A 72,089-nucleotide genomic window follows, 5' to 3' on the forward strand; every position below is an offset into this window, starting at 1 on the left:
AACAACATACTGAGTACCATTGCAGAAAGCAGGTAACCCACATAAGCACTTGCTTGCCTCATCCCCATCCTTACTATGAACCCGTACATGTTACCATGTCCTTTTCCCATAAATCTTACAGTTACTGCAGCCTTTGCACCCATTGACAACAGTCCACTTATCTCCATCCCGTCTATCAGCCCACCTTAGCTCATATACCATTCTGTTTTCTTCATACCCCACCACCACTAACCATGCTCAAGTGTAGGCATCCCATGCCCACAAATCACAATCCCATTTGTTATCTGTCTGTATCCTACTCCTTCTCTGCTCAGGTGACATTGAACGTAACCCCGGCCCCACTATCCCCACCATCCTCCGTACCTGCACCTTCGGAACTAACACAAACTTCCACAATCCCTCCAATCTTACATCAGTCCACTGTAACCCAGGCACCCCTTCCTCCTGTGCCCTCTGGAATGCACGCTCTGTGTGCAACAAACTAACTGCTGTCATAACCTTTTTTATCTCTAACCACCTTAGTCTTCTAGCACTCACCAAAACATGGCCGACATCCTCAGACACTACCTCTCCTGCTGCTCCCTCTTACTGTGGCCTTCACCGTGTCTTAAGTGGCCTTCACTTCAGCCACACTCCCAGACCTGGAGACAAACAGGGAGGTGGTGTTAGTATTCTCCTCTCTCCCCGCTGGACCTTTCAATGTCTACCACCAATTCCCTCTCTCTCTTTCGAAGTACACTCTGTCCGGCTTTTCTCCCAGATTGCTCTTCGTGTTGCAGTGATCTATCGGCCTCCTGGCCCCACCTCACACTTCTTTGATCACTTTGCTGCTTGGCTTTCACTACGGGCATTCCTCTCAAGTATATCCTCCTCCTATACTGACACAGCTCAGTATAACCATACACTAGCCTCAGCCCTAGATATGGTTGCCCCTGTAATTGTATGCAATCCCCCACGCCATCCACCTCAGCCATGGCATTCCACTCAGATACTCCTACTTCAAAAGTGTTCACGTAGAAGACTTCATTCACTACAAACTCATGCTCCGTTCCTAAACATCAGCCCTCCATCTGTCTAAACATATTTAATTTCATTAATCACCTCTCTTTCCAATAATCCTAAATGTTTATTCTCCACTGTTAACACCCTTCTCAGGCCCACAGCACCTCCCTTGCCCTCCAACTTCTCTGCCCAAGAGCTTGCCACCTACTTCAAAAACAAAATTGACACCATCAGGGATAACATCCTCCCCCATAGTGACAATCATATGGTACCTCAACCTCCCTCCTCAACTCAATCCATCCTCAACTCAATCCATCCTCACCTGCTTTAGCCTAGTTACACCCTTTGAGGTTTCCAAGCTCCTGTTGTCCTACCACCTGTCCTTTGAATATGAATTTAGGGGGGGAAAAAGAAACAAAAAAAAAAAAAAGAAAAAAAAAGTTTTACTAGTAAATATTAATTCACAATTTTTTCTTATTTGTCAACCAGCCCCCAGTTATGCACATCTGCCCCCAGATATGCCACTCTGCCTCCAGAAATCCCTTATACCCCCTGATATGCCACTCTGCCCTCAGATATGCCTTTAACCCCTTATTTGCCACTCTTCCCCCCAGATATGCCTCATACACCCTTATATGCCACTCTGCCTACCTGATATGCCTTTTAACCCCCTATTTGCCACTCAGCCCCTAGATATGCCTTATACACCCCTATATGCTACACTGCCTCCCTGATATGCCTTTTAACCCCCTATATGACACTCTGCCTCCAAAAATCCCTTATACCCCCATATGCCACTCTTACCCCAGTGCATCCCTAAACTTGTCCCCGTGCTTCAGATTCCCTGGTGTCTAGAGGAGGCAGCCAGTGGAGGTCTGCGCAATGCGCACAGATGACCTCCGCTGCTGCTGGCCGGTATTCCCGCTGGGGCTTCTATCACTGAGCACCAGAAGGTCATTTCACGCTGGTGCTTCTGTCATAGAAGTGCCGGCAGCAGCGGAAGTTGTTGGTGCGCATCCCGCAAATATTCACCGGCCGCCAGAGAGAAGGATCCAGCGCTGCGGGGGATCTTTTTCTCTGGCAGCTGGTGAACGTCTGCGGGTCGCGCAGAGATGACCTCTGCTTCTGCTGGCACTTTCGCTGGGGCTTCTATGACTGGGCACTGGAAGGTCATGTGATGCCAGCCCTCCATCCTAGAAGCCCCAGAGGAAATACCGGCAGCAGCGGAGGTTGTCTGCGTGCATTGCACAGATGTCCACCGTCTGCCAAAGAGGAGGATCCAGGTCTTCCGCAGCTCTGATTATAAGACGAGGGGTATTTTTCTGTGACTTGTAATTGAGCAAATATGGTATAACCATATATTGTATGGCTACGGATGTCTGATTTAAGAGAGCTGTTGGTGTCGTTGAAATGCCTCGATAACAATCCATTTGTTACTTCCAGCGCAGCATCCTCAGGTACCCAAGGTCGTCCATGTCTCGTTGCTGCCATTTCATTTCCCTCCTTGCATTTTCTGTCTCCGAAGGCTCCCACGTGCCTGCTGCCCTGCAACACTGCTGCATTGTCAGGGTTTATTGGATGATTCTAACCCTTCTTTTTCAACCTGGGTGTAGCTTTACTGCCTTGTTTAGCAGAAGCACACCCCCCCCCCCCAAAAAAAAAAGCTGCAACGATCACATGGCCTCTGTTTGCATTGCAGCCAAGCGGACCACTTGCTATGTACTGTAAGGCCGGGAAACGAAAATGCTTAGGGTCTAAAGGAGGACAGGGTCTAAAGAACAGCTAAGTACTTTTCTCTAATCTTAATTTTGGCTCATTCTCTGACTACGATTTTTCTGGTATCCAGGTATGGTCTGACAAACTGAAACAATGGCAGTCACTCACTGGTCGTATATCCTGGCTGTCTGCCAGAAATAATCTCATCAAGTGATGGGATGATTTGCTTCTGGGGGTAGACACAGACGTATTTACAAAGCCATAATCAATAGGGAGGAGGCCTGAGAGCCAGAGCAAGTGTACTTCCCCACCTAAGGAGCAGAGTTTGGACATTGTAAAGACTTCTGTGTCTACCCCCAGAAGCAGATCATGTCGTCACTTGCTGAGGGGATCTCTGGCAGGCAGCCAGGATATGCAACTAGGGAGTGCCTGCCATAGTTTTAATGTCAAAGATAGCTATAAGAAGATTGTCAAGACACTGAAACTGAGCTGCAGCACAGTGTGCAAGACCATACAGCGGTTTCACAGAACAGGTTCCACTCAGAACAGGCCTCACCCTGGTTGCCCAAAGAAGTTGTGTGCACGTGCTCAGTGTCATATCCAGAGGTTGTCTTTGGGAAATAGATGTATGAGTGCTGCCAGCATTGCTGCAGATAGTGAAGGGGGGGGGGGGGGTAGTCAGCCTGTCAGTGCTCAGGCCATACACCACACACTGCATCAAATTGGTCTGCATAGCTGTCATCCCAGAAGGAAGTCTCTTCTAAAGATGATGCACAAGAAAGCCTGCAAACAGTTTGTTGAAGACATGCAACATAAGGACATGGATTACTGGAACCGTGTCCTGTGGTCCGATGAGACCAAGACAAACTTATTTGGTTCAGATTGTGTCCAGTGTGGGTGGGGGCAACCAGGTAAGGAATACAAAGACAAGTGTTTCTTGCCTACAGTCAAGCATGGTGGTGGGAATGTCATAGTCGGGGCCTGCATGAGTGCTGCCGGCACTGGGGAGCTACAGTTCATTGAGGGGAACCATGAATGCCAATGTATTGTGACATACAGAAGCAGAGCATGACCCCCCTCCCTTCGGAGACTGGGCCGCAGGGCAGTATTCCAACATTATAACGACGCCAAACACACCTCCAAGAAGACCACTGCCTTGCTAAAGAAGCTGAGGGTAAAGGTGATAGACTGGCCAAACACGTCTCCCCCACCTAAACCCTATTGAGCATCTGTGGGGCATCATTAAACGGAAGGTAGGGGAGCGTAAGGTCTCCAACATCGACCAACTCCGTGACAACCTGTGAAGCTCTGGTGAACTCCATGCCCAAGATATTTAACCCCTTCAATCCCCTATGGACGTACCGGTACATCCAGCCCTTCTTGCAGTGTCAGGGACACATTCCTGCCACTGCACAGGAGATCAGGCTGTCTGACAGCCTGGACTCCCCGCTGGCTTTCTGCTGTCTGATCTGATGTAACAGCTTCCGGCATGAAAGCCGCAAGGGATATCCTGTCCTCTGATGAAGCACAGACGCTGCGGTCTCTATGCATTTCTGTGAGGACCTGCATAGATCACACCTACAGTGTGATCAGGGAAGGGGGATCGGGGGGAGGGGAGTGAGAAACCATGTCTCACCCCCCTCCCGTCCTGAAACAGAAGGAGAAAAAGAAAAACGTATTCATTTAAAAAATAGTTTAGTGAGCTAAGTGATGTAATTGAGGACCTCTAACTTATATATTATAATAAACAATTTTAAAAGCCTTACATCCCATTGTCCTAGCATAACATCTACCCAGTATAACCCTCCTGCCCCCGTTCACAACAACCAAATCCGTTAAGCCATAAGCATAAAAATTCTACAAAAAATGTACACCTTATAGTATGTTCCCTGGCGCTGGGAAAGTATGGAAAATCTATATAAATTAGGCATTTCTGAAATCAGGACACCTGAATTGATAAAGTAATGGAAAATCCCCTCGAAGTTTAACTAATTTTGTGAGGATTCAGAGGGAAAAAATTTAAAAAAGAATTCGCTAGTTCTTACTAAATTTCTCATTCTAAATTTTCAGCTAATCATCCAACTATGGTATCAAAAGAAAGCTCTATATCTCCTTGAAAAAACAATATATAGTTTACATGGGTACACTATTCACAGGAAACGAGAATAATCGCTGAAGCGCAAAAATGGCAAAATTGCTCTGGGACTTGAGGTACCAAAACCCCCTGGGATTGAAGGGGTTAAAGCTGTGTTAGGCTTGTCCTTAATAGAGGGGGGCTCAGAATTATCAGGAGCAGACATGTTAATCCAGGATACAACAGCAACCTACAGAACAAAACAGCAGGAACTGAAAACAACAATTTTCTACTTCCCTGTTTAAATAGCCTGCAATCAAGCTGCAACAGCAGTGACATTTTCAGATTACATGGAAACAAAGCTTGAAACGCCCTACCAGAAACGCATAAAGCTCCCAACCGGAAGCCACAGAACCACCGTCGCCATGGAGCTCCGTGACGTACAAGCCACCCTGACAAGCTAGTGACGAGTCCACCTTACTTGATGTAGGGCAGGGGAAAAAAACAAAACTGGGCTATCTGGGAGTGGAGGGGCTTTTCAAGTCCTGCCCCATCTCAGGTACAGAGGAGGCGTCTGGAGTCTATCCATAGTGTCACCTGGGATGGCAGTGAAATATTTGTTCTATTCAATAACATGTTATTTTATGTGCCTCAATATTTAATATGGAAGGTATCATGGAGTCTGCATAGTATGCTTTGCCAATGTGAGACATTAAAGTGCCATCATTGAACTCGCTTCTATATGAAATGCTGTGTGGCTGCCAATACCTTGTCATGGTGGGGGGTGTATTTCTGTACCTTAGAGCTCACACGTACAAAACCTGTCAGCATGTTATGAGATGTCAATCTATAAACTTTTGTTTCAAGATAGACTACCGTTTCACAAGTGTTTGAGTCACGACAAAACTTCAGACCATTGTAAGATATAGATCTACAAAGCATGTGCACTCTGTGGAGCTTGTTTGATGTTAGAGTGTACACAGTGTGGAGCTTGTTTGCTGTTGGAGACATTTTGAATGCTGCATTTATTCAGAAAATTACAGTACAATACTTATTTCATAACCAGAAACATTACAGGCCACCTGTAGTTTTGTAACATTTCTTATAGGAGCTTGCCGTTTTATCACAAAATATTGAAAAATTAGTTATGCAGTTTGCTTTGTCATATAGTCCGAGTATACCATTTGGACCTATACAATACAGACAAAAAACCCTTTTACAAGCTAGAGATTATGGCTGCAATGATTACATCTAGTGCTGTAGATTAATTTTCCATCTGAATAAGTAGCAGTGGTCTCTACAAAAGAACTACAGTGTAGATGCACAATCTGCTGCTAAAAACGAATTTGGTCAGGCTGCTTCCCATAAGGATTAAACTGCAAAATACTCAATACACAAGAAATATCGTAAAGTTACAACTAAATTGTGTATGGCTTGCTGTTAGAGTACTACTTTATCCGATAAAGGACTTTGCGTTGTAAACGGTGTTGTATTTCTCCACGTCTCATCATTAGGTGTAGTACTTTGTGAATTGCATGTTCAGGATATTTCTGTAAGAAAAAAAATATATTGCAAGCTAAAGTCAATCTGATCTTAAACATTCTGCAAGGCACAGATTCAAGTGGATTGTGCAGGTTCTTTAGAGGAAAAATGCTTTAAGAAAAATCTAAAGAATGTGTGGTCCCCACCAACTCGTGTATAAAAGTGCAAGATATATTAGTAATACTTCCAACTGCTGCTTCCCGAATTTCACTCTTCCTCAGTGTGATAGTAAAAATATGTCCAGGGTAGGGGCGCAATGACAAAGGGAAAAATCAAAATAGTGTAATTGCCAATTGTGCAACTGCACGTGTAAAAAGTGTGTAAGTTCCACTCACTTTAGACTTTTACGAAGAATAAAAAGTTTTATAAAGAACCTTCAGATGGGCCTGATATTCCTATCTAAAGTGTGAGTGGAACTTACTTTTTACACGTGCAGTTACACAATTGACAATATTACACTATTTTGATTTTTCCCTTTGTTACTGCGCCCATACTCTGCGCCCCATATTTAAGAAAAATCTAGTATGTAAACCTTGTAAACTAACCCCTGAACAGCAAGATTTTTTTTTCTTTTTATTTGTAGTACACTTTGGGACAAAGGCAAATATATATAGTTTTTTTCCCCACAACAAGCAGGGCTTTTACATACCATTATTTTTATATCTAATTTACTATAAAAACAATTGGTGGGTGGTTCCCCTGATGGCGACATCAGTGCAGAATTTTTACATGATACCAAATGTTTTATTTATTAATTTTCTAATCATATTGTGATTAAACTGGGCTCCATTCGCTGTATTGAACTTGCAGGATAAACCCTCTTAACAAGTTAGCTTTCCATTTGGCACGCCCATCTTGTGAGTTGACCGCAATGTTACTCACTGATGGTGCTTGCTCTTTGGAGCAATTACAAGGCGATCAAAGTAGGAGGTTGTGTTGCTGAATGCCTTAATATTGGGGCATGTCAGCAAAACAGATTAGCAATTATTGGTCGCTTCCTAAGCTGTTTTAGCCGTCCGCTGTCATCTTTGTTGATTGGGAGGAAAGCCCCCGCCCCCCCCCCCCCGGGTGTGGCCGACCCAATGTCCATGGCTAGCCTCACTTGGGAGGTTTCCGTGGATGCTGCAAAGCTTCCCATTGTAGTTAAAACGCAGCCGGTGCATATACGGGCTGTCTTGAAGGGATAAAAAAACAAACAAACAAAAAAAAAAAACACTAAGCATTACTGTGGCATTATTAGTCATTAAACAACCCATCCTTCCTCACCTGTTTTAGAAAATCCTGGATAATGCTGTGCTCAGACACCTGGGACCCTATAGCAAATCTCCTCTTCAGCTGCTTCTCAATGCGGGACAGCATCTCTTGGTCTTCTTGAGTAGTGAATCCTTCCACACCTCAAAAAAGTTAGAGAGGCGTCAAAATCTATTTTATTTCACATTTTTAGTTTCATTAACATTTTCCAAAAGTCTATACCAGAAAGGTTTCCTGACATGGCAGCATCCAATGTGGACACCTGGAACAGACGCAGTGCCTCCTCAACATCCACCTCAGTGGCAAATGGCTGCAGTTTCATCTTACTGAGAGATTCTGAGATTCTTACAATTGCTTCCAATTGCCTGTAAGAGTTCCACATTTACATGTAAATACACATACATATATATATATATATACACACACACACACAATCTTGTAGTGGAAACCATCACAACTAGCGTAAAAAAAATGAAGGCAGAGGAAATAATTTGACAGTGCTTCAACTTATGTGCCTACACAGTCTGAGGAAGCAATCTCTGAAAGACATTGTGTTTCCTAAGGGTGCATGCTAGTAGACTACCACATTTATTGCCCTTTTCCTGGAAGAGGTGTTTCTTGTATGTGAAGGAGCACAAGACCTTTATTAAAGGCACTTGACAGTTCCCTTCAGGCTACTATCAGGTCTAAAAATAGGTTAGTGTCAGTTTGTGTTCAAGGAAAACAATTTGTGTCAAGTTTCGTTTGGTTTCAAAGTTTGTCTTCTTTGGAGGCCAGGGCTATTAAGCGTCCTTGCATCATACACTTCGGACCCTACCAGTAGGATGCCAGCAAGGCCCCAGCATCCTCATCTTTACAGTAATGGCAAAGATGTCTATTAAAGAGTGGTTGGTTCGGGGCTCACAAGAACTAATTTACACACTAGGTACGCTCCATGGGTACCATCAATGCGGAATCAATTTTGGCAAAACGAAGGGGGTTAAGCACCCCAATCGTAGGCTCATAACTAATTGAAGGTAAACATGCATAAATGAATGCACAAAGGGAGAAAATGCTATTAAGGCTTCCTAAAGACTAAAAACAGAATTTGAAAACATCACCAGTACCGTAACAGGTACAGATCACCACTCTTATAAGACAGGTTGAGGAAAGGCACATAGCAAAGGTTAAGTATTAACACCTCACATTGGGTGACAAGCATTACAGTATGCAGTAGCACCACAATCAAAATATTAAAAAACAGACTAATTCCATTATCTTATTACATATCAAGAAACTACCTGACTGTGATGGGAATACTGGATCTCTTCTCACTCTCTCTCTCATGCTCCCGAGCACCACTACGCATGAGAATATAACGGTTTTTTAGCTTCTCTGCTGCTTCAGCAGACAGCCTTGGGCCACATTTTCTGTGTAAAGGAACAAAAAAAAAAAAAAAAAAAAGTAAATGATTGCAAATGCTTTCATCTTCTAATTAGAACTAGCAAACTGTTTTTATTGTGCATGTCTACCTCCTGTACCAATACTTTGATATTTTGCCAGATTCCCATTTAATTTAGCCATTATCCAACAAATTATATTATACATTCAATTATTGGACCATACCTACAATACTGCATCTCATCTTTTGTATCATTAGACTAAACTACGCATGAACACTCACGTTCTGCAATACGCAATGTATTTCTTTAACGTTGCAAGCTCAATTTCTCCCTCCACAGAATGAGTCTGTGTCCGTGCGCTAAGATGTACATTCATCACGTGCTTGGCCAGGGTCTATAAAGAAAAAACGAAAAAAAAAAAAAAAGATTTGATTCATAAATTTTGCAACAAAAGTTAGATGCAAAGTTCCCACACAGGTAAGTAAACCACTTATAAAGGCATTATACAGCCCAGGAATATGGCAGATAAAGAGTTGTACTTTTGAGGTCTCAGTGGCTTACAGAAGTGTTGCAGTACCACAATTTAGCTAAGTGGTGAGCAATATAGGCATTTTAATAAAGCATCCCTGTCTTGGAGAGTAACATTATTGCGGGGCAAGTAATTTGGCCACAGACTAAGGGACCCCAATATCGAGATTAGGGTTAAAACAATGCAGCTCAAGGGCTGAAATGTACAGCTCATCTGCTCTGAGCGAAAGATAGGTGCTGAAACAGCCAGTCACCGATAAAAGTGTGCCATCACCAAAAGCACATGCACAAGGGTCTCATAAGCCCCATAAAAACCACGCATCATGGTCAATAATGATCTCGGGGCACTGCTGGGCCAATATACTTTATATAAAAAAAACTGACATTTTTAACCTAGTAACCACTACCACTTTACGTCACTGATCAGTCTTGTCTATCAATAGCCAGGGATCGACCCTGACCACACCTATCCTAACACTGTACAGTACTTAATACTATCACTATCAACAGTACCCTGGTGCTACCTTACACTATACGCGAACCCCTATGTATAATTACCTAGCGAATAGTTAATTTGCATGCTATTTGGTTCTAAAAGGCTAAAATCACAACCAAAAAAAGTAGCCCTAAAACCATGGAAGAAACTCCGGCAAGAGAAAAAAGGAAATCCTGATATCCACACTGACATGCAAGAAACAGAAAGCTCAATCTCCTGAGGTACTCAGGCTGTGTGCTTTTGGAGAATATACAGTTTATGGGATTTTGATGTTAGGGGTTGTTCTTACACCCAAAAGCATGAGGTGTGTCTTCTTGTTTCTGCTGTAACTAAAGTTGAAACCTCTTTGCACTCATGACTACGCAACACCGACATCCCATGTCATTGCAGTATCTATGTGCTTGAGTGTAAGACATGGAATTTTTTCAGATTACTCTTTTGGCTTTTTTCACATAAACAGACGTAAAAAGATCTTACATTCCAATACCCTGCAGTGTTTACATACATACATACATATATATATATTTACTCAGAGTCCATTGCACACCATTCCAAATATTCCAAGCCCGGTGCTAGTAACCAGCAGTTTCCATGTAAAACACTTTCAAAAAGAAGGTCAGCACTCCAGGTCTTTAAATAGACAATTTCATTTTATTCAAAGTCAAGTCGACGTTTCAGTCATTACTGACTTTCATCAGGACATGAAAGTCAGTAATGACTGAAACGTCGACTTGACTTTGAATAAAATGAAATTGTCTATTTAAAGACCTGGAGTGCTGACCTTTTTGAAAGTGTGATATATATATAAATATATATATAGGTAATCAAAGATAACATTTCTCCTCTATACCATTACACGGGATATTTATACCTAGAACATACAAAAACTATCACAGTACAATACACATTGTTCGGAGGACTACTCAGCAAGGCGACAGGGTTCTGTGAAGATCTTGGATATCTAATAAAAATTTATAAACTAAATTGTATTTTTATGGGTTAATTTTTGTATCTTATGTTTGCTCATCTTGGGATAATAGATGAATCCACGGATTCCATTTTTTGCTCAGCTCGGGAGATGTGGATTGGTGTTTTGCGATTCCTTTTTCCATTTTTAATTGAAAAACTAACTGCTTCTTAAATGCCTGCCACGTTGGTATAAGGGGGGGGGGGGTCTCCAGTTTCTAGCGATCAAGATCTTAGCTGCCATCAAGAAGTGTATAGTAAGTTGTAAATCGTCTAAATGGAATAAAATAGTTTCAGGTTTTAGAGGCAGTTGGATCTTAGTAAAATCTAAGAAATGTTTTATAGTCATATTCCAAAGTCTGTATAGGTCCACATCACCACCAGGTATGGAATAGATCTATCTGGCGTTCACATCTCCAGCAAATATTAGAATGATCTGCATACATTTTGGACAAACGACTGGGGACTAAGTACATACGGTCCCCAGCCGTTTGTACTTGCAATTCAACTAAACTCAGACATCCCACAATTTTATTCCAGGTATTCTGGAAAGCCTTTCTCCAATTTTTCTGCGCAATTTCGATGCCCAATTCTTGCTCCCATCTATCTATTGCTTTAGGTCGATTCTTTATATCATTACTTAATATTTCAATGGATAATGAAAGTAATTCTCTGTTCCTTTTAAAGCATAGCTTTTTGCGTTTTTTTCACTATGTCAATAGTATCACAGCATAAATGTTTCAAAAGGCACCCCTTAATGAGTAGATGCATAAACACTTCCCCTTGGAGCGAAGGAAATTCTGCAATCAACAAAGGGAATGGCTTAACGTGCCACCATAAGGTCATCAATTCTTTTCAAAATGTCTTTATACCATTTATCTAAATTTAGGTCTGCAATATTTGCATGATTAGTAAGATTTTTAGAACCTTATCCTTTCATTTATTGGAAATTCTGAAGTACCGTATTTGCTCGATTATAAGACGAGGTTTTTTTCAGAGCAAATGCTCTGAAAAATACCCCTCGTCTTCTAATCGGGGTCGTCTTCTAATCAGACCTCAAATAGAGGTCTGATTATGAGACCAAGATCCAGATCCCCCGCACCGCTGCAGGGGACCTGGATCCTCCTGTCTCCCACCCCACACACCCCACACACACACCCCACACCCCCCACACACACTTACCGGTGCTTCCTGCTGTATTGCCGGGGCAGCGGGTTGACGTCTAAGCGATTTGCGTAGACAACGTCCGCTGCAGCCGGAAGGAGGTGTGGCTAGCAGCAGGGGTTGTCTGCGTCCGTCGCGGATACCTTCCCCGACTGTCAGAGATCAGGGGAACTCTGATCTCTGACAGCCGGGGAAGGTATCCGCGACGGACGCAGACAAACCCCCGCTGCCAACTCCACCTCCTTCCGGCTGCAGTGGAAGGAGACGTCAACCCGCTGCCCCGGCAATACAGCAGGAAATTGGAAGCCGTGTGTGTGTGTGTGTGTGTGTGTGTGTGTTAAATGGGGGCATAGGGCATTTCTGGAATGCCTTATACCCCTATATGCCACTCTGGCACTTAGGGGGTTAAAATGCATATTATGGGGCAGAGTGGCATATAGGGAGGTATAAGGCATTTCAGGAGGCATAGTGGCATTAAGGGGGCATTTAATAGAGCACTCTGCCTCCTGAAATGCCTTATACCTCCCTATATGCCACTCTGCCCCATAATATGCCTTTTAACCCCCTAAATGCCAGAGTGGCATATAGGGGTATAAGGCATTTCTGGAGGCAGAGTGGCACATAGGAGGTCAAAAGGCATACCATGGGGCACAGTGGCATATAGAGGGTTAAAAGGCATATCATGGGCCACAGTGCCATATTGGTGTGGCAAGCCTTGGGGCAGATGTGCGTAACTGGGGGACAGGTTGGAAAATACAAGGAAATAAAAACAAAAAAAAATATTTTTCTCAATCATAGCTTTTATTTAAAAAAAATAGTTTACATGAATTAACATTTACTGGTAAAACTTTTTTTCCTTTAGGGTCGTCTTATATTCAGGCTTTTTCTTTTTTTCCTAAGTTAATATTCAGATTTTGGGGGGTCGTCTTATAATCAGGGTCGTCTTATAATCGAGCAAATACGGTAGTTCCAATGAGAAAAGAATTTTACTAAGGACCAAGCTCAGAGTGTTGAGAAGAGCTCATGCCATCTCTTTTCGTATACCAAAAAATCTCTCAATATATTAACCCCTTCAGGACCGGGATTTTGATACTAACGTGTCGCTAAAGGACCGGAGCCGTTTTTGTGTTTTTGCCATGTCTTTCTTCAACTGTAATTTCTCTCTTATCAATTGGTGCACCCACACAAATCATATATTGTTTTTTTCAGCACAAGTAGGGCTTTCATTTGAAACCATATTAAGCTGGGTAGTACATTGTTTTGTTTGAAATAAACTGGAAAAAGTGGGGAAAAAATGAACGCATTTTTTTTTACAGTTTTGTATACATACAAATTGTACACACATTGAACCAATGGGAAAAAATTATCGCAAATATATTCATTAAGTTGTCCTGATTTGGAAACCACCCAACATGGCCAGGATTTTTATCTATTTTGACAAGTATAGGGCAAATATTGCAAGGCATGCATCACGTTTTTGAAATGTAATTTTTTTCAAATTTGGCATGGTAGTCTAATAACTGCAATAGTTGTCACAGATACTGATTATCCCCCCAAAATTATGTTTATGAAAAGTAGATAAGTCAAGGTGTACAACTAGGGTCGTTTTGACACTTTTCAAACAGGGATTTTATCGCCAATTGCTGCCAAATTTTGAGGTATTTTTATATTTTTTTTGCATATGTTGCAATGTTGCTTTAGATTTCATATTATATTTTGTATAGAATATGTGTGTTCACCAACATCCCCCGGTTCCAACAAGGCCTCACATGCATGGTTCATGCATTTTTTGAGGAAGCTATGAGGGCAAAACTGGAACATGCGCATTTTAGTTTTCACATTTGGAATTTTCAGAAATTGGTTTCCTGGGCCCATATCCCATTTGGGACATTTTGGAAGCCCCCCACTGTAAATTACCCCATAAAAGTATATATTTATGAACAGTAGACAAGTCAAGGTGTTCAACTAGGGTAGTTTTGACAGTTTTCAGCTAGCCATTTCTTCACTTATGTCTGCCAAACTTCACAGGGAAATTATTTTACTGCTTTTTTAACGCATACATTTCAATGTTGCACTGAATTTCTTGCACACCATAAGTGCAACAGTGGAAGAAAACACCACATTTTGTTCACCAAGATCCCCTGATTCCAACAAGACCTCACATGCATGGTTCATGCACTTTTTGAGGAAGCTATCAGGGCAAAACTGGAACATGCGCATTTACATTTTTTTTAAATATTTTTTTTCCCATCAGATTACTTGTAAGTGACAGGTTTAGGCCGCTGACATCAATCAGGGAGACCGATCAATAATCAGCGACTTAAAATGTCACCGACAAGTGATCAGGTAATAATTATGATTTCATTTATTAATTTGTGTTTTTTCATTATTACCCTAGATGACCCCTCTCTTTGTAGAGCAGGGTCATCCGTGGGCTGCCATAATGATCCGATCACTCCTATTGGCCAGGAGCGATCTGATCAGCCCAGCATTTAACCTGGAAGCACCCTGGACTTTCAGGTCAGTGCTGTTTTTGTTGTTTATTTTTTTAATTTATATTTTTTTTACAAATTTTTTTTACATTTTTTTTTTTTTTTTTTTTAACTCTTTCAATGCTGATGCTCCATTGAAGCACAGCATTGACTGATATTTAGTCCCCACAAGCTTGTGGGGACTAATATTAACCCCTGCAATGCTGTGATGGGGGTCATACACAATCGCAGCATTGAAGGGGTTAATTGAGGAAGAGGTGGGGTAGGGGTTAACTGAGGAAGGGTGGGGGGATCTGGTCTCCACATGAGACCAAAGAACCCTGTCTCCCTGTCCCTGAAGCTGCCTCTGGCAGCTGGGACACAATCTCCAATAGACTGGAGATTGTAGTGGAGGAGTCTCTCTGATCAGTCCTACAGGACTGATCAGAGGACTTCTGGGGGGTCGTTTTTGCTGTTGCTGGTCTGCCTGGGCTTCCAGGCAGACCACCACCAGCAGAGCCCCCTACAAAACGGGAATTAACCCCTTCAATGCCGCCGCTGCGGCATTCAATGCCGCGATCGCGGCATTGAAGGGGTTAACGCTGCACTGACGTTCTCATGGAGCGATCAGGCAGCAGGGGGGTGTTGGATCAGGTCCCCACACTTGTGTGGTGACCCATTCAACCCCCCCCCTTCCCTGAAGCTGCCTGTGGCAGCTGAAACCGCGATTGCAGATTTTTCTGCAATCGCTGTCTCTGCCTACAAAATCACTCCATGGGAGCGATCGTAGGCTTGGGGGCGGTCTTAGACAGGCTGTGCTGTCTGCCCAGGAGTCCTGGGCAGACAGCAGCAGCAGCGCCCCCACGATCACCGCGATTGTGGTAATGTGGGGGCGTTTTTTGGAGAAGACGTACGTGGTACGTCCCGGGCTACCAGTGACTGTTAACCAGGAAGTACCAGGTACGTCCCGGTACTGAAGGGGTTAAGGCCAGTCAAATTTTCACCCCATAGCCTCTGAGAAACATGATTTACCACTGAGGGTTATTGCTGTAGTTTGGGTGTTGCACTTCAAATACCCACCTCAAAAAACATGGTGCAATGGCAAAGCGGATGTGAAAAAACATGTTATACCACACCAGCATCTTCCAAAGTTGGTGTAAGCGGCATGTTCTTGAAGTCGGTATATGCCCCTAACTGGACACCCTGTGCTGTGTTTTTGAATATATAGTTTTATGTGGTTAAATTGAAATATGGTACCTCTACCGTGTCTCAAAACTGGATATGCTTTGACCCAGCCATCACTTGCCGTCAGTGGTCATAATGTTATGGCTAATGATTCAGTCTCCCTGTAAAGTGCATTTGGCTGTTCTGTAACCAATACATACAGCAGGAAATTTCCACAATAGAATGTACAGTACTAATGCTTGTAAGACACTAGTGGGCCCATACGCCAATGCACAACACAATGTAACATAGCATATGAATTACATAAGGACTGTTAGCTTACTTACACAATGTTACATCATAACCAGATCATTGCGTTATCTATAACATTTTTACATAATCTTATTTTCCTTTGGGTCTGTTCTGGATTATAACAGTTTAAGAATGTGAATTGTACTATAAAACAAAAGTGGGAGGCTAAAGTCCTATGTTTGCACTTACCATGTCTCTCTGTTCATTGTGCTCATCCTTTACTATGAAGATCATATCAAACCTAGAAAGGATGGTGGGCATAAAATCAATGTTCTCCTCCCCTTTAGTATCATCCCATCGCCCATACACAGAGTTGGCAGCTGCTAGCACAGAACATCGTGAGTTCAAGGTAGTAGTGATACCCGCTTTTGCAATAGATATAGTTTGCTGTTCCATCGCCTCATGTATTGCAACCCTGTCATCTTCACGCATCTGGAAAGAGGTCAAATTTTTTAATTAAAATTCACATAATCCGCCTTTTAAGTTGGTGTTTAGATACTTGGCAGTGCGGCCGACATAACAAATGGCAATGGCATTACGCAAGGTTAGACAGTCTGTTTCCAACCCCTCCACTCTACTGAAACTGCTCTAAAAGTCTCCAATGACTTGCTCTCTGCCAAAGCAAAATATCACTTCTCCATTCTAATACTCTTGGATCTCTCTGCTGCTTTTGATACTGTTGATCACCATCTTCTTTACCGACTTGCTTCTACAGGCATTTGAGATACAGCTCCCTCCTTGATCTCCTCATATCTGTCTAACCATTTTGTCTCATTTGTTTTATGCAACAGTTTCTTCTGTCAGCTTCTTTGGCAAGACATCACCATTACGAAAAATTACTGCAGTTTTTTTCTGAAGTAATACTGCAGTTTTTTGGACATGAAAAAACTGCAACACTGCACTTTTACTGCAGTATTACATCATTATATTGCAAACCTACAGTTGTACTTCAATGCACTGAAATGCAATAAAGCTACAGTGCATTGAAGTACAACTGTAGGTTTGCAAAATAGTGCAGTAATAGTGCAGTTTTTTCATGTCCAAAAAAAAACGCATTATTAATTCAGAAAAAACTGCAGTAATTTTTCATAAGGGCACCCCTTCCGCTTTGCATCCCCCAAGGTTCAGTCCTTGGCCCTCAACTGTTCTCTTTATACTTCATCTCTTGGCAAACCAATCAACTAATTTGGCCTCCGGGACCATCTATATGCAGATGATACCCAAATCTACCCATCTTCTCCAGATCTCTCTCCATCGCATGTCCCTTATCACCTCTTCCTTTTTCCGTCTACAAGACTGCACTCGGGCTGCACCATATCTCTGGAATCTACTTCCACCGAACCTTCAGCATTCACCATCCCTCCCAACATTCAAGAAACGTCTCAAAACTCACTTCTTCAGAGAAGCATACCATCTTTAGCTGCGAGAATTTTCCTGTCACTGATACAGCCACCACACTACCCCTCACCCTTTTTCTGTGCTTCGTTTGTCCTCACCCCATTCCCTCAAGATTGTGAGCAGGGCTCGCCACCTAATGTATCAGTTTATCAAGTCTTGTCATACCCCTTGAATATTTGTTTCGTATTAAGCGATCCGTAAAGAAATAATAAAGCACACTATTTGATATACAGGCGACTAAACAGGTTTTCCTTATTACCTTATCAAACTCATCAATGCAAACTACACCTCCATCTGCGAGCACCATAGCACCGCCCTCCATAATGAAGTTACGGGACACAGGATCCCTCATGACAGAAGCAGTTAGACCAGCTGCACTACTGCCTTTCCCTGAAGTATAAACCTACAAGAGACATGGGAGATAAACAGCAGAAATACCATTTAAATAGGTGATCTCACAACTAGTACAGTGTGGACTTTGCTTAATGTACCCTCATAACATGTTTTGCTACTGTACTTCTATTGTAATCAGTTGAATGGGCAGGAAAAAGTGGTGCATCTTTGCTTCCACACACTTCACAAAACATTTAAATATTCATGAAGCAAATCTGCAGTAGATGGCATGCACCATTAGCAATCTGCACTGTTCTTACCCCAATAGGAGAGCACCTTTCCACAAATTTCAACAGCTGGGACTTTGCTGTTCCAGGGTCACCAAGCATTAACAGGTTAATATCCCCTCTACGAGTCAGTCCATCTGGAAGTCTATGGAGAAAATTAAATGGTGTGAATAAAAATTCACTGGTCATATTATGACAGTTTGTAGATTTTGAAAAACTTCCAAAAAAAACATAGGAATACCCCCAGGCATCATAAGGATAGAGTCAGACATGATAGTGGATGAGAGCCATTGGGAACATCTAGTCTGTGACGTGAATGCTTCCTTCCCTAAAACCATGTTGCAGCAACAATTCCTCAATGTCAAGGCAACACAGAAATTTGCTCCAGGGGCCCCAGGTAACCCATCTCTGGAGTGTCCGCGTGCAACATATACAATATGGACGCCTGCTTTAAAAGAGCTCAAACTATATTGCTGAAACGCCTCGATATCGAGGCATTCGGCGACACTGAAAACCTACTCCAGGACGCACTGAACACGTCGGAGTACGACCAAAAGCGCCATAGCGAGCAGGATGGCTGAGCCCATCAAAACAAAAAATAAAAAAAAATAAACACACGAGAACTCAGTAGATACTGCATTCAACCATGCAAGTCCATGGAATCCAGCTTACCAATAACTGTCCTTTATATATATTAAAATTTATATAAAATAAGAGTATGTTAAAATGTATAAAAAACATTTTCATACAGTCCCCTTATTTCAGGAGCTTAGATGTATTTTTAGTACTGTTGAGAAACAGTTTCCAGTCAACTACTGCTTGAAGTCAAAACTACTGCTTGATGGACAAATGCTGGGTTTCCTCCTTTGTGATTTGCCAGGATTTACTGCAGCTGTCTTCAGTTTTGTCCTTCTCAAGTTGAATGCATGCTCGATTGGGTTGAAGTCGGTTTATTGATTTGGCCATTGCAGAATATTAGACTTTGCATTAGAAATGGGTTGCTTTCCCTCAAAAAAAAAAAATTTGGGTCACTATCCATCTGTAAAGCAAACCACCGTCCAGTCAACTTTGCAGAATAAGGCTGAATCAAAGCAGACAATATATCCCTATGCACTTCAGAATTCAGTTGGTGGCTTTTTACATCATAAACACTATGCCTTTGGATGCCATGCCATCACACAGCCTCCATTGTAAAGTCTTCTCTTAACAGTGATATGCCTACCTCCTGAAGAGTGTTCACTTGACTGGATGTGAAGGTGTTTTCTTTGCCATGAAAAAATAATCCTACAATTTACCACTGTTGTCTTCCGTGGATGTGCAGGCCTTTTTGTGTTGCAGAGCTCACCAGTTGTCACTCAAACTCCCAAAACTATGCATGGGTGGTATCACTGTACTGTTGACCACGTATTGGGATGTTTGGCAGTGTAAAAGATTCTAATAAACCTCAATTAAGAAATGGACCATATATAATTATTGGTATAGGCAATAGTTCAATGATAGGCTTCAAGGTTTCCTTGACCTTAAGATATGGAATGAAGGATTTGCTGAACAGGCATTCTATAGATAGGATAGTAACTTGCTAATGCAGGGTATAGTTGTAACTCTAAAAGGGCATTACAGTATGCGTACAGCCACCACCTAAAATAGGGTCTCGACGTGTAAAGATCTTAGTGAGCATGTTTACTCAATTAGGTGAAGACCAATACCCTGACATCACTATCCAATCCACATATAAGCTAGGCTTTTGTAAGACATGGAGAGGCATGGGAAGAGAGGTCGAGAGAAGATGTACTTGCCATCCACGGACTCTTCACGTCCCAACACTCCCTCCCTCCATCCTCAGGAATGCATAGGACAGATGTCATGAACTAAATTCCTCTCCGAGTTTTTGTAAGACTTGTTTCGTATTTTTGTTATCTACTTTTTATATTCTTCGTCTATTTTTGTTCGTATTAAATGTTTTACCTTTGTTTGCATCTAAGTGACTCTGCCTATTTTTGACGCACATACATTTATATGTGTTCCAATTATTTGAAGTTTGTATTTGGCCCTATATACATTTTATTACAGGCAGTGACATATATAGGGCTGCAACAACTAATCGATAAAATCGATAATGAAAATAGTTGCCAACGAATTTCATTATCGATTAGTTGAATCGATTTTTATCGATTATAAAATGAGGGTTTTTTCAGAGCAAATGCTCTGAAAAATACCCCTCATTATATAATCCGTTTAGTCTGACTCACAGCAGCAGCTCCTACTTACCAGTCCCTCCCTGTAATCACTGTGACAACTGGCCCCGCCCCTTCCTTCTCCCAGAAGGCCAGAACCACATGGCTGTGATACTCATCTAAGTAAGTATAAAATTTATATTTGGGCTGCTGAAAGTTAGGGGAGGTGGGGGTTAATTTAGGGGTAGTTATGGTTAATGGGGTGTTTAGGGGCAGCTGTGGTTAATGGGGGTCTTTAGGGTAGTTGTGTTTGATGGGGTATTTAGAGTTAATTTAGGGGTAGTTATGGTTAATGGGGTGTTTAGGGTTAATTTAATGAGGACTGAGGGTTAATTTAATAAAGTTAACTTAAGGCGCAGATAGAGGTAAAGGGGGGTAGAGTAAGGGGAATCTAAATCCTGTGGGCAGTGAAGATTAACCCAGTACTTATTTATAAAAGTATGGTGTCAGTGTGCTGTGAACAGGTCTGTGACTATGAGGGGACTATGAGATATCTGGGGGGTATAAGGCATATCTGGGGAGGATGGAGTGACATATCTGGGGGTATAAGGCATATACGGTATATAAGGCATTTGTGGGGAGGCCAGCGTGGCATGTCTGGGAGGATGGAGTGGTGTATCAGGGGGTATAAGGCATATCAGGCACAGTAGCATATGTGGGGGTAGAGTGTAGTGGTATATGTAGGAGGCAGCGTGGAGTGGCATATGTGGGAGGCAGCGTGGCAAGCCTGGGCTCAAATGTGCATAAATTGGGGGGGCTGGTTGGGAAATAAAGACAAGAAATGCATTATCAGTTTTTTTTTTATTCTGCGTTTGCATTTAACATCGTTTATTAAATTATTTTAAATAAATGAAAAATGTACATTCATTTTTTTTTATCCGATTAATCGAAAGAAATAATCGGCCAACTAATCGATTATGAAAATAATCGTTAGTTGCAGCCCTAGACATTTTCCAGGAACTGCAAATTCATATCTTAAGTACAATTTGTGTGTGTGGGAGAATAAAATACCACAAACTTTGGTGGAACTAGTGCATGAAAAGAGCAAATACACCAGCATTTGAAACAGTATTCTAGGGCTGCAACTAACGATTATTTTCATAATCGATTAGTTGGCCGATTATTTTTGATTAATCGGATAAAAAAAATGAATGTAAATTTTTCATTTATTTAAACTAATGTAATAAACGAATTATATTAAATACAAACAGCATAATAAAAAAAACTTTGATAAAATGCATTTCTTGCCTTTATTTCGCTACCAGCCCCCCCCAATTTATGCAAGTTTGAGCCCAGGCTTGCCACGCTGCCTCCCAGACATGCCACTCCACGCTGCCCCCCACATATGCCACTCCACGCTGCCCCCCACATATGCCACTCCACGCTGCCCCCCACATATGCCACTCCACGCTGCCCCCCACATATGCCACTCCACGCTGCCTCCCACATATGCCACTCCACGCTGCCTCCCACATATGCCACTCCACGCTGCCTCCCACATATGCCACTCCACTCTACCCCCACATATGCCACTGTGCCTGATACACCTTATACCCCGATACACCACTCCATCCTCCCCAGACATGCCACACTGCCCTCCCCACATATGCCACTCCACTCTACCCCCAGATAAGCCACTCCACTCTACCCCCAGATAAGCCACTCCACTCTACCCCCAGATAAGCCACTCCACTCTACCCCCAGATAAGCCACTCCACTCTACCCCCAGATATGCCACTGTGGCCCCAGATCTGCCTTATACACCCTGATACACCACTCTGTCCTCCCCAGACATGCCACACTGCCCTCCCCACGTATGCCTTATATACCCTATATGCCTTATACCCCCAGATATGTCACTCCGTCCTCCCCAGATATCTCATAGTCCCCTCAGAGTCACAGACCATACTTTTATAAATAAGTACTGGGTTAATCTTCACTGCCCCCAGGATTTAGATTCCCCTTAGTTTGCCCCCCTTTATCTCTAACTGCACCTTAAGTTAACTTTAATAAATTAATAAAATTAACCCTCAGTCCTCATCATTAAATTAACCCTAAACACCCCATTAACCATAGCTGCTCCTAAATTAACCCTAAACACACCATTAACCATAGCTGCCCCTAAATTAACCCTAAACACCCCATTAACCATAACTGCCCCTAAATGAACCCTAAACACCCCATTAACCATAACTGCCCCTAAATGAACCCTAAACACCCCATTAACCATAACAGCCCCTAAATTAACTCCCACCTCCCCTAACTTTCAGTAGCCCAAATATTAATTTTATACTTAGTTAGATGTGTCACAGCCATGTGGTTCTGGCCTTCTGGGAGAAGGAAGGGGGCGGGGCCAGTTGTCACAGTGATTACAGGGAGGGGCTGGTAAGCAGGAGCTGCTGCTGTGAGTCAGACTAAACGGATTATATAATGAGGGGTATTTTACAGAGCGTTTGCTCTGAAAAAACCCTCATTTAATAATCGATAAAAATAGATTCAACTAATCGATAATGAAATTCGTTGGCAACGATTTTGATTATCGATTTTATCGATTAGTTGTTGCAGCCCTACAGTATTCCCTGCTGATCCCTGGTGACACTACAGATAGACTGCTCCTCTATACCAGACATAGGGCAGAACTCAAATTATAAAACCCCTCCCCACCTGGTGAACAAAGACCACTTGAGGAAATCGGAGGCAAAAAAATTCAAAGAACAAGGGGGAAGAGAATGAGCATGTCACCAGGGATCAGCCGCTATCGGTAAGTAGAACTTACCGTTTCTCTGCAATCCCTGGTGACACTACAGCTAGCCGTAACAAACAAAATGGGAGTGAAATGGCAGTTTCCAAACTTTTACCCAAAGGCAGTGTCCTCTCCGGCCAGGTAGTCAAATCTCTAACATTGAGGAAAGGTATGGAGGCATAGTAGTTTAAGATTTGTTGAAAAACCATTCAGCGCAGGTCGAGGGGGCTTGAGTGGACAGGCACAGATGCTGGATTCCTGCGTGCTGATGAATAGGCAAGCCTGATAGATATGATCCAAGTAGCTATGGTACGTTTGGAAACATTTAAATGTTTATTAGGTCCTGTGGAAGCAACAGGAGATGCTTTGCGAAACGGTTGAGTCCTCTTCAAAGATGCATCTCTTTAGATCTAGAGTGTGAAGCTGAAAATGAACCCCCAAAAATAATAAAAAATCCCACACACCATAAAATAAAAAAGTTGCACACCAAAATATATATATTGATTCTTAAGAGCAATCTCAGGCATACCCAGATTCCAGCATGTTCTGGCTGACTGGGCATGATAGGAGTGTGATTGCTGTCAACAATCCTATATAAATGAATATTTGTATTTAGTTGCCCAATTCTGGTATATCACTTTTAATAAAATTGTGGTTAACACCAAAATTGGACAAAAACTTCAATATGACTTGGCATGATAGGAGTGTGATTGCTAACAGCAACCAGTAAACGCTGGAACCTAGGCATGATGGGACTGATTGCTGTTGCTGTTAGCAATCACACTCCTATCATGCCAAGCCAGCCACTACATGCTGAAACCTGGCTAGCTGCCCCCCTTGTGTATTGATGCTGCCAGCAGTATGGGGTCTGCACATCACTTACAGCCTCCCTGTACCATGCCCCCCCCACTTACACATCCATGCTATCACAAACACACATTCACAGATTAATTCCCTCAATCACGTATACTCAAACACCCCCTTACCTGCACCACAGCTCTCTCGATGCTGCTCAGACTTCAGCAGGAGGGCACGGCCTCCCTCTGCATTCTCTTGTACTGCACAGACGAAGCTGAAATGGCGCAGACTCATGTGATGTCACATACATTCACGTAACTGCTGGGTTCCGCTTCCTCTGCGCAGTACAAAAGACCCTCCCATAGGTAAGCAGCAGGGCCCTTGTGATCTCGGTTGCCCTGGCTGCCAATCTCACGTGGGCTGCACCTCAAGGTCCTGCAGGCCGCATTTGACCCGCATGTTGGACACCCCTGCCCTAACTCTACAGAATGAAGAGCAGACTGTGTGTGAATTCCAAGGGCAATGAAAGGACCACTTTATTTGGGAAGATCCGAAAAAGAGCCTCTGTGGTAGACCATGCCTGTAGCTCACTGATGCGCCTATTATCACCTTTGATAAGCAAGAGTGCAGGGAGGATGCCAAATGAGCCTGGACAAGCCAGTCATCCAAGTACGGGATGACTGATACACTCGAGTCTGAGGTGTGCTGCCACAACTGCTAAAAGTTTTGTAAAGACATGGGGGCCAAGTTCCAAAGGGGGGGGGGGCCTGATACTGAAGGTGGATCACTCCTGAGGGAAATGGAGCCGCTATACACAGGTATCTCTAGTGAGATGGGCGAATGGGTACGTGAAGGTACCCAAATGAAAGATGTACCAAACTGAAACACACACACACACACACATTATATATATATATATACATACACACACATACATACACACACACACACACACACACACACAGCTAATACATGCTGAAACCTGGCTAGCTGCCCCCTTTGTGTATTGCCATGCTTTCCCACACACTTACACATCTATGCTATCGTCACAGATACTCATTGATTCCCTCAATCACGCTTACTCAAAATTGAAGGCGGTAACCCTCTGAAATTATGTTTCTTACCCAGGGATCCAAAGTAATCCAGAAGCCGATGTCGCAGAAAAATATCTGCCCACTGGAACATTGGAAGAATCAAAGATTTCTTGGGGTCCTGGAGTGAATTGCTCTGATCCCCCACTGGTAGGTCTTCCTCTAAAATGCAAGCCTCTTGATCTAGAATGCCTGATTATAACCCTGGACTGGTCAGTGGAAAATGGCCAAAAGGGATGAAATCTTTTAGCCAGTGTTTTCATGTGTGGCATCCATTGTATGTTCCCAGTGGTCTTTTCTAACAAGGCTTCAAGTTCTCTCCAACAAGGAACATTTAAAGAGGATATTCAGCAGTATGTTCTTGGAAGCATTATCTGCTGACCAAGTCTTAAGCCAGAGGACTTTCCTAGTTGTGATAGAAAGGGCTGAGGCACAAGAAGAGGAGTCAGTCTACAGCCAACTTCACAGCAGCAATGTTTTTTAGGATGTCATTGCTAGAAAATGGTGGCTTCAATTTGAGAGATCCGAGCTTTAAGGGCCCTAGCAACCGAGGCAATACCCAGTTTGAAGGAGGATGTCGAGTCTTCAAATGATTTTTTTCCCAGCGCCGCTGCTGCTTTTTTTGTCCATGTGATCTGAAAAGAGACCCATCTTCCAAGGGCAACATGGTTTTCTTGGGATACCTTCAATGGGTAGGGGGGTCTTCCTCATGGCTTCTCTAGTGTTTACACTGCCATCAGATTAGAGTCTCTTGTATTTTTGTGTAGCCAAGGGATCAGATTTGAGAATTAGAAACATAGAAAGTGACAGCAGATAAGAATCATTAGGCCCATCCAGTTTGCCCAACCTCTGAATACTCTCCTTAGTACCTGGTCTTACCCTATATCTAGCTTGGTCTTATGCCTATCCCATGCTTGCTTAAGTGTCTTCACTGTATTAACATCTACCACTTCTGCTGGAAGGCTATTACATGCATCCACTACCCATTCCGTAAAGTAATATTTCCTGATGTTACTGTTTGCCCCACTAGCTTATGACTATGTCATATTGCATAGTTATAGTACATAAGGTTGAAAGAAAAAAAAAACCTAAGTCCAACCTTCTACCTAACCTTCCTACTCTTGATCCAAAAGGAGGCAAAAAAAAATAAAAAAAATTCTGTCATCGGGGGAAAACATTCCTTCTTTTCAAGGATTTCTCCTTGGATCAAGAAGCTCTAAAATATTCTATTTAGAGCCCTGTATGTCATGCCTTTCTAAGAATATATCCAGACCCCTTTTGAAGGCATCTAATGTATTTGATAGCACCACCTCATGATTTTTTGGACATTAAAAAACTGCAATACTGCACTTTTTTTATATATTGCAAACCTACAGTTGTACTTCAAAGTACTGTAGCTTTATTGCATTTGTACTTCCGTACAAAAATAACTGCAGTACAGTGAAGTACAAATGCAGTAAATGTGCAGTTCTCATGTCCAAAAAACTGCAGTATTACTTCAGAAAAACTGCAGTATTTTTTTGTAAGGGATACCTTTATTGTCCTTACTGTAAAGAATCCCTTCCTTTGTCATCCATGAAATCTGCGCTCTTCCAGTCTCAGAGGGTGACCTCTTGTTCTTTGTACTTTTCTGTTAATGAACAGGTCACTGAAGAGCTCTTTATATTGGCTATGCATACATTTATGTGTTATATCCCCTCTAAGATGGCGTTTTTCCAGTGGATATAATTTTAACTTTTTCAGTCTCTCTTCGTAACTAGTATCTTCCAATCCCCTTATTCATTTTGTAGCCCTCCTTTGCAGTTTTTCCAGTAGCATAATGTCCTTTTTAAGGACTGGTGTCCAGAATTGTACCGCATACTCAAGGCGGTCCTGCCGTGAATCAATACCTTTTTATACATGTCAAAACCTTATTGGCCCTTGCAGCTGCTTGCTGGCATTGCGCACTGTTAAGTCTATTGTCTACTATTATTCCTAAATCCTTCTCATTGGTAGTTTTCCTCAAGGATATTCCATTTATAGTATAGTTTGCATTTGTATTATTTTTACCATCATGCATAACTGTGCATTTATCTATGTTGAACCACATCTGCCACTTGTACGCCCAGTCCCAAACTGTCTAAATCCTCCTGCAAAGAAGACACAAAACTAGGCAGGGTAATTCAGACTAATCTGGATGTTTCATCAGCAAAAACGGACATGGCTCTCAATGCAGCCTAGGAAATCATTTATAAAATAAAGAGGACCCAGGACAGACCCCTAATACACTCCACTTAATACCTGCATAAAGTCCAGAAACATCCATTCATAACTCTCTGCTGCATTCTTTTAGCCAACTTCCGATCCAAGTACAGGCATTTGCCCCTAAGCCTATTTCTGTTAATTTGTAGAGTAACCTTTATGTGGGACCGTATCAAATGCCTTAGCAAAGTCCATATAAAATCACATTGACAGCCACACCCAGATCTATATTTTTACCAACTTCATAGAATGCTAAAAGGTTGGTTTGACCTGTTAGACCCGTCTTTCCCAAATCCATGTTGACTTCTACCAATTGGATTCTGGATCAAGATATGTTCTTGAATGTATACCTTTAGCAACCCTTCAAATAACTTCCCCACTACCAATGTTAAGCTAACTGGCCATTAATTGCCCGGTTGAGAACCGAAAGAATCCCTAAAGATCAGTAATAATGGTTGGGCCAGAATTAGGCTTAGCTCCTTAAGTACCCTTGGGTGTATACCATCCAGGGGCCTTGTCTACCTTAATGGTATTTCATTGCTTGAGCACTCTTGTTCTGGTAGTATATCTCCCTTTAACTAAACTCTTCCTTTATCTTGTTGATTCCTGTCACGTGTCACGTCTTTCTTCCAGACTATATATACACGTTAAGATCCTTTAACCTTTCCTGGTAAGTTTTATCCTGTAATCCATGAACCATTATAGTAGCCCTTCTCTGAACTTTCTCTAACATATCTATATCCTTCTGGAGATACGGTCTCCAATACTCCAAGTGAGGTCTCCCCAGTGATCTGTGCAACTTCTACACCTAAACACTGATAGCTATAAGTAGGTTATGGCTTTTTATTTTAATGGGGGGGGGGGGCACCTTCTGTAATTCCTCCTTCCTCCAAAGAGGGAGCATAATAAGGGATAAATTCGGCTTCAGACTATTGCCAGCCTCTTCAGGATGGAAAAAAGAGGAGCTGAAGTGGGCAAATAATTAACTGTAGTGCTTCCTTAAGCCAGGAGGTCACACAAGGAGCATACAAGATGCTTGGTTTTAGAAGTAGCTCCCCCCACCCAGTAAATCCTCTTGGATAGGATGGTCTGTATCATGATCATGAAAATACAAACAGCCAAAAAATGAGGAACAAAACACAGCTAGAACACAGAGGAAAGGGGATTCCCAGTAGACAGCATTTACTTGGGTGCAACACACAATCAGATTCAGGCACAAGTAGTAATAAGCAGCAGAAAAGCTCAGGAACAGTGTTGTCTAAAGATAAAGTAAGTCTTACCAGCATGCAATGCCCACAGGTCCAAAGTGGAACTGAATGCGGTCGAAATATGGCCGGAGGCAGGAAAACTGCACTTCCTCATACAGATGAGCAGAGAGGTGGTTAAACAGGGCTTGCCACAAAAGTGAAACTAGGATACCAACCAGTTCTTTTGATGTTTGATTGGGGGGGGGGGGCTCCATACTGCTGTATTGCACCGGCCCTAGTAACCACAGCAGAAAATAAAAAGTGACCCTGCTCATCAGTGCTAGAAGGTCACCAACAATCCTGGCATCAGAAGCAAGTGTCAAAAAGGTACATGTGGTCCTCAAGAGGTCAGTAGAACATTGCCCCAAAGGCCCAAATACCCATGGCTCACTGAGGACATTGGATGAGTGAGTATGAGAAAAGGACAAGAGTCCTAAAAAAATAAACAGATGGGAAGGGATGGTCTGAGTAAGGCAGAAACACTGAGGAGGTTAACTTTGTTTCTGCCCTACCTGATAAACAGAGCCATCTCTGTGCGCCGCCACATGGAAGACATATAGCCCTTTTAATAAGGCTCTGGGGAGCGATCAGACAAGGCCCCTGCTGAAGTTTTCTGCTGTTGAAAGCCTCCACATGGAGGCATTACAAGAAGAAAGCAGTTTTGTCAACAGGATGTTTTCCCCGAAACGTGCCTGAGAAGTCAGTTGTTGTGAAGGAAACATAGGTTCGTATGATAATGGTAACTAAGAAAGCGGTGTTGCCGCTTTGTGATCTTTGCTTATGGGAGCAGTAGCGGCAGGAATAAATGTCTTCAAAAATCAAGGTAACGTGTAACAAAAAAAAACAAAAACAAAAAACAAAGATTTCAAATGTTACATTAAGTTGAATTTTAAGAAAAGTTGTCTACCTCTTGCGGGACCCTCCAAACAACAGACACGCGATGGCTTTTTTGATGTCGCTGCTCCCATAAATGGAAGGAGCAATGCTCTTAGCAATCGTCTCATAGATGTCAGGCTTTGAAGCCAACTGTCTGAACGCTTCTTCCTCCTGAGGGGTTACAATACTAGCTGCACTTCTCCCTATAAAAGGGTAGACGACAGCCATATTATTTACAATGATAGACTTGTTAAAGCTCATGAAAAATACATGTTTAATATGACATTCGGCACACTAAATTAGTGACACTCAGTCTGCTTAAAACTTGCCTAAGGGGAAATGCTGCAACGTGGTGTCAATCTAGGCTTACAGTTGGTAATTGACAGCTCAACAGGTCATAGTCTTTGAAAAAGCTGAATGTTGTTGGCTCTTTATTAGAAATAGGGATGTCAGAAAGCTTGAGTTCAGACTCACCTGCAATCTTTGTTAGTCAATACAGTCTTAAAAGGTGTTCCACCTAGTCTGCTGAATTTAACACTTTTGCAACCAAATTCGGCAGACACCATTCGCAGTATTGTTAAACATTCAAAACCTTCCCTGACATAACTGAACTATCAGTTAAAGCAGAACTATCCCATAGTCATGCAAAACGCAGTCTGCGTAACTATTCTTTACTAGTAGGAGTTACGTAATTTTTTGGGACCCAGATTATTCCTGTTAAATGGCAAAAGCAGAGATTTAAGTAGCTGCCACAAACAAAAAAAAAACCAAAAAAAAAACAAAAACAAAAAAAACTTACTTTTGAGGCCTTCAGAGAAAATAAAAGACACTGTCTGCGTCGAACCGGTCAGTTTTGTTCTGTAAAGTTTGGGTCTCTATCACTTTAATATGTTGGCTATTTTTAACATGAGAAAACTATTTTCATTTTTGTGAATCCGGAGCATTTTTATATTATTTTTTGAGAGTGCAGGAGAGTATGGAGCGAGCTTGACGAGACCACTTGAACATAATTTGCATTAATTACTACAGCACGAGGACTTTGAAATTCTGATGCAGCTAAGTACCAATTTTTTTACCTCTTTCAATACAATGTTACTAATTGGCTTGCAGAGTGACCTAAAAACGTGAGTGGTGTTTTTTGCGATTATTGCATTTTACCGAATACAGGTGGTGGAGGTGCATTTGGGACTACTACTTAAGGGTTTCACAACTGAACAGGGGATTTGGAAGGGGGTCACCGAAAATGTAATGAAATTGCTAAGGTATCCTATGCATTAAAGTGCATACGGTTATTGGCGTGTCTCTTCAAACTGTTCAAAAACCTAGGTGTGAATAAGTACTTTGGATGATCATACATCTCACCTGTGCCTTCTGTTTCCACCTGGATACCAACCACACGTATGTAGGAACTGCGAATACCTACTCCTACTCTGTCTCTTCCCTTGGAGGACATCTTGCCAGTCTTTCGAATAGAGTAAATACCCATGACGGTGACTCTGTTCCCCGGAACAACCTTGTCACAAAGGTACCTTTAGAGAAATATAGAATTACTTGTCATTGTTTACATTGCCTGCAATTTGTAATTCATTCATTCTTAAATCTACAAATGTGTGACATATCGTGCAATTTAAGTTTAGATCACACTAAGTATTTGCAAGTTCAAAATTTTAATTGTGCTGCCTATGCCTTGTGATCATTTAGCAGCCCACCAGCTCAAAATACACCTACAAAAGGGTATATATTTTTGGAGAGAACACAGTCAAGAGTAGTTCACTAGGAGCATAAAATCCTCACAAACCTGTTTCACAAACTAATCAAGAATGTTAAAAAGGGAATACCTGTCACAGTATAGCTGCATGTGTCGTGGCAGCTCGCCATGGGGCACAGCATCTGGGGATTCCTGCAACTTTAATGTCTGAAAGTCCACACACTTGCACTTGTCTGGAATGATGTAATAAGGATCCAGTGGACATTTTGGACGTCCAGCCTGCTCACTGAGGGGGGAAAAAAATTATAGGAATTTCTAGAAAATGTCCACAATTTAAACATCAGGATATTTAAAATGTTACCTGTATTCAAAAGCAAATTCACACCGTACAACAAATGAAAAACTTACGTGTTACACTTCCGTGGCAAAGCATAACCTTCTAAACCAGGCCGTACAGAGATGTTGCCAATTGTATTTCGACAGCTGCGACATTGGATGGAGATTTTTGTGGCTTTTGCTCGCACAGCAGTGGCAGCAATAATAATGCCAGGGATCTTTACAAGGTGAGACATTTGCTCCGACTGTAAGATGCAAACAAAAAAAACAAACTGCACAATTAGGACAGCTATAGTATTAGTTAAGGCCTTAATGTGAAGTATAAAAGCAATGGGGGGGGGGGGGGGAGCTTTATAAGGTAAATTGGACTGGCCGGGTCCAAAGAGTTCATAGGCAGAGACTGACCAAACCGTGCATGGGTGGTATCACTGTACGTAGGAGATGTTGCTGAACACATACTGGGGTGTTGTGTGACAATGATATACCATGAGTGGTAAATTCATACCGGAACAGAGTGTGTGGAAAGGGCTAAAGTATTGCCATTTGAAATACACCAGGTGTCTAGTCTTCAAAAATATATGGTTTGATGGGGGTAAACTGCATTGATTGGCTTCAAAGATACATGAATTAGAAGACAAAGGCAGAAGTACTAGATTTGGAAATAATGGTTGTGAAATAGCAGAACGCTACTTGTACTTATTGCCCAATAATAAAACAAAAAAAAACATTGGGTATTTCTAAGCTCAGGACAAACCGTAGAATCTACTTTTTTGCAGTTTTCTTATTAGCTTGTTAGAGGCGTAAAAAGATTTTTCAAAATATAGATATCGTGTAGGTACACTAAACATTCAAACTAAACACAAGCACGGCAGAAATGTTAACAGCCTTGGTCACAAAGGGCACAAAAAGCAGCATGGTTCTTTAGCCATTAACACTAATATTTCGGATGCTACTGTTTGAAAACTAACATTTTAAAAAACAGAAAATGGGAACCAATGCACAATTAACATGCTGACAGGATAAATCACACCAATCCTTAGTGAAGTAGATTTAGCTGTATTTTTCAGCTAATTGATCAATCCGTTTGTAAATTGAAACACTCATTTGCATTCACTTGACGTTAACCTGTCAATAGCATTACTTATTTTACTTGCTTCTCACCTTCAGACTGCGAATGCTGGCAGGGTTAGCATCAGATCGCAGCATGACCTGGATTTCCTGGATTGTTTCTTCACCTAGGGGTCGAGGACGTGTGACCTCATCTGCTACCTCCTGAGCAGCATCTTCCAGCTGAAATATCATGGAGAAAACTGCTTATTAAAATAGACAAAATGTGTTACAATCTCTCAGAATATCTAAGTCATTTGCTTTTTAACACCCTTGGAGGTCACTTTAAATCTGTGTTATGATCCCCTTGCAAATGAATCAGCTTCATCACTAAACGTTGGCAGACTGCATTTCATCCTACCATGCATAACAAAAAGCAGACGGGAGCTTTTAAGTGTACCTTCAAACTACAGTATTTGGAATTGCCAAAACAAGCCTAAAAACCCTTACCAACTGCAGGTGTTCAGTGGGCTGCTTGAAAAGATAGTCTGCAAGGTCCTCATCAAAACTGGCCAGATCCTCCATTTCAACCTCAATCCAGTACTGCCCCAGATTGTAGTGGCGTTTGAGTTCATCCCTGCAGGACAGATTTTGTAATTACTCAATGGTTTAACCCCTCCGTGACAAAGGCTGATTTTACTTTTTGTACCCTTCGTGACAATGGCCGTTTTAACATTTCTGCGCTGCTCGTGTTTAGCTGTAATTTTCTTCTTTCCCGTTTACTGAACCCACACAAGTTAGATATTTTTTTCAGGACAAGAAGGGCTTTCTTTAGATGACATTGTTTTGATTGTATCATATTATTTACTATTAAAAAAAAGTATAAAATATGGTGAAAAATTTAGAAAAACGGAAATTTTTTACTCACCGTAAATTCTTTTCCTTAATACAGTGGCAGTACGAGTGGGTAATGTCCTTTCCTTAGGGACAAGCTGAATCTAAAGAAATAAAAACAATGAAATGCCCCGGAGCCCCTCCTCCTTACCCATAAAGCCGGGGCCGACCGGAGGAATCCAGTAAGTAACAAGACAGACAAAATTGCTTGCCAAAAAATAATTTATTCTATCATAAGGGAGGGAAACCAGTACTGCCACTGTATTAAGGAAAAAGGAATTTACGGTGAGTAAAAAATTTCCATTTTTCCTGGCATACAGTGGCAGTACGAGTGGGATGTAGCAAGATCCCAGAACTGGGGGGGCACATATCAGGAGACCACCGCCTGGAGCACCTTACGCCCAAAATCCGCCGCAGAGGAGGAGAAGATGTCTAGCCGATAATGGTGAATGAAGGTGGAGAATGAGGACCAGGTAGCAGCCTTACAAATGTCCTCAGGCGAAGCTGCAGCCTTTTCTGCCCAGGAGGCCGCCATGGCCCTTGTGGATGGGCCCTAATGGGCCATTGTAGAGTGAGACCAGAGGAGTGGTAGGCCATACGGATGGCGTCCACCAGCCATCTGGAAATAGAAGATTTGGAAGCCGCTCTACCGGCAGACCGCCCCAAAAAAAATTGACAAAAAAGATGGTCTGAGGAACGGATGGAGGAGGTCCGAGCAATATAAATCTCCAAAGCCCTTTTGACGTCTAACGTGTGTCAAATCAATTCCTCAGGAGAGGAAGGACACGGAAAAAAAGTAGGAAGAACCAAGGGCTGACTAATACTGGTCCTGGAAATGACTTTAGGGAGAAACGAAGGTTTAACATGTAGAACAACTTTATCATCATGAAAAACTGAACTCCGGAGAGGAAGACAGAGCCTGGATTTCCCCAACTCTCCTAGCCGAGGTAATAGCCACGAGAAAAACCGTTTTCAGCGAGAGAAGCTTCATGGATACTTCATCCAGAGGTTCGAAGGGCGCTGAACAAAGCCCGAAGCACAACGGAAAGATCCCATGATGGAAACAAAGACCTCCTAGGAGGACGTCGAATAGTGGCGGCCTTAAAGAAGCGCCTAATAAGAATGTGAGAGGCCAGATCAGAAAAAAAAAAAAGACTAAGGGCCGAGATTTGCCCTTTAAGGGTCGAGACACTAAGGCCCAAAGACAGACCCTCCTGTAAAAAACGAATGACGGAGTTGATGGATGGAGGAAAAATCGTAAGGTGCCTGGTGGAGCACCACAGGAGGAACTTGGTCCACACGCGGAAATAAATCCTGGACGTTGAACTTCTGACCGATGTCAACAAAGTCTGAGATGTCGTCGTCCAAACCTTGATTACTCAATATCAGCCTTGCAACAGCCAGGCTGTCAGACGGAACACCCGAAGAAGTTCCGGGCGAAGGTTGACGTTCTCCAGTAGCTGTGGTGAAATTGGCAGCTCCCAATAGGTGATGGTCAACTGCTTGAGGAGGACAAACCAACTCCTGTTGGGCCAGTACGGAAGGAAGGCCAAGACCCTGGCCTTGTCGTAGCGAATTTTTAGCAGGACGCGAGGAATCAAAGCCACTGGCGGGAAGATGTAGGCCAACCGGAAATTCCAAACCATGGAAAGACCATCCAGAAAATGAGGCAAATCCCATCTGTTGAGGGACGCGAACACCGGGACCTTGCGTTTTTTTTCGAGTCGCCATCAAATCCACATCCGGGAGACCGAAGCGTGCCACCAAAATGGAGAAGGTTTGTGGGGTCAAGGACCATTCTGTCCGTGACCATCTTGCCCTGCTTAAATCGTCCGCGATTAAATTGTAGCGGCCTCTGATATGGGTTGCTGAAATATCCGTCAAATGAAGTTGGGACCACTCCATAATTACTGCACACATGATCTGAAGACTCCGTGTCCGCATTCCACCTGGTTTGTTGAGATATGCGACGGCCGCTGCGTTGTCTGATTGGATTTTTACCGCCTGACCCTCTATGAAGGGCCTGAAGGCCAGGAGAGCCTGAAGAACTGCCTTTAGCGCTTGAAAATTTGACGAGCGGACAGCATCTACTGGAGCCCAATCTCCCCTTCGAAAAAGGGAACCCAAATGGGCTCCCCATCCTCGGCCGGAGGCATCTGTGGTGATAATTATCCAATTTCTGGGTCAGAAAGAAAGCCCTCTGGCGAGATGGGACGACTGTTTCCACCAATTCAATTGGGAGAGGACCTGGGCACTTATTGCAAAGGAAGTGTCTAGATCTTCTTCTTGCTTGGACCAGTTTGAGAGAATCTGCCACTGCAAGGGACAAAGCTGACACCTTGCCCAAGGTACCGCCGGGATGGCAGCGGTTAGCAGACCCAGGACGCTCATAGCCTTCCTGACAGAGCAAGTTGGACCTCTTTGCAGTGTTGAGATCTCTTGTTTTATCTTGAGCCGCTTGGAACACGGGAGATAAACGCAAAGGGACATTGAGTCCACCAAAAACCCTAAGAAAAGAGTCCTGGAAGCAGGAATGAGGCAAGATTTCTGCTTGTTTATTAACCAGCCGTGTTGTTCCAGGAACTTCATAGTTGTGGATGGAAAGGTCTAATAAAAGCTTCTCCAGGGAGGACGCCATGATCAGCCAATCGTCCAGGTAAGGAATGATCGAAATATTCTGTTCTCTGAGGTGAGCTGTCAAAGGACAAAGGATCTTTGTGAAAACCCTTGGGGCTGATGCCAGACCGAATGGAAGGGCTTTGAATTGAAAATGATGCACCCTCTGATTGACCTGCAAGGCAAACCTCAGAAACTTCCTGGACGCCTCGGCTATCGGGACATGAAGATATGCGTCTTTCAGGTCTAAGGTGACCATAAAATCTCCCTCCTTTAGCACCTGTGTGACTGAGGTGATACTCTCCATCCGAAAATGCTGGTAGGGGATACAGCGGTTTACAGACTTTAGGTCCAGAACCGGACGCAGGGAGCCATCCGGCTTCGGCACCAGAAACAACCGGGAATAGACTCCTTGGAATTTTTGGTGAACAGGAACCTTTTCTATAACTCCCTTTCCCAAAAGCTTCATGCTTTCTGAAAAAAGCGTCAAATTCTTTTTTACCAAGGGGTAAGACGAAATCAGGAACTGGTGGACCGGGGGATGAAAAAACTATCCTGTAACCCTCCGAAACAATCCGACGAATCCACGGATTTTGGGTGGTCTGTTCCCAGGAGAGTCTGAAGTGCCGAAGGCGACCCCCTACTTTGTCAGAATTTTCTTTTGTCCTGCCTTTTCGGCCGGTCTTGGAATTTCTTATCTCCAAAGGGAGATCTAGTGGATTGGAAAAAGGGCCTCGGGTTCCTATATGGATATCTGCGGTTCCACCTTGGTCTTCTATCCTGAGGTAAGGCTCTTTTCGTATCCGAAATCTGCTTAATAAGATCTTCCAAAGGAGCACCAAACAACTTCTTACTCTCTAAAGGTAAGTCACAGAGCGCAGATTTAGAAGCGGAATCAGCCGTCCAGGACCGTAACCACAGGGCTCTGCGAGATACCGAAGACAAAGCCATGTTCTTGGCTGATAGCTTAAGGGATTCCTGAGCCGAATCCACAAAAAAACTGTTAGAAAGCTTTAAGTTCTTAAACAGCCTATTAATCTCAGAATCATCCGTAACACGATCTTGCAACACTTGAAGCCAAATGAGCTGGGCCCTAGCCACTGCTGCACCGGACACCGCCACCTTACATTAGGCTCCTGCCGCCTGGAAAATACGCCTGCATGAAGTCTCTGCCCTCCTGTCCATAGGGTCTTTGAGCCCAGACACCTCACCAATAGGGAGAGTAGTCTTTTTGGAGAGCTGTGCCACTTGTACGTCCACTTTGGGGCGAAGTACAGGAAAACCTCTAACTTCCTACATCATCTTCTAGGAGCATACGAGTCACCTATTTGGTCAACTTGCGGAGGTCATGGGAGGGAAAAACCATTTCATCCTCCGAACTATCACTTGATGATGAATTAGAGGACCTGGAAATCTCACCCGAGGAAAGGTCTGATTGAGAGAAAGATCTCGATCTTTTGCACTTGTGTGTAGAACCAATCTTGACTTTCTCCTGAGTTTGAGCTGCCGAGAATTGAAATGCCTCAAATGTCTGAGCCAAATTTTCCTGAAACCACCCAAGGAAAGATTGTAGGTCTTTACGCTTCTCAGAAGCAAGCTGTTCAGCAGAGCAGGCGTTGCACAATTTTTTTTCTGCAGGCATCAGGCAGTGGAGTAGAACACTCAGAACATGTTAAATGTTTAGCTTTGGAAGTGGCTTTTTTGGGAGTGGAAGCAGGTTTTTTTTGCCTTATCCGGATTCTCTGATGGGACCGGACTAGACATCTGATAAAAAGAAAAAACCGTATTAAAAGAAAAAAAACTTTTTTTTTTTTAAGGAGGGAAGAGGATAGGAAAGAGCCAAGATAAAGAAATATCTTACCCTAACCACCTCTGAACCGTGTGGGGGGGCTGGTGACACGGCTGCACTGTACTGACAAGAAAAGAACTGGCTTCCTCCGGTCGGCCCCGGCTTTATGGGTAAGGAGGAGGGGCTCCGGGGCATTTCATTGTTTTTATTTCTTTAGATTCAGCTTGTCCCTAAGGAAAGGACATTACCCACTCGTACTGCCACTGTATGCCAGGAAAAAAATGACTGTTTCTAACTTTTAGTTGAAAAATCTTTTACTCATCTATAAAAAGGTAATAAAAAAACCTGCTAAATAGATTCTACTATTTGTCCTGAGTTTAGAAATACCCAATGGTTTTATGTTTTTTTGCTTTTTTCTGCACGTTATGGAGCAATAAGTACAGGTAGCGTTTTCAAAGCCATTTTTTCCAAATCTGGTAATTCTTCCCCCATGTGCCATTTCGGGTATCTTTGAAGCCGGCCAATGCAATTTACCCCATCAAATCATATATTTTTGAAAACTAGACAGCCCAGGGTATTCCAAATGCTGGTATTTTAACCCTTTCCAAGCACTTACTCTACCAATCAGCCTTTGTCAAACTTTATGGTAGTAATTTTTTTGCATTTGTTTTTTCACACACATTTTACTTCAGGTATGAATAAACAGGTTCTGGTATATGTCACTATCAAAAAACACCCCAATATGTGTTTAGCAACATCTCCTGAGTACAGCAATACCTCACATGAATGATTTTGCCTGGCTGTTTGGGGGCAAAAGGGCCACATTTGGGGCATGCACATTTTTCAATGTTGAATTTTGGCATTTGGGGATCCACTGCCCATGCCCTATTTGGTACATCTTTGAGCCGGGCCTTTTCAGTGTGCCCAACAAAACCATATATTTTTGAAAACTAGATGCCCCAGGGTATTTTAAATGCTGGTATTTTAACTCTTTGCATGCACGCATTTTACCACCAGAATTTTTTCAAAGTTTGCAGTAGTATTTTTGTGTGTGTATTTTTCCCACACACACCTACTTTATGTATGAATTTACAGCTCCTGGTATATGCCGCTGTCACACGACACCCCAATATGTGTTCAGCAACATCTCCCAAGTACAGTGATACCCCACATGCATGGGTTTGTCAACTTTGGGGGGAACTAAAAGGCCACATTTGGTACGTGTGCATTTTTCTAATTGGAAATTAGATGTGTGGCCATCCTTCCCCCCGTGTTAATTGGGACATTGTTGAGCCCGGCCAATTCAATTTACCCAATCAAATCATACATTTTTTAAAATAGACACCCCATGGGCATTTAATATGCCAGTATTTTAACTCTTTCCATGCGAGAATTGTTTTAAGCTAATATGCTAATTTTAGGACTTGCTCACAAAAATATTTTTTATATATATATATATATATATATATATATATATATATATATATATATATATATATATATATATATATAAAAATCTATTTTTTTGCTTTTTTTTAATTTTTAAAATTTTTTTCAACTTGAAGGTTCCCCTGATAGTGACATCAGTGGGAAATTATTTTTACATTTTACTGGTTTTTTACTATTTTTTTTCTATTATTAATTTTATTTTATTTTTAATTTATTTTTTCTAATCACACTGATTAGAAAGCTGAGCTCCATTGACTTGCATGGTTGAATGCAGTACCTATATTCAACCTGCAAGTGGAGCCAGAGTTCTCTAGAGGGTCTGGAGACCGTCTAGCGAACTTTTTAGACTTATTGTTTTTCTTTATTTAATTTTCCCGGACCGCCGCCATCTTGCTGATGGCGAAGATCACCGGCAGCTGCGGCTGTGACCGCTCTCCGGAGCGGTGACAGTCCATCCCCAGGTAAGTGTTTGGTGTCGCTGGATGCCTCCTGATCGAGGCATTCCAGCGACACCATTTAAGTTTAGGAGGCGATAGTTGATCGCCTCCTAAACGCTTTTAAAACGGGCGTCCGCCACCATACAAAGTATGGCGGATGTTGACGCCCCGGGGAGGGGCCAGAGATGGCCCCTTTGTGCCGATAATGGCGTTGCTGAATGCCTCGAGGTCGAGGCATTACAGCAACGCCGTTTCGGTGCAGAAAGCGAAAATAGATCGCTTTCTGCACCCGTTTAATGACGTGCCGGTCCTGGCACGTCATTTGTCGTTATCGACTTGAATTTCCGTGACGTGCCCGGACGTTGTCATCAAGGGGTTAAACACAACTATCAAGAATGGATAAAGAAGTTTAAGTAGGTTTCATGGAAAATATCCTAAGACTCAATATATAATATAGGAGAAAAGTATAGTTGAGAACAGGATAATTTTAACAGCTAACATGGTACAAAACCTTTATATATTAAAATTATAAAAAGTGTTACTGCAATGGGGGAGAAATATTAGCTTAATATTAATTTCCCCTGGTGCCAAGTGGCAGTACTCCCCTGCCTTAATTAAAGCTTTTTTTGTTTTTTCTCTTTCTTTCAGTGAAATTGTTTTGGTTTGTTACTTTCTGGTGATCAGTTTGGGGGGGTGCATTATAGCCAGTAAGGTTGTGGCCAGTATTTTAGATTGTCCTGTCCAAAGGTATCAGGATAAAGCCCAATAGTTTCCTAGACTCCAAGCAGCAGCATACACTGGGTTTTTTTACTGCCATCTGGGGAAATTAAAATTAAGCTAATATTTCTCCCCCATCTTCCAAGTGGCAGCATAAACTAGCATGTAGCGAGCCAGAGAGCTAATGTGGGCTGGATGCTAAACCACTGCCTCCTAAACCTTGCACCCGAATGCAGTTTTCTCAGGTCAAGATGTTAGGTCTGTAATAGCGTTACAGAGATGACCAGGTAGCAGCTTTGCAGATCTGATGAAGCTATACAGTTCAAGAGGTAGCCTAAATATCTCGAAGTAAATTGTCATTCTTTAGACCAAGCTGTGAATGAGGATTTGGAGAGATGGTGGGAAGGCCAATCTCCTAACAGAAGGAACCTTGGGTATAAATTCTGGCAATATTGTCATAACTATATCTTGATGAAAAATTACATATGTGGCTCTGCAAGACAAATCCTGAAGTTCTCCAGCTTTTAGCTGAGGTGCTAGATGGCAATCTTTGAGAGGTTCAAAAGCATACATTTTCAAACACCAGATTCCAGATCAGTGAGGCTTCTGCATGCTCTTAAATGCCCACAGACTGAGGAATAATCTAGAAATTCCCTTGAGATAGGTGGTTAGTGAACTAGGCTCTCCTGGGCCAATAAGCAATCACAATGCCATTTACTTCTTCCAGTATCTTCTTTATAACACTGGGAATCAGTGGTATGTGAAGGAAGACATGACTATACTATAACCCCAATGGGACCAATTTCATGCAGTATCCCTTGTCCTTAGGAAAGTGAAGTTCAGAAGTTTCAAATTCTGTTTTGTTGCCATGAACAATCTCTGAAAAGGTCTTGTTGCAGAGTTTCCAAACTGTCTCAGAATGAGAATCTTTGCTCAACTTGTCTGCTAACATATTCTGAGTTCCAAAGACGTGAAATAGCCACCTGATTTTCCATCCAAATCATGATCCTTGTATATGCCACCAGAGGAGAAGGATCAGGTACCTCCCTGCTTAAAGTAGACTATGAATGAACTTGAACTGAAGACCTTTGATGAAAGACTTTAAAGTAAGAACCAACCAACATGCATTTAGTTTTAGGAAATTGTAGGGGTTTTGATTGTCCTTAATCATCTTTTTCCTTTTGTCACATGACCTTACATACAACTCTCCCAACTCTTTCCTGATCCATCTGTACCGATGAGGCAACATAAATCAACATACCCTTCCAAAAGATCTTGCACCAGCCACCAGGTGAGATGTACTTTTAGGACCCTGAAAACATGTATAAGGTTTCAGGGAAGGCCTGATTCCTGTTTCAAGACCTCAGGATAATGGAACTGCGCGAATAGATGCAGCCAAAAGACCTAGAACCCTCATGGCTCTTCTGATGTAAGATAAAAACGAAGCCTTTTACTGAAAGTATGACAGTGTTTTTTCCTGTCCCGGGAAGAAATAAAAAAAATAGCTTGGAGCCCATCAACAAAATCGAAGCCTACTAGTGAGTTGGTTTTCCTAGATTCATAATCCAGCCATGCGATTCTAACATTGAAATAACCTTTGCCTAATGGAGGCCAAGTACAGTTGTGAAAAAGGCTTTTTACAAACCAATTACCAGTTATCACATGTATCTACTGTACTACAGTGTGGGGTCCTTAACCCCTTGATGACAATTGACGGTCCGGGCACGTCACATGAAAACAAACTGTTAACGACAATTGACCACCATGACTTCCGAGTGCAGAGAGCGATCTACGTTCGCTTTCTGCACACAGTGTTGCTGTAAGGCCTCGATGTTGAGGCATTCAGCAACACCGAGATCGGCATCGGGGCCATGGCTAGCCCCTCCCCGAGGTGTCAACATGCGCCATACACTGTATGGGGGCGGACGTCCGTTTTAAAAGAGTTTAGGAGGCGATCACCTCCTAAACTTCAACGGTGTCGCTGAAATGCCTCGACAGCGAGGCATTCAGCGACACCAAAAACCTACCCCAGGACGCGCCACAGCGAGATTTTGCCACTCGTTTCAAGAAATAGAGTTGAAGAGTTCTCACGAGGGTCTGGCTCCACTTGCTGGTTGAATACAGGTACTGCATCCAACCATGTAAGTCAATGGAGCCTAGCCATCTAATCACACTAATTAGTAAAATACATGTAAAACAAACAAAAAAAAACATTTTTTTTTTTAAATGGTAACGTAAAAATAATTCCCCAATGATGTCACCATCAGGGGAACCTTCCAGTCCCAAAACGTAAAAATAAAAGCCAAAATATTTATAGATATAAAAAATGTTATGAGCAAGTCCTAAAGTTAGCGGTTTATTTTCTCACATGGAAAGAGTTAAAATACTGGCATCTTAAATTCCCATAGGGTGTCTACTTTTAAACAAATGAATGATTTGCTGGGGTACATAGAATTGGCCAGGTTCAACAGTGTCCCAATTAACACACGGGAAGGATGACCATGTCTAATTTCCAATTAGAAAAATGCACATGTGGCGTTTTTAACCCGACAAACCCATGCATGTGGGCTATCTCTGCACTCACAAAATGTTGCTGAACACATATTGGGGTGTTGTGTGACCGTGACATATACCAGGACCTGTAAAATCATACCTTAAGTACGTGTGTGGAAAAAATACACACAAAAAATACCGTATTTGCTCGATTATAAGACGAGGTTTTTTTCCAGAGCAAATGCTCTGAAAAATACCCGTCTTCTAATCGGGGTCGTCTTCTAATCAGACCTCAAATAGAGGTCTGATTATGAGACTAAGATCCAGATCCCCCGCACCGCTGCAGGGGACCTGGATCCTCCTGTCTCCCCCCCACACACACACACACACCAGTGCTTCCTGCTGTATTGCCGGGGCAGCGGGTTGACGTCTACGCGATGCGCGTAGACAACGTCCGCTGCAGCCGGAAGGAGGTGTGGCTAGCAGCGGGGGTTGTCTGCGTCCGTCGCAGATACCTTCCCCGACTGTCAGAGATCAGAGTTCCCCGCACCGGTGCGGGGAACTCTGATCTCTGACAGCCGGGGAAGGTATCCGCGACGGACGCAGACAAACCCCCGCTGCCACCTCCACCTCCTTCCGGCTGCAGTGGAAGGAGACGTAAACCCGCTGCCCCGGCAATACAGCAGGAAATTGGAAGCACCGGTAAGAGTGTGTGTTAAATGGGGGCATAGGGCATTTCTGGAATGCCTTATACCCCTATATGCCACTCTGGCACTTAGGGGGTTAAAAGGCATATTATGGGGCAGAGTGGCATATAGGGAGGTATAAGGCATTTCAGGAGGCAGAGTGGCGTTAAGGGGGCATTTAATAGAGCACTCTGCCTCCTGAAATGCCTTATACCTCCCTATATGCCACTCTGCCCCATAATATGCCTTTTAACCCCCTAAATGCCAGAGTGGCATATAGGGGTATAAGGCATTTCTGGAGGCAGAGTGCTCTATACAATGCCTTTTAACTCCCTTAATGCCACTCTGCCTCCTGGAATGCCCTATACCTCCCTATATGCCACTCTGCCCCATAATATGCATTTTAACCCCCTAAATGCCAGAATGGGATATAGGGGTATAAGGCATTTCTGGAGGCAGAGTGGCACATAGGGGGTCAAAAGGCATACCATGGGGCACAGTGGCATATAGAGGGTTAAAAGGCATATCATGGGCCACAGTGCCATATTGGTGTGGCAAGCCTGGGGGCAGATGTGCGTAACTGGGGGACGGGTTGGAAAATACAAGGAAATAAAAACAAAAAATATTTTTCTCAATCATAGCTTTTATTTAAAAAAAATAGTTTACATGAATTAACATTTACTGGTAAAACTTTTTTCCTTTAGGGTCATCTTATATTCAGGCTCTTTTTTTCCTAAGTTTATATTCAGATTTTGGGGGGTCGTCTTATAATCAGGGTCGACTTATAATCGAGCAAATACAGTACTACTTTGACAAAGGCTGGTGGTAGAATAAGAACATGGAAAGAGTTAAAATACTAGCATTTGGAATACCCTGGGCCCACCTGCCCATAGACAGGGGCCAGAGCCCACCTGCATAAATGTGTGTTTACATGTGTGGCATACCACAAGTTGGGGGGCAAGGGTGACACTGGAGGCATGTTGCTTGGTGAAGTTAGGGGGCCATGGGGCAGTTTTCACACCGGGAGCCCCGGGGTTCAATGTTACGATAAGTAGGGCTCAAAGATAGGGCATAGGCACAGATTGACCAAATGCATAGCATATGTAAAATCCCTGATGCGAGGAATGGGAATGTAGCATGTTTTATGCAGCATGTTGGTCCATAGGTTAAACGCACAACTTGTCAAGCCCCACCAAGAACTATTCGCAAGTCGTATTACAGGGCGAAAGGCTTACAAAACTGCCGAGTTTACAGGACTACTGAGATGGAATTGTTAAAGCGATACTGCAATAAAAGCACCTCGTGGCTACCCATCGAAGAGCACAATATTTCTTAGACATGAAAACTCAAGACGCTAGATTTAACAGCTACAAAATGTGTTGCTTACTAACAGGCGTACGAACTAGTCCATATACGTATTTAGTTCCACGCCACTGTATAACGTAAAGCGTAGACTATTGGTGCTACTCAACAGGCTCGGTGATCGCTGACAAATTACTTTTAAACGACTACTTATGCAACAGTACATAAGCGTGCAATACTATCAGAACAAGCGCGAGTTTACTTAATACCATACAGACCTGTACTTAAAAGTGAATCCAGTACGATCGGTGCCCACACGATACTGTCGAAGGAATTCTCGAAATCGCTTCTTAAGTTGGGACTTCTTTGCTTGGCCATCATCACCAACCTGCTCACCACCAAAACTATCACTATAATACACCCCAGGATCGTCAAACCCAGACATTGCTCTAATCAAACAAGAAAGTGAAAAAACGGCTTACGACAGAAACGATAAAGCGCGCGAAACTGCCCTTCTACTTTCGCGCCAAAACAATTATAGTCACCCTGTAGGCTCCGCCCGGCTGTAGCCCACGCCGCTGTCTTTCGTTGGAAGTTAAACCTTTAAAGCGTGTAGTAACGTCCCTGACGTTAACGTAGTTTTCGGTAATCTCGCAAGATTATTGGGTAGGGTGTTTACCACACAGTTCTAAAGTGGACAGGGGTCATATTCAGTTGCATGGCATCAAATTAGTGATGGGAAGTTCGGATCATTAAAGCGAATCGGATCATTTCGATTCGTTCACTGAAATGATCCGATTCATGATCCGGATCTTCGGATCACTCAGTGTGTCTGCACGGAGTTACTGTTTTCCAGTAACTCCGTGCAGGCACACTAACGATTGGCCACGCCCCTTTCATTATAAATCCTCCCCCCTGCCTCCAGTGATGTCAATGAAGGCAGAGAGTCGTTCAAAGATTCGGATCTTACAGGGATCCGAATCTTACAGTGATCCGGATCACTGTAAGATCCGGATCATTGTAAGATCCGGATCATTGTAAGATCCAGATCTTTGAACGACTCTCTGCCTTCATTGGCATTCTAATCATTCAGAGAATGTCACCATACTGTTATAAATAATACATTAATAATCACTGCCCCCAGGATTTACATTCCCCTTTACCTGCAACTGCACCTTAAGCTAACTTTATTAAATTAATTAAATTAACCCTCACCATTAAATTAACCCTAAACACCTCATCAACCATGACTGCCCTAAAATTAACCATTAACACCCCATCAACCATGACTGCCCCTAAAATTAACCCTTAACACCCCATTAACCATAACTGCCCCCAAATTAACCCTAAACACCCCATTAAGCATAACTGCCCCTAAATTAACCCTAAACACCCCGTTAAGCATAACTGCCCCCAAATTAACCCTAAACACCCCATTAAGCATAACTGCCCCCAAATTAACACTAAAGACCCCATTAAGCATAACTGCCCCCAATTAACACTAAAGACCCCATTAAGCATAACTGCCCCCAAATTAACACTAAAGACCCCATTAAGCATAACTGCCACCAAATTAACACTAAAGACCCCATTAAGCATAACTGCCCCCAAATTAACCCTAAACACCCCATTAAGCATAACTGCCCCCAAATTAACCCTAAACACCTCATTAAGCATAAATGCCCCTAAATTAACACTAAAGACCCCATTAAGCATAACTGCCCCCAAATTAACCCTAAACACCTCATTAAGCATAACTGCCCCTAAATTAATACTAAAGACCCCATTAAGCAAAACTACCCCCAAATTAACCCTAAACACCTCATTAAGCATAACTGCCCCTAAATTAACACTAAAGACCCATTAAGCATAACTGCCCCCAAATTAACCCTAAACACCTCATTAAGCATAACTGCCCCTAAATTAACACTAAAGACCCCATTAAGTATAACTGCCCCTAAATTATCCCTAAACACCCCATTAAGCATAACTGCCCCCAAATTAACACTAAAGACCCCATCAACCATACCAATTTATTAGGTAATTTATCTGGAGTACATGCAATTAATTTAGGGGCAGTTATGGTTAATGGAGTATTTAGGGTTAATTTCAGGGGCCGTTATGGTTAATGGGGTCTTTAGGGTTAATTTCAGGGGCCGTTATGGTTAATGGGATCTTTACGGTTAATTTCAGGGGCAGTTATGGTTGATGGGGTATAAGGGTTAATTTTATGCTGATGACTGAGGGTTAATTTAATTAATTTAATAAAGTTAACTGTAGGTGCAGTTATAGGTAAAGGGGGGCAAACTCAGGGGAATCTAAATCCTGGGGGCAGTGTGAACATTATTAATGTATTTATTTATAAAAGTATGGTATCAGTGATATTCTCTGAATGATTCGAATCTCTGTAAGATTCGGATCCTTGTAAGATCCGGATCCCTGTAAGATTCGAATCATTCGACTCTTCGGATCATTCGACTCTTCGGATCATTCGACTCTTCGGTTCATTCGACTCTTCGGATCATTCGACTCTTCGGATCATTCGACTCTTTGAACGACTCTCTGACTCTGAGTCATCGTTCCTGTGTGAATTAATGAGCTGTAACCTGACCCCAGAGTGCTCTGCAGATGACTCACAGCTCTAGGATCAGGTTACAGCTGCATGATTCACAGACTGAACCGCTACAAACGAATCGTTCAGTCTAGTGAATCGACTCATCCGGATCACTAAAAAGAACCGGATCAAATGAACGATTCGTTCATGATCCGGACATCACTACATCAAATAACGAAAAGCTAAATAATATAGAGGGTATCCGATTTGCTTTATAGTAGCCGTCTCCAATAGAAACTGCACAATTTAAAACATTTCAAACACATTTCGTGTCACAACTACAGTACTATGAATCGAGAGAATGACTCAAAATAGTCTCAGTATGTTGCCTGAAAATAGATAAAGGCTCCAGACACTCAAAGGTTCCAGCTCAGGCAGATTTATTAAAGGAAGACAGAAACAATCTGCCTGAGCTGGAACCCTTGAGTGCCTGGAGCCTTTATCTATTTTGATCTACTGGGGAGCTGGCCCTTCCTGGCACAGTTAAGCACCTGAGTTCCTTAGGAGTGTGCAGAGTCCTCATTTTGGTTACTAACTATGTTGCCTTGGCATACAATTTTTTTATATATATTTTATTTTATACATAAAGAAGACACAATCAGAAACAAAAACTGTATGTTTGAAAGTCTAAAGTAGCAGTTAAGAAATTCAGTATGAAGGAGAACGGCAAGAAGAAAAAGCACAATAAAGAGATTTGTGCACATCAGGATGGGGAGACGCGGGATCTTCTATATAAACGCATGAGTTTCAACTGGGAAACGACCATACTCCGTGAGATATTTAATTCTTGTTTCCAATGACAGGCAATAGTTATTTTTGCTGCAATCAAACTGGATAATAAATGATTTTTCCTTACCCTGAAGTGTTACCCAGTCTAAGTGTAGAAGGTCTGCTATAGGTGAACTGTCCAGTACTTTTGATAAGGTTACAGGTCTTATTCCAGACATCTTTAATTCTGGGGCACTCAAAATATGTAGGTAATTTCCTTTTTCTGACTTGCATCTCCGACATACATCTGAGCTATTTGTATACATTTTGTGAATCCTAGTTGGAACCAGATACCATCTGTTCATAAGTTTAAAGTGTGTTTCTACTTGGTTCAAAGAATGGATGGCAGAAGTTACTTAAAAAAAAGATTTACACCGCTTTCCCGGGTCTATACTGCAGTGCAATTCTTTTTCCCATATAGCAATACCCCAAGTCGCCGTCTCTATTGCATACCAGCTGTCACACCTACCGTTGACCGTTGCACTCACTGCAGAAGTTCTTTTCCCAGAAGAGCCGTACCAGAGACTAACGCTAGTAAAGCTTTCAAGGTTTTCGATGATCCCAACAGGGAGGAGGCTCTGGAGTTGGTATATATATATTTATATACACAGCAGATAGTCCTTGAGTATGACAGGTGAGGACCTGTTAGATTTCCCAAAACAGAGATAATCGGGTCTGGGGCATGATTCGCTAAATAAGTAAGCAAGCAAAAATCTCAAGCGGATAAACTGAGAGCCAAAATCGGAGCGGAGGGTCAGACGGGCCAAGGGCCATACACAGGACGGGTAGTCAGATGAAAAATGGGTCAAATACCAGAGCGGGTAGTCAGACGGTCCAGATCATACACTGGATGAAGAAAACAAAGCCAAATCTGTAAGGATAAGCCAAAGGATGGATACACGAAAAGAGGTATGGAGACTGTGACTTCCGGATTTTAAAATCCGGTGCCAGTGGCAGCAGTTGCTCTCTCGTGATCCAGGAGGGATCACTAGCGTATAAACTAGCAGCAGCGGGATACACACCCAGCATGGGGAGCGCTCCGACATGAGGATCCCTTCCACCAGAGCGGGTGACATTATCCTCTTCTCGAGGACCGGCAGTAGGCCAAACAATCCCTGCTTTGTCAGGAAACTTCATGTGAAATCTTTTCAGAAGCTGCGGAGCATGTAAATCCTTAATCGAAACCCAGGATCTTTCCTCTGGGCCATAACCCTTCCAGTGAACAAGATATTGGACAGTGTTCCTAGATTTTCGCGAATCCAGAATGGATTGCATCTCATATTCAAGGTGAGTATCTATTTTAATGGGAAGAAGAATTTGTTTTGTGTAATGATTACAGATCAGAGGTTTAAGTAACAATACAAGAAAAGATCTTGGAATACAAAGATTAGTAGGAAGTTGAAGTTCGTAAACTACTGGATTAATCTCCTGAAGAATAAGAAATGGACCAATAAAGCAATGGGCAAGTTTAGAGGAAGAGACTGTGAATTTTATATTTTTTGTAGAAAGCCATACTCATGACGGTCCCAATCTACAATGTTTATTGGCTTGACGTTCATAAGTCTCTGAAGCCTTGGACAGACAAATAGTGGGCAACTGTTCTAGATACCGGTCTACCGAAGGAACAGAAGTCTCAGGAAAAGACAAAGGCAACGTTATGGGGTGGGTAACCATGATTTCAAAAAAAGGAGAGATCGGGGGGGCGTGGCTGACCGGGATCCGAAATGGTTGTGCAGTAATCCTGCTCCTCCAAGAAGCCCTGTCTAAAGCACTTAAAATCGGCGTTTTACCTGGTTACTGGCTGCAATCTTGGCAAATCTATCTGTGGGAATGCCAGGTGGTGTCCGTAAATCCGCTAAAAAGAAAGTGGTGCCGGACATTTTTCAGAAAAAGCCTACTTACCTTGACGCTCCCGCGCTTTCTACGATGGCGGCCCCAGGCCCAACTCCCGATGATGAGGCTGTCTCCTGCTCGAGGCGTGACATCGATGAACTCAAAGACCTCGTCCTTTCTGTGAAACGCGACCTGATGGACCACATCAGAGATGAACTCCGCGATTTGAAGAGGGATATCGCGGACATCGGCACGCGTACGGATCACCTTGAGAGGGCCCAGGCCTCCATGCAGCGTGACAAGCGGGCGATGGAAGCTGATGTTGATGCGTTGCGTCACGAGGTACTCGCTCTACAAGATGCCCATGAGAACCTGGAGAATAGGTCTCGGAGATCTAATTTTCGGGTGCGTGGCGTCCCTGAATCGCTTCAGGATGTCGAGATGGTTCTGGACGCTGTCCTTAAGCAACTTTTGCCGCATAGGCCCAGGGAGGAGATTGTAGTGGATCGCGCTCATAGAGTGCTGAGGCCTAGGCCCTCTGAGAAGCCTCGTGACATCGTCGTTAAGCTCAGGGACTATGCCGTTAAGGAAGAACTTATGAAAGCTGCTAGAACCACGACGTTATCACTCGACAATGTGGAACTGCAAGTCTATGCTGACCTCTCTCCTAGAACACTACAGCGGAGGAAGACCCTCAAGCCTCTTACAGACCACCTCCGGGCGCAAAGTATTTCCTATCGCTGGAGGTTCCCTTTCGCCCTTCAGGTGCTCGCGGGCGATAAAAGCTACTCTCTGAAGTCGATGTCGGAGGCGTCTGAGCTTCTCCACTATCTGGAGTTACTGCCTCTGCCAGCGGGCCGCAAGAGACACAGGCAGGATCCGGGGTCTCAGTCGGCGGGGGAATGGTCCGAGGTCCCGTCAGCTCCTTGGAGGCGAGAACTTGACGGCGTGGACGCAGATAGAGAGGCGGCGGACCGGTCGTAGAGTACTCACCTTTGCTCCATTTTGTCTGTTTCTACCGACCGCGCTCACTCCTGTACTCCGTTGCCTGGAACCCTGCTCTTCTTCTTCGAGGATACGAGGGACGTCTTTTATTGCGACCCGGCGACACCCTGCTTCGCGAGTTATTCCATCCTGGACATCTTCACCATGCTTCGGCTGCTGTTTTCCGCGAGGTGGTGTGTGCCTGGAGCTGCTCCTCCGCTGTCTCGGTCCCGGGCGGGGCACTCCTATTGATGTTGGCGAAAGTCTGAGCTGGGTCCCGTCGATGCCGGGGCGCCTCGGACGGTCTCCCGTGCTGGGCTCCACTCATTCGCCGGCGGTGGTTTCTCTGTGGTGGCTGGCTAGGACTTGGGTCAGCTGGGTTTGGCTCTCTGTTATGTATGTTCCGGTCGCCCTAATTTTTTCGTGCGCTGCCGTCCGTTTATTTTTCTTTTCGTTTGCCGTTCGGTTGTACTCCCACATTACTGATATGGCGGCTTGGTTCGCATAACACACACATGTATTGGCCGTATAAAATATACTCACACTGTTACGCCTTTATTTATTTTTATTTTTTTCTACCGCTGCCGTGCCGTTTATATTTTATTTGCCGTTCGGTTCTAATCCCACTTTGCTGATATACCGGTTGGGTTTCCACACCCACACTCATGTTGGCTGTATAGCCTAGGCTTATACGGGTCCTAGGACCCATGCTTTCTCATTCTGGTACCGAGAATACCCTGATGTCAGGTAATACCAGTTAGCGTAAGGCTGGAGATACCATTTTGCGTGGTCCTCAACTTACTACCCCCTGAGACCGTAGTTTTGCACGTTTCACCATATGCTCTGTCAGTGCAGTGATTTTCTGGTCGTTTCTGCTTCTCTCCGGTTCTTTGTAGTGGACCAGTGTATTTGTTCTACATTACAATATTGGATGCAAATTGTGTATGCGTATTTGCTATGTCTTCTCCTTACTCCTTCTGCCCTTTCTTCTTTTTGCTCTCTCCTCTCTTTTTCTTTTTCTCTCCCCCCTTCACGGATGCTGCTGGTTCTGTTCTCTTCCTTTTCTGGAGGGTCCGTTTCGCTCTTTCCAAACGACGGATTAAATGTCTAGTGCTCTTAAAATAATATCCCATAATGTCAAAGGCCTCAACGCGCCCCAGAAGCGCCGGGCTGCGATGCGCTACTATCGTAAACTACATGGTGACATTTTACTCCACCAGGAGACTCATCTCCGCAGCACTCACTTACCTTCGTACTGGGACAAGTCATTTGGAGTGCACTATCATGCTACCCATCCTAGTCAAAAGAAAAATGGTGTCAGTATTTTTTTTCCTTCCTCCTTGGGATTCCAATTACACTCCGTTCAATCGGATAGATGGGGAAGGTACCTCCTGCTCTCGGGACTTCTTCAGAACAAGCCTACAGCGATTTTAAACGTCTATGCGCCCTCTTCGCCTGCTGATGCCTTTTACTCTCACCTGACGGACCTTTTATTGCCATTGCGTAAATATCAACTTATTGTCGGTGGTGACTTTAATACACTCTGGGATGGGTTTCTAGACAGGAAGAGCTCCTCTACGTTATCTCATTCCCTGCCAAACTCAAGACGTCTTAAAGATTTTGCGCGGACGGTCGCATTGGTTGACACCTGGCGGCTGCTCCATCCTAAAAAGCTGGACTACTCTTTTTTCTCCCATCCCCACCAGTCCTATTCAAGAATAGACTATATCTTCTGTGGCCAACATATGGCTCACTCCCTTCACGCTGCGCGAATTCATCCCATCATTTGGTCGGACCATGGGGCTGTAGAGTGCGTTCTTCACCTGTCTGATTGGCCTAGTGGCCCTAGGCAATGGCGGTTGGATGAATTCCTACTGACAGACCCTTCGGTCCTTTCAGAGATCGCACAAGACCTCCATGACTTCTTTGACTTCAATGAGTCTCCGGGGATGGATCCTCTTCTGATTTGGCAAACCCATAAAGCATTTATCAGAGGTACCTTCCTCAGGATAGCAGCCCGTCGTCGGAAACTTAGACGAACAGCGATTGACTCCCTTACGGCTAGCTTAGCTGACTTGGAAGCCAGACACAAGCGTCTTCTCGATGCCTCGCTCCTCCGGGACATTGTCCGGACTAGAGGGGAGTTAAATCTTCTACTGAGCCAAGATGTGCTATACTCCCTCAACCTTACTAAGCAAAAATTCTTTGAAAAGGCCAACAAGCCGGACTCCATGTTGGCGAGGCGTCTGCGGGCGCAACGGAAACTACAGACCATTTCCAAGATCGTGGATGCCAGTCAGACGAGCTGGGTTCACCCTAGGGACATAGCGGATCAATTTGCAGCTTACTATCAAGACCTATACGATGGTAATAAGGCTCCTACGAATCTGCATGATCGTCGTCCTTTACGTCGCTTTCTAGACTCAGTCGCTCTACCGCGCCTCTCTCCAGCACAACTGGAGTCCCTCAACGGTCCTGTTACTGAGGAGGAACTTCGGGCGCTGATTTCCACACTCAAATCATCAAAGGCTCCTGGACCGGATGGGCTTCCGGGATCCTACTACAAAAAATTCCACCTTCTTCTCACACCTCGCCTGCGGGTTCTATTCCAGCGCTTCCTCGATGGTAATCCCCCACCCAGTGAAATGTTGAAGGCTAAACTTGTTGTAATCCACAAGGAAGGTAAAGACCCCTCTGCTTGCGGGAGCTATTGCCCTATTTCGCTTATTAACTCCGACATCAAACTCTATGCCAAACTGCTCTCGACTCGTCTGAGTGCTGTCATTTCGTCTCTGATCCACCCAGACCAAGTGGGATTTATTCCAAGCCGAGAAGCTCCTGACAACATTCGGCGTACTATAGATTTGATTGAGGCTGCTAAAGCTACCGCTCAGCGATCAATGTTGTTGGCTTTGGATGCCGAGAAAGCCTTTGATAGGATTGACTGGACTTATATGTGGGAGGTGTTGGCCCGGTTTGGCTTTCAAGGTAGCTTCCTGAGTGGCGTTCAAGCGTTATACAGTCGCCCGACGGCAACGGTGGCCCTGATGGGCTGTGAGTCATCCTCACTGAATATTAAAAATGGCACGAGGCAGGGATGCCCTCTTTCCCCGCTTCTATTTGCGTTGTGCCTAGAGCCCCTTGCAGCGGCTGTTCGAGCCGACCCGGACATTCAGGGGATTGGGATACGGAATGTTCACTACAAATTAAGCTTGTTTGCCGATGACATCCTACTCACCTTGACAAACCCCCTGATATCACTTCCTAACCTCTTTCGCCTACTGAAGGAATTCTCCAAAATATCCGGATACAAGATTAACGACTCCAAGTGTGAAGCCCTGGATGTTAACTTGGAGCCACATGTCCAACGACTTCTTGCGCAGGATTTTCAATTCTCGTGGCAGCCGTCTTCTATTACGTACCTAGGTATACGTGTCACTAAGGACTTTCACTCGCTCTATCAGGCTAACTACCCACCGCTCCTGGGGACCCTGCGCTCAGAGCTGTGTCAATGGGCCCGCTATTCTATCTCGTGGTTGGGGCGCATAGCTGCGGTTAAAATGAATTTATTACCTAGACTCTTGTATTTGTTTCGTGCGCTGCCCATCCCAATCAAGTTGGAGGAGATTGCGTCCTTTCAGTCTACTTTATTTGCGTATGTGTGGGAGTCCAGACGTGCTCGCGTTAATAAGCCCACCATGTATAAGCCGAAGCAAGCGGGAGGATTAGCTGTCCCAGACATGTATATGTACTACGTTGCGGCTCGGATCTCTCAGTTGGAGTCTTGGTCTTGCCCGGCAAATACCCTTCCCTGGGTGGATATTGAGCGATCTTATTTTCCACATCAGGACCTTGGAAAGATCCTGTGGTTAGATAATCCGACACTCCTTTGTCCTTCCTCGTCCGCTACGATTTCGGCAACGCTCCTCCTCTGGCGAGCTTGGCGCTTCAAACTCCGTCTAGTCGGTTCAGTCTCTCCACTCACGCCTTTGCTGTCCAATCCTCAGTTCCCGGAGGGCATGACTCCGTCAACCTTCCGTTGGTGGACGGCTGCTGGATTGCTCACTCTTGGCGACCTGGTTCGGGGCGGACGGATGTTCTCCTTCGCCACGCTTCGGGACTCCAACAATATTCCTCCAACTGAACTGTTTCGTTATTTACAGGTCCGACACTTTGTGCACTCTCTTTTGGCTGGAGGTGAGATGGCTGCTTTAACGGTCTTTGAACGCAGATTCCTGGCCGGAAAACGGCTTAGAGGTTCCATTTCGGCACACTACTCCAACTTTATATCGGTTACGTCTGCCTCTCCTCCATCTTACCGCTCCCAATGGCACAAAGATTTACTCACTACTTACCCTGATGACGTGTGGGATTCGGCGGCGGCGACTCTACATAGGACCACAATTAACACATTGATAAAAGAGAGGGCTTACAAAGTGGTCGCTCGGTGGTATACTTCGCCCGTGCAACTGTCACATATGGTCAGTGGCTCCAGTGCTTGCTGCTTCCGAGGGTGTGGAGAGAAGGGCACCTACCTTCACGCGTGGTGGGAGTGTGGTCTGGTTCAACCTCTGTGGTCTTCTTTCTCCGCCAAGTTATCGACAGCATTGAATACTGATGTCCGCCTGTCTCCGGAAACAGCCCTTCTCATGATGGAGGTCCTGGACCCCACTTTGTCGCTCCCTAATAAGCAACTTATACACCGGATATGCGCAGCTGTCAAGCAGGCCATTGCTCGGAGGTGGAAGGGGGCTCCACCGACTCATGGAGAAATCCAGGCCAACATATGGCATATCATTACTATGGAGAAGATCACGGCCAAACTCCAGGATAGCATGTCAAAGTTCGAGGCGATATGGGATCCGTGGCTCTCTGCATTCCGGGGGCCCAGACCAGTTCATCCGCTTCTCCATCTCTGAACCGTGGGGGTGTCTCTCTCTTCTTTTTCTGCTTCTCTTCCTTCTTGTCCTTCCTTTTTTCTTTCCTTTGTTTTCGTTTCCTTTCCTTTCTACCCTCTTCTGCGTTGTTTGCCTATTTTGTGCTGTCGTGCCATATTCTATGATAATGCGTGCACTTGATTCTTCTGAGTCTGTCTTCTGGATTGATGTGCTGTGTCACGCTAAATATGGCTACTGTTTTATTTTGTTAAAATGCAAATAAAATACTTTAAACAAAAAAAAAAAAAAGGAGAGATCTTAGAAGCTTCATGGGTCACTATTTCTAGCGAACTCCGCCCAAGGAAGCAATTTGGCCCAGTCAGAATGATAATCTTCTACAAAACAACGAAGTATCTGTTCCAGGACTTGATTCGTTCTCTCTGTGCTCCCATTAGTTTGTGGATGATATGCCAATGAGAAGGCCAGAGAAATACCCAAGGCTTTACAGAAGGTCTTCCAGAAGATAGCTGTAAATTGCACTCCTCTGTCAGACACGCTTTATACAGGGAGACCATGGAGCCTTATGATTTCACAGATAAAAATGGGTATCAATTCGGCCGCTAAGTGAATATTACAGAATTTCTCAAACGGTCAAATGATCTGGAGAGGAGGATTTATGTATGAACCCTCTTTGGAGATTATCTTGGATGTATTCTTCTAGTGCCCTTGATTCGGGAAGGGATAACGGGTAAGTTCTTCCTCTGGGGGCACTGTGCCGGGAAATAATTTCATACAGCAGTCATAGGGACGATTAGGAGGTAGAACACCCGCCTTTTTTAATCAAATATGTCAGCATAGTCGAGACAATGACTGGGTAACATTGTAGAAGAAACAGAGGATACACTGGTATTTACACGAGAAGGCTTCTGGAGACAATTATTTTGACAGAATGATCCCCAGGCTGTAATATCACCAAACGTCCAACAAATGGACGGCTTGTGCAGTTGTAACCATGGAAGCCCCAGGATGATGGGGCAGTTGGGAGATGAAATGACCATAAGGGAAATAATCTCTTGATGGAAAACCCCAACATGAAGTAGGAGAAGGTCCGTACAAAGAGTAACAGAGGCAGATTGTAAAGATATGGCGGATATCGCTACCGGAGATGAGAGTGTGGCACATGGTACATTGTACCATTTCACGAACCCGGCATCGATGAAAGATCCTGCTGCTCCAAAATAAATCACAGCCCTAGCAGAAATCTGATGGCCACTCTATTCCACAGAAAAGGGTACAAGAAACCAGTCGTTCGGAATTAAGGAGGCTGAAAAATAATCTTCCAGGACAGGCTGTTAGGGACCAGGGACCAGACGGACACAAAACGTAAAATGCAATCACCTTTAAACAGGGCATATTAACCTCTTAAGGACCAGGATGTTTTTTACCTTTTGTACCCTTTGGGACCGAGGCTGTTTTAACACTTTTGCGGTGCTCGTGTTTAGATGCAATTTTCTCCTCACTCATTTAGGGTACCCACAAAAGTTATATATTGTTTTTTTTCAAGAAAGGCTTTCTTCAGATACCATTGTTTTGATCATATTATCTAATTTCCCATAAAAAAAATATGATGAAAAATTTAACAAAAACACATTTTCTGACTTTTATCCAAAAAATCTTTTACTCAAAAAAGCTAATGAAAAAACCTGCTAAATAGATTCTACTATTTGTCCTGAGTTTAGAAATACCAAATGTTTTTATGTTTCTTTGCTTTTTTTCTGCAAGTTATTGGCAACAAGTACAAGTAGTGTTTTGCTATTTCCAAACCATTTTTTCAAATCTGGTAATTCTTCCCCCATGTGCTATTTCGGGTATCTTTGAAGCCGGCCAATGCAATTTACCCCATCAAACCATATATTTTTGAAAACTAGACACCTTAAGGTATTTCAAATGCTGGTATTTTAACCCTTTTCATGCACTTATTCTACTACTACCCTTTGTCAAACTTTGTGGTTATTTTTAAATGTTACCACTTTTTTTAAGCTTTCTTTTCCATATTTTTTTTTATGTTTTAAATATTTTACTAATTACATTGTGATTTGAAAGCTGGGCTCCATCCAGTACCTGTATTCAACCTGCAAGTGGAGCCAGAGTTCTCTAGAGGGTCTGGAGACCCTCTGGCGAACGTTTCCAACGTAGTTATTTTTTTACAGGACGCCCCGCAATCTTGCGAGTGGCAAAATCACTTGCAGTGGCGCTTATGACCGCTCTCCGGAGCCGTCACAGCACATCCTGGGGTGAGTGTTGGGTGTCGCTGGATGCCTCGTGATCGAGGCATTTCAGCGACACCATTGAAGTTGAAACGGGCGTCTGCCGCTGTACAGTGTATGGCGGATGTTGATGCCTGGGGAGGGGCCAGACATGGTCCCTGTGACGGAAGCCTCCATCACTGGGACCACTGGAGAGGCCTGACTGCCAGCCTCCTCCCTATTGACTATGGGCCCTGGGTTTGTAAAGGCTTCTGTGGCTACCCCAGCAGTATCGTCTCATCACTGGCTGAGGGGATTATCTCCAGCAGACAGCCAGGATCTGCCACCAGGGAGTGACCACCATTGTTTCAGTTTAATGTTGTATAAATCAGTCTCCCCCCTATTGTATTGTTAATCTCGTTACTGCCCCTGTTGTCTCTGGGAGGCAGATTAAGGGGGCGGTTTGTGTCCCAATATCTTGTTTTATGTTAATGTGTTTTTTGCTGGATATATCCAGCTCTGTGTGTCCAAAATAAATGAGTCTTCGTTTGGTTTTACCCTACACTGAGTCTCGGCTAGTGACTGGGGAACCGGGGAAAGTGTGGTGTCCCAGGCTAAGGGAGCACAAGACAGCGGAGGTAGTCGGTCGCACTAGCCAGCTCCGTGACAGTCCCTGATGCCGATCTTGGTGTTGCTGAATGCCTCGACATCGACGCATTACAGCAACAGGCTTTCTAAGCTTGTTTTAATGAAACATGACGTGTCAGGCAATTGGACGTTAAGGGGTTAATTATGGCCGGGGATTTTAATATGATTGTAGAAATTGATGCAGATAAAAAGATTCCCAAGGAGAATAAATAAAGATCTCGCTAAACAAGCAACAAATCTACAAAATATGTTGAAAGCAAATGATGTATTTAAACTGGGAGTCCTATACTTCACACACTATTCTAGAGTATACAATTCTTATGCTAGAATAGATATGCTTTGGACAGAAGAGATTTTGATAAGAAATCTAAACGGGTCGTATATAAAAGAAATCTGTTGCACTTATCATAATGCGGTGATTATGTATACCAAAGATATACCGTATTATCCCCATAAGATGCACCTTTTTTCGAAAAATTTGGGGTGTAAAAACAGGGTGCGTCTTATACAGTGGTTGTAGATTTGTTTTTGTTTTTTTTTGCTTACCTCTGTGTTGCTCAGCAGCGTCTCTTGTTCCGTTGAGCAGACACAGGAATCCAGTGGAGTCACGTGAATGTACATCACATCACATGACTCTGCTCTGTTTCTGCTTCCAGAGTTCGAGCAACGCAGAGGGAAACAAAGTCTGCGAGCGGCACGGGAAGATCTGCAGTTCAGGTAAGGGTGGGGAGGGTTATGAGTCTGCGTGAACTCTGTCGACAACTTGATGTGCTGCTATATGGTTTTGGAATGCTGTGACCGGCTGCGTCGGGTTCTTTGCAATGATATGTATAAATGGTTCCATTTCCCTTTTCCCTGCCTTGCTTCCCCCCTCCCCTTTATCTCGGCGCCCCCCTCCCCTTTATCTCGGCGCCCCCCCTTCCCTATTTCTTACCTTGAAAACGGAATAAAAATGTATTTACAAAAAAATAAAGATAGATAAAATAAAGAAACAGATAAATGACCCGCTACTACTTAATACTAAGTCTAAATTGAAATTATATGAAACTATATCATAAAGGAAACAGAGCTGATAAATTATTAACAGCTAAACTTAAAAACAAGATAGTCAACAGACGTATTTATAAGACTAATTTTAAAGGGAAGAAATGTTACACACCAAAAGAAATAGCTGGAGCTTTTAAGGAATTCTATGAAGAAATATATTGTTTGCCTGAAGATGAAAATATAATTAGACAGTATATAGAAAAGGCTAAGCTATCCTCTTTAACACAAGAACAGATACAAATGCTTAACTTACCTATCTCAATTCAAGAAGCTAAAAGAGCCATTCAACAATTAAAACCAAATAAAGCACCAGGCCCAGATGGTTTTTCAAACTTATTTTATAAAACTTTTTTAAATAAGATTGACACACACCTGAATGGCCTTTTTAATGAAATCACCACAGGAACATCCTTTCCATCTGAACTGTTACAGGCGAATGTAGTTCCAATTCTAAAACCTAACAAAGACTCTTCCTTAATAATCGCCATATCTCCTTAATAAACTGCGATATAAAAATATACTCCACTATCCTTGCTGAGAGACTTAATAATATAATACCAAATTTAATAAATGAAGACCAAGTGGGATTTGTTAAAAATAGAACTTCAGGTTCACGTATTAGACGCTTGGTAAATACACTTAGTGGGGAAGAAAAAAAACGTACCCCAATAGCTATAATCACCCTTGATGCTGAAAAGGCTTTTGACAGGGTGGACTGGTCTTTTTCACATCATGCCTTAAAGATTTGGTTTTACCAGAAGGATATTAGATGCTATTTTAGCCTTGTATTCGTCACCCTCTGCAAGGATTATTGGATCGGGATTAACATCTGAGTGGTTTAAAATAAAAAACGGAACTAGACAGGGATGTCCGCTCTGCCCTTTGCTATATGTTCTCTCTTTGGAACCCTTAGCCCAATTTATAAGATTAAATATCCAAATTAAAGGTTCCATTTATCCATGGGGACAAGTTAAAAGGAACCTTTACGCAGATGACATCATGCTTGTGCTCTCTTGGTATCCATAGAACATACAATCATTGAAATAGAAAGATATGGTAATCTTTCGAACTATAAATTAAATATTTCTAAATCTTGCATTATCACCTTAAACGTTAATAAATCATCGAAGGAAATAACTCAGAAAAAATATTCTTTTATATGGAACAAAGATAAGATTGAGTATCTGTCATGGGGACGGGGAGAGAATAAGGATCCTACTATGCAGATATGCACTGTAGAGAAGTCCAGTAAACAGTCCGCGATCAAATGGCAAAGGCAGGCAGCGAGGTCAAACGTATCCGAGGTCTAGGCAGGCAGAACAGGAGCAAAAACGGGTAAACAGGTCCGAGGTCGTAGGCAGGCAGCAAAGAATCGTGGTCAAAAAACAGGCAAAGGTCGGTACACAAGGCAATAGAGATAATACAGGAAACAGCACACCCAAAAAGCATAACACTTTGAACGGGTGAAGACTGGAGAGAATAATGGGGTTTATTCTTACAGGCCGCGGCGTTGCGTACGTTGCGTATGCTGCGTACGTTGCGTATCGGCCGACGCGGACCTTCGCCGCGTCATAGCCGCGTTCCCGGCCGAGGTGGAGGAGGCCGGACTGCCTTGCTGGCGTCGGATCGCGGCGGAGGCGGGGCTGCGACACTGCCGTGTGCGCACGGCGGTAGCCGCAGTGACGGAGGGGTCGGGAGCAGGCGAAGCAGCGCGAGCGCCGGAGGTAAGAGCAACCGCGGCGGCGCGCATGACAGTATCTGGGGATTTTTATATCTTGTAGACTGGGGCCACAGCCACAAATCAAATCTTATATTCCTATATTCTTCCTATCCGTTGTATTCATTTAGGTCAATTTTAATGGCTTTCCCAAATAGTAACCTTAAAGAATTACAAATAGTGTAAGACCAGTTTATATGGAGAAACAAAAGACCCGGAATTGCGACTAATTTAATTTGTAGAAAATTAAGAGATGGCGGTCTTGGAGTGGTTGACATTAAAAAATAGCACAATTCAATTATGCTAGTACATATGAGTAAATGGTTAACACCTAAAATAAAGTAAAATCTTGGTACTTAATGGAAAAGGAGAATGATAGAAATTTAGAACTCTTTCTTTGGATACATGCTTCAAAATATCAAAACTGGCTTAAGCAAGAAGGGAACCCGATAATCAATAATTTATTAAGTTTGTAGAAAAAATTAAGACAGATAGATAATAGTAAAGATAAGATTCCTAATAATAGCTCACTTACTATAATACAAGAATAGATAGAAAATATTGTTTTTAAAGAATGGCAACATAGGGGCATCAATAAATTGAGTGATTTGTTGGCAGGTGATGAAGTAAAATCTTTCATAACTCTTAAATCAGAATTTAAGTTACTGACAAAAGATACATTTAAATATTTGTGAATTAAAATCTTTATTTCAGATCGTCTTATGTTAGAATATGTTAGAAGATAATCTTGTTATAAATCTATTATATCAAAATAATAAAAATATTGGCAAAATCTTAGAATCACGATTAATAAACAAAAAGCAGAAGGCTTAGTTTCGCACTAATATAACAAAATGGGAAAGAGACACAGGTTGCCAATTTCCATATGAAGAATGGATAATCCCAAAAATAAAACCGTATGTACACTGCTTAACTCTCCTAAAACTACAATTTAAAATCAATCAAAGATGGCATATAGTACCAAAAGAAGTATCTAAAATATATCCAACAATATAATTTAACTGTTGGAGATGTGAAATAGGTCAGGGTACTTACAGTATCTCACAAAAGTGAGATATCTTTTCATGTGACAACACTGAAGAAATGACAATCTGCTACAATGTAAAGTAGTGAGTGTACAGCCTGTATAACAGTGTAAATTTGCTGTTTCCTTAAAAATAACTCAACACAGTCTAAATGTCTAAATCTTGGCAACAAAAGTGAGTAGACCCCTAAGTGGAAATGTCCAAATTGGGCCCAAAGTGTCAATATTTTGTGTGGCCACCATTATTTTCCAGCACTGCCTTAACCCTCTTGGGTATGGAGTTCACCAGAGCTTCACAGTCCTCTTCCACTCCTCCATGATGGCATGATGGAGCTGTTGGATGTTAGAGACCTTGCGCTCCCCCACCTTCCAATTGAGGATGCCCCACAGATGCTCAATAGGGTTTAGGTCTGGTCACATGCTTGGCCAGTCCATCACCTTTACCCTCAGCTTCTTTAGCAAGGCAGTGGTCATCTTGGAGGTGTGATTAGGGTCATTATCATGTTGGAATACTGCCCTGCGGCCCAGTCTCCGAAGAGAGGGGATCATGCTCTGCTTCAGTATGTCACAGTACATGTTGGCATTCATGGTTCCCTCAATGAACTGTAGCTCCCCAGTGTCGGCAACACTCATGCAGACTCAGACCATGGCACTCCCACCACCATGCTTGACTGTAGGCAAGAAACACTTGTCTTTGTACTCCTCACCTGGTTACCGCCACACATGCTTGACACCATCTGAACCAAATAAGTTTATCTCATCGGACCGCAGGACATGGTTCCAGTAATCCATGTCCTTAGTCTGCTTGTCTTCAGCAAACTGTTACGGACTTTCTTGTCCATCATCTTTAGAAGAGGCTTCCTTCTGGGACGACAGCCATGCAGACCAATTTGATGCAGTGTGTGGCATATGGTCTGAGTACTGACAGGCTGACCCCCCACCCCTTCAACCTCTGCAGCAATGCTGGCAGCACTCATATGTCTATTTCCCAAAGACAACCTCTGGATATGACGCTGAGCACGTACACTCAACTTCTTTGGTCGACCATGGCGAGGCTTGTTCTGAGTGGAGCCTGTCCTGTGAACCCGGTGTATGGTCTTGCCCACTGTGCTGCAGCTCAGTTTTAGGGCCAGAGAGTTCTTTGCCATGAGGTGCCATGTTGAACTTCCAGTGACGAGTATGAGAGAGTGTGAGAGCGATAGGGGGTGTACTCACTTTTGCTGCCAAGGTGTGGACATTAATCGCTATGTGTTGAGTTATTTGGAGGGCCCACAAATGTACACTGTTGTACAGGCTGTACACTCACTACTTTACATTGTAGCAGAGTGTAATTTCTTCAGTGCTGTCACATGAAAAGATATAATAAAATATTTACAAAAATGTGAGGGGTGTACTCACTTTTGTGAGATACTGTATATACAATACTTCAGGTGAGGCATGAGCAGAGATCAGTAAAGTAGCATAAGCATCTCTCTCTTCCTGCTACTAATCCCTCTCCCTGTGCAACCCATCTCCCTGCTTGCTTTTTGAGATGATGTATTGCATTGTCCTCCTACCTTTAAGTCACAGAAATAATTACTCCCAAGTCCCTTCTTTCTGTCGTCACTGATGTGCCCCCAACAGTGGCGGATCTACCGGGGTCGCAGGGGTCGCGACTGCGACCGGGCCCCGGCGGCAGGGGGGCCCAAGCCAAGGGGCCGCCCGAAATCTTTTTTCCGTTTTTTTTTTTTTTAAATAAGGCAGGGGCGTCCAACATGCGGCCCGCGGGCCAAATGAGGCCCGCGAGACCTCGAGGTGCGGCCCGCGTAAGATCGGCAGCCAGGGCAACCGATCTTACACGAGCCGCACCTCAAGCCCTGCTACTTACTTGTGGGAGGGTCTTCTGGACAGCACAGAGGAAGCGGAGTTCACGTGACTTCCTACTTCCTCTGTGCTTTAGCAGAGAAGGCAGAGGGAGGCCGCGCCCCCTGCTGAAGTCTGTGAGCGGCATCGAGGGAGCTGCAGTACAGGTAAGGGGGTGGGGAGGGTGTTTGAATGAGTGTGTGTGATTGAGGGAATGAATCTGTGAATGAATGATTATATGAATAAATGTGTGTGTGTGTGTGTTAGCATGGATGTGTAAGTGCTGGAACCTAGGCATGATGGGACTGTGATTGCTGTTAGCAATCACACTCCTATCATGCCAAGTCAGCCAGTACATGCGGAAACCTGGCCAGCTGCCCCCCTTGTGTAGTGATAATGCCAGCAGTATGGGGTCTGCACTTACAGCCACCCTGTACCAGCATGTACTGGCTGACTTGGCATGATAGGAGTGTGATTGCTAACAGCAATCACAGTCCCATAATGCCTAGGTTCCAGCATTTACTGGATGGATGTGTAAGTGCTGGAACCTAGGCATGATGGGACTGTGATTGCTGTTAGCAATCACACTCCTATCATGCCAAGTCAGCCAGTACATGCTGAAACCTGGCTAGCTGCCCCCCTTGTGTATTGATGCTGCCAGCAGTATGGGGTCTGCACATCACTTACAGCCATCCTGTACCAGCGTGTATTGACTGACTTGGCATGATAGGAGTGTGATTGCTAACAGCAATCAGAGTCCCATCATGCCTAGGTTCCAGCATTTACTGGATGGATGTGTAAGTGCTGGAACCTAGGCATGATGGGACTGTGACTACTGTTAGCAATCACACTCCTATCATGCCAAGTCAGCCAGTACATGCTGAAACCTAGCTAGCTGCCCCCCTTGTGTAGTGATGCTGCCAGCAGTATGGGGTCTGCACATCACTTACAGCCACCCTGTACCAGCATGTACTGGCTGACTTGGCATGATAGGAGTGTGATTGCTAACAGCAATCACAGCGAGCACAGTCCCATCATGCCTAGGTACCAGCATTTACTGGTTGCCTAGGCTAACAGCAATCACACTCCTATCATGCCAAGTCATATTGCTAATTTTGTCCAATTGCGTGTTACCTACTTTTATTAAACATGTGAGTTTTTATTATTATTTTTAAAGGTGGGGGTCATTTTCGGTTTTGGCTAAGTGAACCCTGAATGTTTTGGTCCAGAATTTTCATTTTAGTTCATCCCTAGAATAAATCTAGGGAATCCTGAATTTGTAGTCGCAAAACTTTCAAGGCCCAGAAATCAGTGAGAGGAAGAGTAAAGGTTTTGTGTCATTTTACTTTATTTTAATCTGCATATTTTATTAAAGGCCATATTTTTTGTCACAGTGAAAAATGAGTGCGGCCCGCGCACGGATACAATTCTGATGAAGTGGCCCACTGCAGAAAAAACTTAGACACCCCTGGATTATGCCCTTTGTACATGCGCCCCTTTTTCTTTGATTATGATTCAATATGTAAATTGAATTTGTTGAATTAGTTGAAAAAAAATTGTTGGGTAAAAATCATGTTTTTTGGGGGGGGTGAGGGGGTGGGGGGCCCTTAACAGATTCTCGCACCCGGGCCCTGAGGCATCTAGTTACGCCCCTGGCCCCCAATGCTATATTCTGTCTTGGGATATTTACATCCCAAGTCCCCTTCCATTTCCCCTTTAAATGGAGGTGTTTCACGTGATGTCAGACGGAACGCCCACTATGAATATTACTAATAAAAATATTAAAAAGTGCAGGTTCCAATACTGATCTCCCCACTACTTACAAGTCCTTGATCTGTATATACTGCATTAACTACAATTTTCTGCCTCCTGTCACTCAACCATTTCCTTATCCATTCAGCTATTCTGGCATAACAAGGATAACGTTGGATGCCTTACTAATATCTAGATAGGCGATATCAACAACGCGTCCCTGTTGGGTTGTCTTAGTTACCCAGTCAAAAAAAATTAATTTAGTTTGACAGGATCTTCCTGCAATATACTGCTTCTGATCATACAAACCATTTACTTCAAGATATTTAACAATCCTATCCTATTAATTTACCAACTACTGGCTTAAGGCTTACTGGTTTATAGTTGGCCTTTTCTACTGCCTTTTTGTGCAGTGGTACTACAGTTGCCAAACTTCCAGTCTTGGGACTACTCCTGTCATTAGTGACTGGTTAACCCCTTCACGACAAAGCCCGTACATGTGTGGGTCACAGTGCAATGCATTGGTAACAAAGCCACAATCGGCGGCTTTGCAGCATCCATGGAAGCCTCACAAGTGAGGCTTGCCATGGATCATGGGAGGAAAGCCCTCCCCCGAAAAAATGATCGCCGCCAAACCGATCATCAAAGACGGCGGCAGCCTGCTAAAAAAGAACTTAGGAAGTGATCAGCAATCACTTCCTAAGCAGAATCGGTGTTGCTGACATGCCTTGATATTGAGGCATGTCAGTAACACAACCCCCTACCCCAATCGCTTTGTGATTGCTCCAGTGGCTTCCTTTTTTACTCTTGCTAACAAGTTTAATGCAATATTGTACTGCCTTTAGCAGGACATCTCTTAAAAGGCTCCATCACTCCTGGACTCCATCTAAAGATATCCATACTATCAAAGACACCTAAAAGTATATATAAGAAGTGGCTAATAGATATATATTTATATGTGAATAAGATAAATAAATATAATAATTAACAGTGAATAATAAAGTGAACCAAAAATCACCTTGCTGCAAATGTAGTGAAGTAAACACGAACTCCAATCCAACAAAGGCTATACAAAATAACCTTGCGCAAGAATGAAACCCAAATCAGTGAACTCACCATTAAAAATAAATTAATGAACATACAGAAATGTCTCAACAAAAGATGTGGTCAAAATCTTAAACATCCACAAATGCACTAAAGAAACCATTAAAAAACACATAGTGGAAACTGATAAAAAATGTGCCCTAGAAATAAATGAATATGAATGGCACTCACAAAATGAGGTCCAATCTGAACATGGAACTGGAGTCAAGCTATCAGACACTTTCAAATCAGTAGTCATGCCATCAGACGCTTTTTCTTTAGATTAGTAAAAGGTGCATTAGACCTGGAAATGTGATAATAATCATATAATGTTAAAATTTTTAGTGGATTTTGCAGAGTTCTCACACAAATATATCTCCCTGCAAAATTAGATACGTTTATTAAACAAATTAAAAGTAAATATCCGCTCATATCTAGCAAATTACCTTTTATAACATTTCTGCATATCTTAAAAAATTCCACCATATCTCACACACACACCCCTATATAATATCTTACAATATGGTGCATTTTTACTGTGGAAATTTAAAGATATAGCACCCCAAATAGCAGTGCAGTACTTGATAAATGTCATATTTCTGTCACATACCTGGCTGCCGGTGCTTCTGGGTCCTCGGACCGGCAGCCACCGAGGAGAAGGGGGAGACCTCCCACCGTGCCGCGGCAACCGCAGCCGCCACGGAGAAGAGGGAGACCTCTCACCGTGCCGCAGCAACCGCAACCACCGAGGAGAAGGGGGAGACCTCCCGCCTTGCCGCGGGAGCCGCAACCGCCGCGGAGGAGAGGGAGACCTCCCGCTTCTCCGAGACAGCCTCCGCCGCCGCGAGGAAGGGGAAGACCTCGCGGTTCCACGCGTCGGTCGTCCTCTGCTGGAGCCAGGTCCGGTCCTGCTGCGTGCACGCGGTCCTCTGCGCGCCACCTAGTGGCGCCAGCCGGTACTACGACTCCTTTTAGGATTTTACGATCCGCCAATCCCAAGATGGCCACGAACCGGAAGTGACATAACGGCACTTTGAAATTTTGGCGGGAATTCGGTAATTGATGCCTGGACTTCCTCGGCCTATATAAGAGCCTCAGAAACATCCCAACCTTGCCTTCTGATGGTTGTACCTATCTTGTATAGTGTCTGCTCAGTACGCGTTTCTGTTGATTCCCCGTTACCGACCCGGCTTGTTCCTGTTACCGATTCCTGGCGTTTGACTCTGGCTACCCTCACGACTACCCTGACTTCTGGCTTCCTGACCTCGGCTTATCCTGCAACGATCCTGACTTCTGGCTTCCTGACCTCGGCTTGCTCATTGGCTATTCTGTGCTGGACTTTTTGTGATCTGTCTATTGGACTTGCACACACTGTTCTACCTGATTACAGGTTCTATTCTACGCTGTGCGTGACAATTTCCACATTCTACATGGGGTTAAAAAAAATTCCCCCATTGGACCAATACAGTTACACTGCACATATCTCAAACACAACCCCCTCTATTATTTCTGAGAATATGGTGCATTTTTACTGTGGAAATTTAAAGCTATAGCGCCCCAAATATCAGCCCAGTACACAGCAACTGCCATTTTTCAGCATTCTACAGAGGGTTAAAAAAATTTCCCCATTGGACCAATACAGTTACACTGCAGATATCTCAAACACATGCCCCTCTATTATTTCTGAGAATATGGTGCATTTTTACTGTGGAAATTTAAAGCTATAGCGCCTCAAATATTAGCGCAATTCATAGCAAATGGGATTTTTCAAAAATCTACAGAGGGTTAAAAAAAATTCCTCCATTGGACCAATTCAGTTACAGTGCAAATATCTCAAACACACCATCCTCTATAATTTCTGAGAATATGGTGTGAAAATTTAAAGCTATGGCGCCCCAAATATCATCCCAGTGGACAGCTAATGGGATTTTTCAACATTCTACATGGGGTTAAAAAAAATTCCCCCGTTAGGTTTCAGTAATTAAAATGAATGTCTTGCCGTGATTTCTCTACCTTTTCCAGACCCTCCCTATTTTCCTTCCACGTATTTTTTTTAAGAAGTGCCGTCGTATCTTCACTACCTATATCTGGGCGTCGGGCGCCCCTCGTTTGGCGTTTTCGCACCTTACTCGCCCCAAGGCTAGGGGGGGATTGGGAGTGCCGGACTTAGAGCTTTATTATCACGCTGCTCACCTGCGCAGGGTTGTGGAGTGGTCGCTCCGCACTCCTAAGCAGTGGGTACTGTTGGAGGAGGCCTCTGTGCCTCATCCGATACACTCGCTCCTATGGCTCCCAGACGTTAACAAACTTGTCATCAAGCATCCAACCATCTCCCCTACACTCAAGGTATTTAAACGATATGTTGCTCAGGGCCACCTGACTTCGTTTCCTAACCCTCTATTACCGCTGGCAGATAATCCTGCCTTTGAGCCGGGATATCTCTCTGGCAGGTTTAAAAAATTTTCTCCGTTACCCGCTGGTGTTTTGCGTATGTGTCATGTCACTACTCCTGACGCGGTGAAGCCCATGGAGGCATTAGTGGATGCCTCTGTCCCTCAGACAAGAGACCTCTTTTTTCTTTATGCTCAGCTTCGCCATTTTGTTACCTCCCTGCCTAGGCATGCGGGATACCGCAGACCCTTGACAGAATTTGAGCTCTTGTGCACTGCTAAGGGAGAACCAGCACATCTCTTGTCCGCTCTCTAGGCCTTGCTGTTGTCCTTCCATACTGTCCTGAAACCGTACTACCTGGCCATGTGGGAAGCTGACCTGCCTTCTATCTCCTCTGGCGAGGACTGGGGTTGGATTATTCAGTCGATACATAAGGGAGCTATAGCTAGTAAGATCCAAGAGACGTCTTACAAATTACTTGCTAGGTGGTACCGTGTTCCACATGATCTCCACCGTTTTCTGCCGCAGGTGCCCTACCTTTGTTGGCGTTGTAACTCAGGACCGGGCACGTTCATACATATTTGGTGGGAATGCTCCCTTATTCAGCCATTCTGGAAGGTGATTGAGCGAGTCCTTAGGGAGGTGGGTGAACCTGACTATGTTTTGACTCCTGCGGCTGCCCGCACACTTATAAACATTCGGTCACTTACCATGTCCTTAGTGCGGCTAAGGTGGTCATACCACGGTTCTGGAAGAAACCGTGTACTCCTCCAATCCAGGTTTGGCTTCATCAGATGCATTTTATCTCCCACATGGAGGATTTAGTCTGGTCTTCTAGGGGGCAATCCCATTTATATGAGAAGCGATGGTTTTGGTGGAAGACCCTTATTACATCGCCGACCTTTACTACTTTCTTGGGTTCCGTCACTTAAGTGGTACAAGGTTGTGTATAGGCTACCTGACTACTTGGCTCATGTTTTTCCTCTGCTACCACACATGTGATTGATCGTAACACACTCCTGCGTTCACCCAATATCATGTACTGCTATTTTCTATTTGTTTTACAATTTTTTTTATAAGACCATCAGGCAACGGCGAGGCACACGCCACTGGTTTACATGTTACTTTCTTTATTATTACAGTGTTTTTTTGTTTCTGTTGCACCTATTGCGTGATACGCTCTTTTATACCTACGCATTATTGGCTCTTATTCATACCAGGCCGTTTCGATTGGTGTCACACATCGTTATGTTGTATTGATGCTATATCAGTTCTCAGGACTGTCCGTCTCGGTCTACTGTATTGTGATATGATCTTCATGCTGTTCCAATTTGTATGGTCAATAAACGTTTATTGCACTAAAAAAAATTCCCCCGTTGGACCAATACAGTTACACTGCAGATATCTCAAACACATGCCCCTCTATGATTTCTGAGAATATGGTGCATTTTTACTGTGAAAATTTAAAGCTATGGCGCCCCAAATATTATCCCAGTGGAAAGCTAATGGGATTTTTCAACATTCTACATGGGGTTAAAAAAAATTTCCCCATTGGACCAATACAGTTACACTGCAGATATCTCAAACACATGCCCCTCTATGATTTCTGAGAATATGGTGCATTTTTACTGTGGAAATTTAAAGCTATAGCGCCCCAAATATCAGCCCAGTAGACAGCAACTGCCATTTTTCAACATTCCACAGGGGGTTAAAAAAAAATTCCCCATTGGACCAATACAGTTACACTGCAGATATCTCAAACACATGCCCCTCTATTATTTCCGAGAATATGGTGCATTTTTACTGTGGAAATATAAAGCTATAGCGCCCCAAATATTAGCCCAATACAGAGCAAATTGGATTTTTCTAAAATCTACAGAGGGTTAAAAAAATTCCTCCATTGGACCAATTCAGTTACAGTGCAAATATCTCAAACACACCATCCTCTATGATTTCTGAGAATATGGTGCATTTTTACTGTGAAAATTTAAAGCTATGGCGACCCAAATATCAGCCCAGTAGACAGCAACTGCCATTTTTCAACATTCTACAGGGGGTTAAAAAAAAATTCCCCATTGGACCAATACAGTTACACTGCAGATATCTCAAACACATGCCCCTCTATTCTTTCTGAGAATATGGTGCATTTTTACTGTGGAAATTTAAAGCTATATTGCCCCAAATATCAGCCCAGTAGACAGCAACCGTCATTTTTCAACATTCTACATGGGGTTAAAAAAAATTCCCCCATTGGACCAATACAGTTACACTGTATGTATCTCAAACACATAACCCTCTATTCTTTCTGAGAATATGCTGTATTTTTACTGGGGAAATTTAAAGCTTTAGGGCCCCAAATATCAGCCCAGTAGACAGCAACTGACATTTTTCAACATTCTACAGGGGTTGAAAAAAATTCTTCCATTTGACCAATACAGTTACACTGCAGATA

At 43.4% G+C, this 72,089-nt stretch overlaps 1 protein-coding gene across 1 annotated transcript; it reads right to left on the reverse strand.

Moving 5' to 3' along the window:
- Window positions 1–6,240: 6,240 nt before the first annotated feature.
- LOC149271749 (DNA replication licensing factor mcm5) lies at window positions 6,241–45,235 on the reverse strand. Its single transcript, XM_089507148.1, has 15 exons — window positions 45,069–45,235; window positions 32,918–33,044; window positions 32,522–32,650; window positions 31,433–31,605; window positions 31,155–31,310; window positions 30,679–30,845; window positions 29,348–29,519; window positions 18,120–18,231; window positions 17,726–17,869; window positions 16,258–16,500; window positions 9,249–9,361; window positions 8,866–8,994; window positions 7,808–7,950; window positions 7,601–7,728; window positions 6,241–6,342 (listed from the first exon to the last, which is right to left on the reverse strand). The coding sequence occupies exons 1-15, from the start codon at window positions 45,233–45,235 to the stop codon at window positions 6,241–6,243; spliced, it is 2,205 nt and encodes a 734-aa protein (XP_089363274.1).
- Window positions 45,236–72,089: the final 26,854 nt, after the last annotated feature.

This window comes from Sceloporus occidentalis, unplaced genomic scaffold (genome assembly GCF_023333645.1).
Source record: "Sceloporus occidentalis isolate IW3139 unplaced genomic scaffold, rSceOcc1.0.p SCAF_464, whole genome shotgun sequence".
Classification (NCBI taxonomy): Eukaryota; Metazoa; Chordata; class Lepidosauria; order Squamata; family Phrynosomatidae; genus Sceloporus; species Sceloporus occidentalis.

Bases quoted from the DNA above. Each gene is read 5' to 3' on its own strand.
- LOC149271749 (XM_089507148.1), bottom strand. From the start codon at position 45,235: ATGTCTGGGTTTGACGATCCTGGGGTGTATTATAGTGATAGTTTTGGT. The intron at 33,045-45,068 runs GTCTGTATGGTA...TCTGTCCTGCAG, and splicing joins GGATTCACTTTTAAGTACAG to GGATGAACTCAAACGCCACT. The intron at 8,995-9,248 runs GTGAGTGTTCAT...TCCTTTACACAG, and splicing joins TACATTGCGTATTGCAGAAC to AAAATGTGGCCCAAGGCTGT.